The sequence below is a fragment of the Papaver somniferum genome, chromosome 7 (genome assembly GCF_003573695.1).
Source record: "Papaver somniferum cultivar HN1 chromosome 7, ASM357369v1, whole genome shotgun sequence".
Taxonomy (NCBI): Eukaryota; Viridiplantae; Streptophyta; class Magnoliopsida; order Ranunculales; family Papaveraceae; genus Papaver; species Papaver somniferum.
Genome location: NC_039364.1, coordinates 29,110,709 through 29,182,797, shown reverse-complemented (window position 1 = coordinate 29,182,797; position 72,089 = coordinate 29,110,709). Strand labels below are relative to the sequence as shown.

The following is a 72,089-nucleotide window of genomic DNA, read 5'->3' as shown; positions in this document are numbered from 1 at the left end:
TTTCCTCCTAGGGTTATCTTTGGCCAAGCAAGCAAGAGCAATGCATCTGGAGATAAGAGGAGATTCAAAGTTGCTGGTCAATCAAATGAATGGTGTGTACTCTCTCAAAGAAGTAACACTCACTTCATTCAGAGCCGAAGCACAAATACTATTAGCTCATTTCTCTGATGCAAAAATTGTGCATACTGGCCGCTCCAACAACATACACGCTGACTACTTAGCGACTCTTGTATCTAAGCTGCAGTTCGAAGGGTCAGAGAAATGCATCACTGTGCAAAGACGTTATGTATCTTCTACCTGGCTTGCTCAAGTTGAAGATGCTCAATCGAGTGACTGGAGGGCACCCATTATTCATGAATTGAGCAGTTCTCTTACAGAAGGGAAAATCAGCCTCAAGGAATTGAAGAACTTTTTTCTGCTGCATGGAGCATTGTAGTATCGCAATCACGATGGATCCTTGTCGCGGTGTCTTGGAGATGAGGAAGCGAGCGAGCAACTCAAACGCATACATGAGGAAATATGCGGACAAACCCGGGTAGTCACACTTTACAGAAGGCTTCAAAGACTCTGATACTATTGGCCCTCCATGGAGGCTCAGTCAAGAATGCTACAAGGGTCCTGTCCCAATTGTCAATTGTCAGACACCACCTCATCATTTGGAGGTTCTAACGATCCGTCACACTGGGTACTGGAGAGAACCTTACATAAAGTATCTTCGTGACAACGATATGCCATCAGAGAAGAAAGGAGCGATCAAACTTATTCAAAGGTCCAAACGTTTTGTCGACCTGGAAGGGATTTTGTACCGTAAAAGCTTTGGTGGGAACCTCCTGAGATGCTTGGCTGAACATGAAATTCCTACAATCTTGAAAGAGATGCATGAAGGTGAACACCAAGTAAAGAAGAAATTATTTCTCCAAATTCATGAGAAATATTATTGGCCAACCATGGAAGACGATGCAGCCGCCTATGTTCGGAGATGTCATCAATGCCAAGTTCATGGTAACCTCATTCACACTCCTTGTCTTCCATTACATTCTGTGAGCATTCCATGGCCCTTATATAGTTGGGGGATGGATATCATTGGAAAAATCAATCCGGCATATTCGAAGCAGCATGAATACATCATCACAACAACGGAGTACTTCACCAAATGGGTCGAAGCTATTCCTCTTCGAAGCACTACCGGAGTCACAATTGCAGCCTTCATCAAAGAGTACATCATATGCATATTCGGCGTTCCTAAACACATCATCACGGATAATGGAACTCTTTTTGCCAACAAACATGTTGCAGAATTACTCGAGGAATATGGAATCAAAAAGATTTTCTCCATACCGTACTATCCCCAAGGAAACGGACAAGCGGAGAGCACCAACAAAACCTTGATCCGGATTCTTAGTCGAAAAGTTCATGACAATCCACGAATGTGGCGTGAAGAATTTCCCATGGCTTTGTGGGCCTACCGCACTGCGCCAAGAAGCTCAATTGGGACTTCACCGTGTTCTCTCATCTATGGGGCTGATGCTATTCTCCCAGCTGAAATCAAGATTCTTTCTGCAAGAATCGCAGCGGCCAGTGGAGTGCAGTGGGATGAAGCTGAAGTGTCTAATTCAAGGATCGCTGAATTGGAAATGCTCGATTCAAGAAGGGCCAAGGTGGAAAAATACGTGGAAACCTACAAACAAAGGGTTTCCAAGGCATACAACAAAATGGCAATACCTCGAACATTTCAAGTAAGAGATTTGGTTTTGAAAACAGCAAAGCATATTCAACAAGACATGTACACTCCCAAGTTCTCTCCGAAATGGGAAGGGCCTTATGTAATCATCAAGGCAGTATCCAATGGATATTACAAAATCTTAGTTGTTAATGGAGGAGTGGAAGGGAACATCATCAACGGCAAGTGGCTCAAGGCATATTATGCTTAAGTGATCAGCGAACAATTATATGTTAATTTTCAAAATGTAATTTCTATTCCTTCAAAGAGTATGCAATACACTCATTCATTCAAAATTCAAGATTTTCATGAATCTCACAAAATCCTTCCAATCATCTACTTTATTCAAAACAAAGTCTCAACCTACATAAAAAAAAATCTCTCTCTCTAACGCTCACTCAGAGCAAACCATCCAATAACAAATAACCCTTACTGAAGGCTGTGTCAAGCATCTTTTGAAAGTTTTCATTCTTCACTCTCAAATCCTGGACGGACTTCTCAACCCTTGTCGATTCCAGAGAAAGTGCCTTCTCCTCTTCTATGATGGCGGATGTAGCAGAAATCATGTTTGCAGCAGCAACCGCCCTGTCAACCTTGATGATCTCGAGTCGACAACGGAGCCAACTTATGTTGAATCGCAAAGCCTCACAATTTGAGATCATATCACCCCATCTGTGCAACTCTTCATTCTTGACATCTTGCAGGTTTATCTTGTTCATTTCATCGATAACAGGCAATAATCCAGCAAGTGTGGTTAATAGAGTTGGTAGAAAACCCCTCCATACTTCGGTAGTAGCAATGTGCCCGTACCTCTTCCATATCTTGGTGTAAATAGATGCATAACATTTAGGGACGATGAAACCACCAACCAATTGATTTTATGGGAAAACATTGGCCATGAGAGTATCGAATGGAAGTCCGACTGCTGGATACTCACGAACAGAAACCCTGGAATCGGCGTTTACAGAGTCCTTTGAGTTCTCACGGTTTACACCATCACTATCAGCTGCAACCACCACAGACTTCCCATCCTTCCTCTTTCTATTTCGACAACAACATGAACGTCAACTTGGAACGATAATATATTCAACTTCATAAAATTTATATAAATACTCGATCAGAGGAAAGTTTCGGTCCAAGACTTACCGATGTCCCAGCTTTGGCACGAGCAGACCTATAACGAGCGGGAGCTCTAACAGTCCGCCTAGGTCTTAAACAGAGTTGATTTCCATGATTACCCTGCAACAAATTATTTTCCCTAGTTAAACTTTCTGATTACATGATAATAAGGAAAGCATGCTACCTACCAAGATGGACGTCCCAACTCCATGATTCGTCAGGGATTCGTTTCGAGAAGAAGCATTGCTACCAGACATGATGATAAGAGGTATGATGGTGATAAAAAATTTCTTCTGATAATGCCCAACCGAAGAAGATGTGTTGTATAAGTATGAAACCCTAAGTTTTGGGAGTCAAAACTAAAGACGGTGGATATTTATCTTTTACGAACGGTCAAATCACTTGTGGTTTCTACAGAGAGGATCTCAAATGGGATTATGTGATAAACTAGAAGAGCGACAATGCTAGGGACTGACAGTTCAAACAGTCGATACTTTGACTAAGAACTGAGTTTGAACAAATCGTGTTCCCTTAGTTTGCTCGTCCAGTCATACTTCTGAAGATCACGACTGATTCTTAGGATATGGGTTCATCCAATTAAAGGCATGCACAGAATGGGATAGAGGATACGATATGGGATTGTTCAAAAGATAAATAATAATCTCTGAATATCTCTACATCAAAACCGCTCAAATAATGGGATAATATTTATTTCAACAGAAAGTAAATTAAATGATCTCAGAAATATTCGCAAGCAGGACTAATCATCGGAATCGTCGGATTCACCGGCATCATCATCATCGTCTGAAGAATCCTCTTCAGACTCTTTCTCGGAATCACTGTCTGAGCTATGGAATTCTTCCTCCTCCAGATCGCCATAAATTGCATCCCAGTAGTATTCTTCATCATGTTCGGCTTGGAGATCATCCTTAACCAGTCGCTCAATCTCCATGTGCGGCGGATATGGCTTACTTCTACGTTCCATCGACTCCCACACGGGTTCCTCTTCTTCAGCATCCGAGTCTGAGGCTACACCATCATGACGATATCAGAGTTTCTCCTCAGCTTCTAGTATTTTTCGCTGGATTCTACGCCTCTTCTCCCGATACTCAGCTATTATTTCCTCCCTGGCTTTCCTCTTCAAGAGCTCATCACGAGCAGCTTTTAGAGCGTCGAGAGGCATGCCATTTACTATCTCCTTAGCATGATTCGTCTTGGCATGTGCTTTGGTCGCAGAGATCTTGGAATCCTCTTCAGAAGAGTTGGAGGAAGAATCATAATCATAGTCGCTGCTGGAAGTCGCCATTATCTGAAACCAGAAGCGCACAATTACAGATGCTAATATCGAATTCACGACAAAAATGGTAATCCTCAAATCATACATATTTATGGTTTCACAAACTTAGTGATAACAGCGTAAAACTCCTAAAATATTCTCGTTCTTTCAAACCTGCAAAGTCGAGCAAAACTCATCACTTCAAAGTCGACCTTTGACTTTTCACGAAACCATTCACATAAACTCTTCATGTGAACGTTCCATGATTTTATATCGCAAACACATACCATAAAATCATAAAATACAATTGTCAATCTCTAACAATTACCCAAAAAATTGCTATTTGATTTTTGTCAAAAAAAAACCTCTCACGTACGTGTTTTAGAGAAAAAAAATCTCCTTTTACATGAATTAATTAAAAAAAAACTTTATTTTTGCTCAAACGAGCATTTATTTATGAAACGAAGGTCTTTTCTATTTTGCAAAAGTCCACTTATTCCAAATAAATTTTGAAAGTTCACAAACAAAATTTTATCATGAAGTACATGCCTATTTCAAAAATATCTTAGGATTATTATTTATTACTTTAACTACGAATATACGTACGAACCTAAAGGTATTTGTGTGAAGAATTCATGTTTGAAAGTAAAATTTTGATTCTTATGAAACTTCATAAACAAATTTTATCTGCTGCAACTAAATCATGTATGTTCAAAGATTCATGTATCTTGTTCATATTAGGGATTATTGCTAGTCTCTTAAACTAACGAACGAACGGGCATACATTTTCTAAAAAAACTTTCATGAAACCTACATCTTCATGCATATTTATGGATTTTGTTTTGAAAAACTCATGAACACGCTAAACATATGGAAAACAAAAAAAAAATAAGAGAAAATTTTACTTGGTCGGTGCAATCGCCGGAATTCGGCCGACGGTGGTCAACAGTCGCCGGTGACGGAAGCTCTGGCGGCTTCTCTATTTCTCGCGGACGTGAGGAAGGTGAAGAGAGGTTGGTCGGTCAGCTTTTATTTCCAAAACCTAATAAAACATGGGTTTCCTTTTTGGGCTCGGGCCCATTAATACTAAACCGACCAAAATTGAACTTTTGACCGACCAAATCAGCGGTGCTTCATCTCTCCGTGCTCATGGGTGACAATCTATCATACTATCAGGGTCCTCACCCGAACGTTTGCTCGTACATGATATCATTGGAGCAAATCGAGGATTCTGAAAATACCTTTGTACAAATGAGTTCAACCATTGATCTCGTCGACTGAAAATCACCATTTAATGCTTACCGCGGAACATGACTGTCCCTCGCTAAGCAGGGGACTTAATGTAGATGGTGGATTTTCAACAAAGGTCAAAATCGTAAAATCATGATATTGCATGTTTCTGGCACGGCTTCCGACATGTGACGATTCATATTTTACGAGTTGTGATTAATATGTTTCTCGAAAGGCCTCTACTAGCTGAGAATTCGATGCCTCGCATTTCATTATGACCTCTATATAGAATAACGTAATTGGGCGGTTCTCCGTAAGATTGATAGCAACAACGCCTTCAGGACGTCGGTGACTCGTTGTTCCCTGAATACATAGAGAGACCTACCTCTACATAGAAAAACGATTGGGCGGTTCTCCGTAAGATTGAGAGCAACAACGCCTTCAGGACATCGGTGACACTCACTGTTCCCTGACTATGTAGAGAGACCGTGTATAGATCCAGGCGGTTCTCCATAAGATTGAGAGCAATAACGCCTTCAGGACTTCGGCAACACTCGATGTTTCCTGACTATGCACCTTTCAGAATGGGTATGACGCTTTAACTGGCTAATATCCCTTCTGTAATAGATTAATTCTACTGTGACATTTACCACTGAATTCCTAGAAGATAATCTATTTTATCTCATTACTCCGGTTTCATGATCGAATCCACGGCTGATCTCATGGAATGGTAATAGATAATTTCATTACTCCGATTTTGTGGTCGAATCCATGATCCCATGGAATGGTAATGCTCGTTTTATTATTCTGAATTCATGGTCGAATCTACGGCGGATCCTATGGATTGATAATAAATAACTACTCACTTTTATTACTCAGTTTCATGAATTAGTAATAAATGCTCAACAACCGGGCATCTGGACTATCACTAAGTAAGCCCCAAATTGTGCGAGTGTACTCAGCAATGATGCACGAACGAGCACCCAAATGCACGAACGAGGATTCAAAATATGGAAAAATGAGGAATCCTATACGGAATGGGAGAGAGAAAAATTATTAAAATAATAAAGTGGCGCATGTGGGACCGGGCCCACCGGCCGACTGGTCATACCGTCGTGGCCGGTCCCCCACGCCCTTTTTCCTTTATTTTAATTATTGTACTATTTTCATGAATTCATGAAAACTCCTTTATTCTAGCAATTTTCCTGGTTTGAGCAAAACTCATGGTTTCTCCATATTTTTACGGTTTCATGAAAAATAATAAAAATAGGGAAAGGTGTTGCGGGACCGGGCAATCTAGCCAGCCGGCCATGCCCTAGCCGTGGCCGGTGCTTCACCTTACAATCCCTAGTCTTTCATAATTATAATTTCCCTCATCTTATGAAACTCCTCCGTTTGAGCAAAATATCATGATTTCTTCATATTTTCTCAAATATTGCTCAAACCATGAAAAAGACAAAAACCCATATGGTCACATGACCGACTAGGCTACTCACGCCAAATATTAAAATATCACTATTTTAATATTTTCCAAATTTTTGATCAAACGAGCAAAGTTCTACTTGCTCATTCGAGCAAAATCGAGGAACTCAGTCAAAGACCGAACTCTTCTGAAAATTCAAGATATTGCTCAAACGCACATCAGAAAATACAGAAGCTCCCAGGACTGAGACATAGACATTATGGTGACACGGGCATGCTTCCTTGACCGACCAAGGCCGGCCCTAGAGCTTGCAAGGAGCCGGTCCCACACATTCTTATAATTTTGACCTAATTTGCTCGATTGCTCGTATTGGCTCCAAATTCTTTCCAACCAACTTAGAAATTTTCTCAATCGACAATCAGCTGGTCCCACGCCTCCAAGGGTCCGTTTCATTCCTTCTTGGCTGGTCCCTCACTTCTCCATATATTAGGTTTTATTATCTAATGCTCAGACGAGCACTATTTTAATAAATGATGAAACCGACATTTAATCATCATTCTTTCACCAATCAGTCAACTCAGGAACCTGGTGCACTCTCACTTGAGAAATTGGGCATCACATGGTCGTCCATTATCCCATGTGGTCGGTTCCTCCCTAACTCATGACCTATTTACAACAATTGATCAATTGACGAACAATTGATCAAAAAATTAGGGTTTCGAACAAACACTCCATTTTGAGCAAGTTCAAACACTAATAAATTTATGTTGATCCAGCAATCAACATCTGGATTAATAATACAATATTCAGTAGTATATTAATATTTTAATTAATATTTTATTGGGTCACGACACCAATAAATAATTCGTCGAATTGAGCAATACTTGCTCAGTTGCTCGAATATTGATCCAACTATCAATATTCAGTAATTCATCGAATCAATGCTCAGTCGCGGAATTTATCATCTTTGCTAATACGCGCAATGTCAACATCATTCAAAGAACTTTACGTCTCAATAGACATGTTCTATCCATGAATCCCTGAGCATTTGTCACTCATGCTCAATTCAACAAAACCTAGACTCACTGTCTAAATAGTTAACAACTGACTAATTAAACACTCTATCATGCAGACTCCACGATTCGTGAGACATCAATCACGTCACATGGGGGATAACAATTAGGATTTTGGTCTGGTGGCCTACGGCACGTGGATTCATCCACGATGAGAAATGTGAGTAAGTCGTACAGCTGAAGGAGTTAGCAAAGTAGTGGGTGGACGGTTAACCAAGTCTCCGCACGACCTGGAACTGGTTTCACCATGATCTTCCACTTTCCCACTCTTTCACTCATGAAACCGTCGCACTTACTGGGATCAGTGTGTTTGCTATTCTGACAATATAAATAGGTCTCTGGATCCACGATTTAAAAAAAAAAAAATCGAGCAATCACTCTCAGAAATTCTATCAATCGACCAGAACTTATTCGAACTCAGCAGTTCATCAATTTTGCAGAAACCCATAACACATCCACAATCCTTGATCATCATTGATCCCACACAATTCTCAGCTTCCCTCCTACAGATCATCCCATCTCCCTCTTTGTGACCGAATTGACTTTGGAACGGCCATTGACTTGGTTTAGGTCGGAGTCCTACAGATTGATCTCTCGAATCTAAGCACTCCCTTTGCAGTGCATCTGTGTGAGGTTAAGCAGTTTACTCGGTTCGAGGAGTCTCGTCCGAACCGTTGTCTCCTCAATTCCTTAAAAACCAGCAAATCGTTTTCCCCCATCTACACTAGATATTCCATAACGTATACCTTGCAAAAATTACCATATATTCCTGTACATCGTTAGCTTGATCGACATCTTGAAAGTCCGCCCACCAATAATCCTTGCAAGGGTAGAATCTACTGTATGCCACACATGCTTACTTTTGTGACAGTTTATTAGTAGATCATCAACAGTTTCAATATCAGTATTGCAAAGAGGGTAAATAGAGCTAATATTTGCTACATGCCTAGCAAGTCTTTCCCAAACAAGAAGACAATTATGGATTCATTTCTACACGAAGTGGAAGATTTTTGGTGGAAGAGAAACCTTCCAAAGTCTGGTCCAAAAAATTGCATTTGATCAGCCACATAGTTAGAATTATGTAAAGCATTATTCATCACTTTATAGGAAGTCTTATAGAGAAAAGACCATTATGAGAAGGGGTCAATATCTTTTTTTTCACTCCCTTAAAATGTATTCTTATCTTGCAAATGTCTCTGACAATTCTTTTCGCAAATAACACATTCAACGGATCAAATTTCAAGTACAAGTTTCATGCATTATAAGTTGGTAACAGTTTTAAGAGCCATAGGCCTAAAATCTTGGGGAAATCAATTCTGACTTACTAGGGATCCACCTATCATCCCATATAACGATTCTTCTACCTACTATTTGGGTAATATTTATGAAAAAGTGGGGGTACAACAACCACACCCAATATTTCTCTTAGCAATCTGTATGGACAAACTCCAATATACTTTCTAGACAATCAACTAGACAGTCAGACTCAATCTAAATAAAAAGTATATCAAAGAGTTTATATCTCAATCTCTCGATTTAAAATATACTCAAGCAAATAGAAATCTGCGAGTCTTTATCAAATACTATAGAGATAACTTGGATGGTACCAAAGACCAATATCCAAGTTTCAATCAATTTAAATCAACAACCAAAAGGTCGGATATTCTAATTGATCGAACAACGCACAACCTGTGATATTTCAATTATATAACAAAATATAATGCGGAAAAGAAATAACACAGACACCAGAATTTTGTTAATGAGGAAACCGCAAATGCAGAAAAACCCCGGGACCTAGTACAGATTGAACACACACTGTACTAAGCCGCTACAGACACTAGCCTACTCCAAATTAACTTCGGTCTGGATTTTAGTTGAACCCCAATCAATCTCACACTGATCCAAGGTACAATTATGCTCCTACGTCTCTTATCCCAGCAGGATGCTACGTACTTGATTCCCTTAGCTGATCTCACCCACAAATAAGAGTTGCTACGACCCAAAGTCGAAGACATTAATAAACAAATCTGTACCACACAGAAAAGTCTATGGTAATAGATAAATCCGTCTCCCACGAATATACCTACGAGTTTTGTTCCGTCTTTTGATAAATCAAGGTGAACAGGAACCAATTGATAAACCAGACTTATATTCCCGAAGAACAGCTTAGTATTATCAATCACCTCATAATAATCCTAATCGACGCAGCGAAAAATATATTGTGGAATCACAAATGATGAGACGAAGTGTTTGTGATTACTTTTCTATATTGCCTATCAGAGATATAAATCTCGATCCAATTATTATAATCGTACTCGTAACGATAGAAGATGCAAGATCAGATCACACAACTACAAGAAAACTAGTATCGGTCTGGCTTCACAATCCCAATGAAGTCTTTAAGTCGTTAACCTGGTTTTAGAAGAAGAAACCAAAGGTTAAAGGAGAATCGACTCTATCTATGCAACTAGTATTACACGTAAGGTGTGGGGATTAGGTTTCCCAGTTGCTAGAGTTCTCCCTTATATACACTTTCAAATCAGGGTTTGCAATCAATGTTATCTTAGTAACAAAGCACTCAATATTCACCGTTAGATGAAAACCTGATTAGATTCAAGCTAATATTTCTCAACCGTTAGATCGAAAACTTAGCTTGTCACACACAAATGAAATGTCCAATTTTGGGTTTATGAACCGTACCCAAACATTAACATTTGTTGGTTCAACAATTCAACCAAAAGGTTAGCCATATGATTACTCTCATATCAACCTTATTCTTCTTCACCATAACTAGTTCAAATGACTCAAATGAACTAGTTAGAGAGTTGTTTAATTGCAAGGAAATCTTATGTAACTACATAAGACACAATTGAAGCAAAATCGGTTTGATTCACTCGAATCGGTTCATGAACTTTACAGCCACGGTTTGCAAAAGCATTCCTTAGTTTATTTAAACATTAGTTCAAGAACAAATGACTTTAGATATAACCTGCTCAAGTTCGCGGACTGGGTTCGCGGACTTAAGCTCATGGAAGGAGTACACAAACTTCAGCAGAAAATCTCGGGCCGAGAAGTTCACAGACTGAGTTTGCGGACTTGGCTCACGCCACTTCCATTTCTCTTGATCAACAAAGTTCGCAAACTTTGGTTCAAGGAATAAGGACTTATACATATATGTGTTTCCACAACAATGCTTATATCCTACCAATGGTTATGTAATCTATGCTCTCATTTCAATCATTGAAACATTCTTAGAGAACGTTATATAGCCGTTATTCACAGAACATTTTTCGTCAGAGCAATTTTCAAAGTGATTGAAACATGACATTCGTCACTAGGTAAAGATGAATTTGGCTAAAGCGAAAGCTTACCAACACATATTTCGAGAAATAGATAGGCGAGTTAAACTCGACTCGAAATAGCAAATGTGTATAATGAAAGTTTATACATCAGCACGACTTTTGTCTCAAGAGTAGGAGATAGAATATATAGACTTTTGAGTGACAGATAAGTTCAAGTCTCCACATACCTTTTAGTCGATGAAGATCCACCAGTTCCTTGAGTAGTCCTTCGTCTTGTATGATGATTGAGCATGGAGTCTTGAGCTCAACTACACTTTCTATCCTAGTCCGAGACCTTTAGCTATATAGGCTAGAATTCAAGACTTATAGTTTTGATCACTAACATTGACAAACATGCTAGAGCATGCGAGTTCGACCGAGCAATGCTCTAACAATTTATGTTTCAAAATCGATGTTGTAGGCGTCAAAAATAATTACACTTTCTTACTACTCAAAATATAAATATATAGCAAGGGCAAGAAAGGATCGTTCCCACAGAGAGGTCTAGGTTGTCGTTTGTTTCAGTTTCCTATAATAATAATGGGTTTTTTTTTAATTGTTATAAACTAAAATAAAAGCAAACAAAGAAATAAACAAGCAAATCAATAATATAAAGATATTGGTTAAGTATTCATCTTCATTCACAAACATGCTTTTTAACAATAACTAGAATTGATATTTAATCTCTCTTTTATCAAAGGCCCTAGGATACCTTGATCGCAAGTCTATCCCGCAAATCTCCTCTTCTCATCAACAAACACATTAAAAGATGCGAATATGAATTCTATCTTAGAGAACAACCTAATGTGTAAAAGCACTAATCAAGTTTAATTCCCTAGATGCATTAAGTTCTATGAAATCAGGCCAATCAAAGCAATCGAACGTGTAAAAGCACTAATCCGGTTTAACAAAGGTTATGGTTCACATATGATTACAAGGATGCATCACTACAAGCTATAACCATATTTATGCTACTTGTAATCAGGAATCTATCACTTTTACGTATAACAAATCCTAATCTAGCAATAGAGATGAAAACAAACTCAACCGATTCGCGACTCGACCAAACAAGCATTCAAATCATGTAACAATATATATAGTGAATCATAATCGATAAATGGAGACAAAACTAATTTATTAAACAAAAAACATGCTTTGTGAAATCCAATTATTCCATAACCAATAATAAGATTAACTACTCATGTTAATGGAGTTTATAACAAGAATAAAGAGAAAACTCATGTTTCTAAACCCTAGAAAAAAAGAGTAGAAGTAAAGGTATCTTTTCCCTGGTGGAGATATGTCGGCTCTTATACTGTTGCCAAGTTCTAAATAGGTCACGGCCGAAATCCTTGGAAAACTCAGTCGAAGCCCAATAGCAGTTACATCCCAATCAATACAGGCCCAAGTATTTCTCTGATTCAAACCGGGTCAGGTGAGTCAACTCACCAGAAAGGAATTCTGGCTGTCTCCAGGCCATTTCTACAGCACCCCTGCAAAGCATTATTGCCTCAATCAACAGCAACATATCTTAACTTGATCTTCAGCATCAGTTCCTTTCAAACTGCAACTGCGAGCAACGCTTCCCTGACTTTTTAAACTCAGCTTCATTCCTTCTCTACATTGCCGCAACACCAACTCCCATTTTCTGCAACTCTTGGAAAGCTCAACAACCCATAAGCACATAAACTAAAAACCACTTTCGTGTGCAATTGCTCATCATCTTCTAACACAGTCTCTTCATCATGGAATCAATAACCACCAGCCATTACACTATTAACTACCCTTTACAGTTCCTTGAAGCAGCGTCATTCTGTAGCAGCAACACAAACCCATTTCAGTTCTTTCCCTCACTGATTCTTGTAACCACCAATTCCATCACGGTTGTAGATCCATTTCAGTTAATGCCACACTGCAAGCATCCCTGGCCATTGCGAACTCTGTATCCCATCAACACAACACCAATTTCGGTCCATCTTCATTCCCTGAATCAATAACAACGTCAACAGCTTAACCTGCAGATGCAAAACCCATTCAATCCCAGCTTCATTATCTCTGAATTCACCAGTTCCCTATATCACTATTAGGCCATCATCATACAAATTTGCATCACCAACTGCAATTCTCAATGGCAGCATCACCTGCAGTTGCATCTCTTCCATTGCAGCAACAAAACACACAGCTGCAATCACCAACACAAAAAGTTCCATTATCACTGCCAAATTCTCCAGATTCGAGTTCCTCCATTGCACTTGTATTTGCACCTGCAACTTCAACAACTTCAATTTCCAACTGCAGCTGCTCTTGCTGTAAAAACAACTCATTCAGGCAACTAAACAAGCACCCTGTGTTCAATGTGTATCCATATGAATCATCACCAGTTTCCATTTCTATGTTGGTCTCATTATCTTCAATACAACCATGAATTGATGGCCAGCAGAGTTTCTCCCTGTCCTAAACATTCATCTAAACCCAGAAATTCAATAAACTCATACCATTCCTGTAGTTCCTCCATCTCAAGAACCCTAACCTCCATATGTACTCATGCCTTACTCTCTGTAACTCTAGATAAACAGAAACCATTCTTCTTGGCAGCACAAACTCTATTTCAAACTCATCTCGTCACTGTCAGAGCCCTAGCAGAACCACAGACAAATTCACCTCCATATTGAAATCAGACTCAAACCCTTCTCTAATTCATCACGGATTCTTCACATTTTCTTTTTGAATTCGAGTCTCTCCCGAAACCAGAATCCAACATCTTCATTAACCTGTAGCAGTCAGTTCGAACCTAAAACACCCATCTCTGATTCTTGATAAACCCGTTTTAATCCTGTTTCTCTCCGCAGTCGTTCATCCTATTTCACTCTTCTCTGAACTCAAAAGAAAATGATTGAGAAACAATTTTCTGCTGAAGTCTATGGCCTGGTAATAGGGCTGCACAAAACCGACTCAACCCACCAACCCAACCCACACCCGCCTGAAATTACCCGCACCCGACCCAACCCACTTAGGAGCGGGTCGGCTATGGGTCACAACATCAAAACCCATCGTATGGTGGGTCGACTGTGGGTGACAACTTCCTCACCCTACCCAACCCACCCACCCACCTAAATATTTCTAAATTAACGCTAACCCTTAGATTACCCAATCCTACATGAACCACATCCATTGAAGTGATAATATGTAATGCCTAAACCTAATCATCGGTAGCTTCTCTTCACTGAAGAGTCTTCAATCAGTTCCCTTCAACGACAGTCTCAGAGGCTCAGTTTATTTTTTTCATTTTCTCTTCGCTTTGTAAATCAAATCACAGCATCACCAGCAGCAATCAATCAACATCGTCACCAGTAAACCAACAACCAAAGGTGAGACTAGGAATCATTGTAATTTGTAAATACTAATTAGGATTTTGTTTCCTAAGATTGATTTTCGGTTGGCTTATTTCAATTGGGTTCTTAATGTAATGTTCATTGTATTTTATAGTGGGTAACCCACCACCCACCCGATCCAACCCACCGTAATGTGGGTCGGGTGAAAACCGACCCATTGTAATGTTGGGTTGGTTGCGGGTGACAACTTCTGTTACCCACCATCAGTGGGTTGGGTGACGGGTGAGGCCAAATCCGACCCAACCCGACCCATGTGCAGCCCTACCTGGTAATGAGTGGGATTTATCTAGACACCATCACCCTGATAAGGGCTGCCAAAATGAACATCCTTTAAGCAAACTCAGCTGATCCTCCCCTTGTCCTTGGCTTTACTCCCAATAGTGCTTGCTTGTGTAACGATGATGATTCTGCCTTCCTTGCTCCAAATGAACGCTCTTTTCTTCTCTTGAATTCTTCCACCAGCAGCAGCCGTCCTTTACTTCTCAGATCCACTTCCTTCCTTCAATTTTATACATCACTAAAGTTGTCATGCTTTTCAGACAAAATTTGCATCACTAAAGCTGACATGCTTTTCAGCCAGAGATGAAGAAATAAAAGCATATAGTGAGAAATAATCCGCCAACAACATTTTCACCTTTTGCCCTGTTTCTTCTTCTTTTGTTCCAAATGACTCCAAAGTACCTAAACACTCAAAAGCAACCATAAGATACGAAAACTTAACAAAGAAAGCATAAACAATAGATAAATATTAAGGTGTTTTAGACACCTATCAAATTTCCCCAGACTTAGACTTTGCTAGTCCTCGAGCAAATTAAACAAATTAATTCTAAAACATACATATAACTCCGTCTCGTCGAGGTTACGGTTACTCTTAGCATAAATAACAAGCTTTTAAACCTCTAGGTGTCCCTAGTGGACAATTTATAGTCTCGTGAAGGTTTACAAGAGGTGTACCTACAAAACCTTTACTTCCAAAATCCAGCTACCTGTGAAAAGTCTAAAAATGACACTAAACATTTTGTAATTGGCATACTATCAATGATTACAGGAGGAAGTACCCACTTTCAATAAAAATCCAATTCATAAATTAGTAATATAGCTTTATCCGGAAAGTTGAACACAACCACAATACTCGGAATCTAATCAATCACAATCACATGAAAAGATTAAGAAGATGGATATAGAAAATAGATGGTGACGGACTGTTGACTAAAGTGAACGGTGTTTCTCATATCTGTTTGAAGGTCACTGCCAAGACAAACCTAAAAATCCTATTGGATTGAGGTACTGGTCTGAAAACTAATATCAACACGACTGGCATATACAAGGGAACCAGCGGTCGACAAACTTAATTTTAGATCAATTCATTGACATATACAAGGGAACCAGTGATCGATTTTATTCAATACAATAATAATATTTTTTTTTTCTTTTCTTCCAATTTTTTTTCTTTTTTTTTCAAATCGACAACATGATTGGATCTTTTGGATCCAAACGCATGATTCTTGTCAGCAGATTACATGGAAATTCCCATGGATCATGCATTGCACGCTTGCTTAGACGACGGAGACAGGGAGAAACACACATATTGCTATCCAAGTGTCAATTTTTTTTTATATGTACACCATTTGGTCAAATTGGTCTGGTCTCTTTTTTTTTTTTTTTGTAGTAACTCAATCACTCTATTTCATCCTAGCAGTGACAACAATTCGATGTTGGTGACCCACCAAATCACTTAGATAAACAATTGATAAATATGGAAAAATAAAAATAGAACGTGACATGGTGACGAATCCGAGATATGGTGACAACTAACATGTTATTTATTTTTATACTTTGTTCGTTTTCATTTGAATAGACTCTACTAATGGGTTCCTCAACTCCTATATTTTCATTAGTATAAAGCACAAGTTGCTAGATTTCGGAGTTTATAAGGCTATTTTTTGTTTTTCCTATTTTTTTTTCTTTTTCTAAAGGCATCAAATCAACTAACTATACAAACATATAAATGCTCCCCCACACTTAAACTTTACATTGTCCTCAATGTAAAATTTAGTCATTCAAAGTAAAGTTCAAGGTGAAAAATTCCGCAAATGATATGCAAAAACAAAGATAAAATGCTTAAAAATAAAAAGAGAAAGATAAAGATACAAAACCGATGGGTTGCCTCCCACTTAGCGCTTGGTTTAAAGTCATTAGCACGACTTGCAAGACGAATTCTCCATACACCAATAATCGAAAAATTTGGGGATCCACCCATAGCACCTGCTTTGCAAACACTAGCTTCGCACACATATTAGTAATGTAAAACAGAAATGAAGCTATTAGCCGATAAAAGTTTCCCCCACACTTATTCTTGTCCATACTTGGAAGTGGGTAAAGAATATAAAATTCAGGAACTTCCACGGTTTCTTGTTCCAAAACCTGCATAGTATGAGAATCAAGTATCTCTAATGGCGGAAATCGAGAAAAAAAGTCATTCAACAATATTCTCGAAGCACATACATTCAAACCAATAAGAGGTAAAGGAGAAGAAACAATGTGCGAAGGATTAGACAAACCTATCACAATCTCTTGTATCACGTAATCCTCTTCATCCTTGAAAAATTCAAGTGAACTATTCACCTCTTGTATATCATGGTCCTCCATCAACCCTTCCAACCATTCTTCATCCGTTTCTACCTTAACTAAGGTCTCAGTGTTAACATCATCATTACAATCCTTTGCAAGCTCAATTGGGTCTTCCACAATATTGGTCATAACGGTCTCATTCTCAACACACTCGTCATCATTAGACTCAAACCATGTTGCAGGGAAGTTCTGTAAAACACTAGTTTCATCATACTCATGTACCTTTTGAATAGGTGTTTGATCATTATAAAGATCAAGATTTGAGTCAACTACACTAATGTCATCAAATATCTCCAAAGGTTGGTCCTTTTCAACACAATCATCTTCATTTTCAGATTCACCATAGTAAGAATCTTCATCGGTTTCCCATCCTTTATCACGACGTCATTTAAATTCCATATGAATGGTCATACTAATTTCTGCGACAAGCTCTTCCGAAGTTCCCTCATCTTCCAACTTATATAGTTTATGTGCAAGTTTTCTGACGTTCACACGCTTACCACCATTGACTACAATAGGTTCTCTTTCCCATGACTCTTCCCTTTGAATGGGTGAATGATCATAACTACGATCCGGAGTCGGGTAAGAAAAAGTGTTGCAGAAATCGGTTTGTGCGATGGTCAGTCCATTTATAGCATTCATACATCTCGGATAAAGAAACTTGGAAGTATAATTGTCCCACCTAGGTGCTTGACTTACATACCCACTGCAAGGTTGTTGTTGGTATGTATGAAAATCACCATAAGCTCTTGGATATTGATCATAGCCAATAAATTGGTTCCGATCGTATTCCATAGATGGTGGGCAATCGTCAGAGTGTTGAGGAGGTTGAAAATCGTATCCATTGCTACAATATGCTCCTTCCATGTGACAATAAGTACCTGAAACAAGAGTTCTCAAAACTACGTCAAAAACAGAAAATAATAAAAACTAAAAACAAAACTAAAAATAAGAAACCAAAAACAAGTGACAACCGCCGCCTCCCCGGCACCGGCGCCAAAATTTGATCGCTATCGTAAGCGTCAAAAATAATTACACTTTCTTACTACTCAAAATATAAATATAGCAAGGGAAAGAAAGGATCGTTCCCACAGAGAGGTCTAGGTTGTCGTTTGTTTCAGTTTCCTATAATAACAATGGGGGGTTTTATAATTTTTATAAACTAAAATAAAAGCAAACAAAGAAAGAAATAAACAAGCAAATCAATAATATAAAGATATTGGTTAAGGATTCATCCTCATTCACAAACATGCTTTTTAACAATAACTAGAATTGATATTTAATCTCTCTTTTATCAAAGGCCCTAGGATACCTTGATCGCAAGTATATCCCGCAAATCTCCTCTTATCATCAACAAACACATTAAAAGACGCGAATATGAATTCTATCTTAGAGAACAACCTAACGTGTAAAAGCACTAATCAAGTTTAATTCCCTAGATACATTAAGTTCAATGAAATCAAGCCAATCAAAGCAATCGAACGTGTAAAAGCACTAATCCGATTTAACAAATCCTACAAGCTATAACCATATTTATGCTACTTGTAATCAGGAATTTATCACTTTTGCGTATAACAAATCCTAATCTAGCAATAGAGATGAAAACAAACTCAAGCGATTCGCGACTCGATCAAACAAGCATTCAAATCATGTAACAATATAAACAGTGAATCATAATCGATAAATGGAGAAAAAACTAATTCATTGAACAAGAAACATGCTTTGTGAAATCCAATTATTCCATAACCAATAATAAGATTAACTACTCATGTTAATGGAGTTCATAACAAGAATAAAGAGAAAACTCATGTTTCTAAACCCTAGAACAAAAGAGTAGAAGTAAAGATATCTTTTCCCTGGTGGAGATACGTCGGCTCTTATACTGTTGCCAAGTTCTAAATAGGTCACGGCCAAAATCCTTGGAAAACTCAGTCGAAGTCCAATAGCAGTTAAAACCCAATCAATACAGGCCCAAGTATTTCTCTGAGTCAAACCGGGTCAGGTGAGTCAACTCACTAGAAAAGAATTATGGCCGTCTCCAGGCCATTTCTACAGCTCCCCTGCAAAGCATTATTGCCTCAATCAACAGCAACATCTCTTAACTTGATCTTCAGCATCGGTTCCATTCAAACTGCAACTGCTAGCAACGCTTCCCTGACTTTTTAAACTCAGCTTCATTCCTTCTCTACATTGCCGCAACACCAACTCCCATTTTCTGCACCCATTTCTGCAACTCCTGGCAAGCTCAACAACCCATAAGCACATAAACTACAAACCACTTTCGTCTGCAATTGCTCATCATCTTCTAACACAGTCTCTTCATCATGGAATCAATAATCACCAGCCATTACACTATTACCTACCCTTTACAGTTCCTTGAAGCAGCGTCATTCTGTAGCAGTAACACAAACCCATTTCAGTTCTTTTCCTCACTGATTCTTGTAACCACCAATTACATCACAGTTGTAGCTCCATTTCAGTTAATGCCACACTGCAAGCATCCCTAGCCATTGCGAACTCTGTATCCCATCAACACAACACCAATTTCGGTCCATCTTCATTCCCTGAATCAATAACAACGTCAACAGCTTAACCTGCAGATGCAAAACCCATTCAATCCCAGCTTCATTATCTCTGAATTCACCAGTTCCCTATATCACTATTAGGCCATCATCATACAAATTTGCATCACCAACTGCAATTCTCAATGGCAGCATCACCTGCAGTTGCATCTCTTCCATTGCAGCAACAAAACACACAGCTGCAATCACCAACACAAAAAGTTCCATTATCACTGCCAAATTCTCCAGATTCGAGTTCCTCCATTGCACTTGTATTTGCACCTGCAACTTCAACAGCTTCAATTTCCAACTGCAGCTGCTCTTGCTGTAAAAACAACTCATTCAGGCAACTAAACAAGCACCCTGTGTTCAATGTGTATCCATATGAATCATCACCAGTTTCCATTTCTATGTTGGTCTTATTATCTTCAATACAACCATGAATTGATGGCCAGCAGAGTTTCTCCCTGTCCTAAACATTCGTCTAAACCCAGAAATTCAATAAACTCATACCATTCCTGTAGTTCCTCCATCTCAAGAACCCTAACCTCCATCTGTACTCATTCCTTACTCTCTGTAACTCTAGATTAACAGAAACCATTCTTCTTGGCAGCACAAACTCTATTTCAAACTCATATCGTCATTGTCAGAGCCCTAGCAGAACTACAGACAAATTCACCTCCATATTGAAATCAGACTCAAACCCATCTCTAATTCATCACGGATTCTTCACATTTTCTTTTTGAATTCGAGTCTCTCCTGAAACCAAAATCCACCATCTTCATTAACCTGAAGTAGTCAGTTCGAACCTAAAACACTCATCTCTGATTCTTGATAAACCCGTTTTAATCCCGTTTCTCTCCGCAGTCTTTCATCCTATTTCACTCTTCTCTGAACTCAAAAGAAAATGATTGAGAATTAAATTTTCTGCTGAAGTCTAGGGCCTGGTAATGAGTGGGATTTATCAAGACACCATCACCCTGATAAGGGCTGCCAAAATGAACAACCTTTAAGCAAACTCAGCTGATCCTCCCCTTGTCCTTGGCTTTACTCCCAATAGTGCTTGCTTGAGTAACGATGATTCTGCCTTCCTTGCTCCAAATGAACGCTCTTTTCTTCTCTTGAATTCTTCCACCAGCAGCAGCCGTCCTTTACTTCTCAGATCCACTTCTTTCCTTCAATTCTATACATCACTAAAGTTGTCATGCTTTTCAGACAAAATTTGCATCACTAAAGCTGACATGCTTTTCAGCCAGAGATGAAGAAATAAAATCATATCACCTTTTGCCCTGTTTCTTCTTCTTTTGTTCCAAATGACTCCAAAGTACCTAAACACTCAAAAGCAACCATAAGATACATATTTTACAAGAAAACTTAACAAAGAAAGCATAAACAATAGATAAATATTAAGGTATTTTAGACACCTATCACCATACAGGTCTCGAACCTGCGACCTTCGCGTTATTAGCACGACGCTCTAACCAACTGAGCTAATGGGCCATTATTGATATCAAGGTGTCTTATAATGAACATTTTATTTTCTTTTCTATTGATGTTTTTCATGGGAACAAGTTTTGCAAAAACTCATGGGAACGTGTTTGTTAAAAAATGTCGGACTAGGTGATGAGAGGCTACTTATCCAATCATAGCTTGAGTCATAACAATTCTAGCAGGTTGATTTAGCTTCTTACTCTTCCAGGCCGCTAATCGCCCAAAAGTTTCCATCTCTATTCCACTTAATGAAAGAGGAATCCTAGATATTTATTCATTTTGGGACTAAATTGAGCGTCCAGAGAATGTCATCAAGCCTTAGTTTTTTCAGCAAAGGAAGTCGGGAGCAATGTAGTCAATATCATATTTCGATGAATATCGGACAAGGACCGAGACACTATATTTCCGTGAATATTGATGAAATATCAGCAAATATCGGATAAACACAGAAACTGATATTATCGGCTATATCTCGGTCGAGATTAATTACATTGGTCAGGAATAGAAGAGAAGTAGATTACATGGCAAACCTTCAAATTATATTTATGATTGAGCAACATGTTTGGTTTATTTAAAAAAAAAAATATGGCGCATGCATGTCTCGAACCTGCGATCTCTTCAGATTATGTTTATGATTGAGCAACATGTTTGGTTTATGATTGAGCAACATGTTTGGTTTCTTTTAAAAAAAGTTATGTTTATGATTGAGCAAAAAAATAAATATGGCCAATGCAGGTCTCGTACCTGCGACCTTCGCGTTATTAGCACGACGCTCTAACCAACTGAGCTAATGGGCCGCAACTGATATCAAGGTGTCCTATAATCAAGATATAATCAAATCTTCATTCTCTTTTCTTGTTTTGGAAAAAATATTGGCTCTTCAGGGATAAGGATTTATAGGCTTAAAGCTGTAGTCTAGACAAGAGTTGGCATTTTTTTTTATTTTCTACATGGATACATGCCAATAATCAGGACAACACACATAACCTCTCAAGGGGAAATAAAGAGGACACTAAAACCAATAAGTAAAAACAAGACAAATAATATCTACTTATTACTGTCCATCCATTCACATAATTTCAATGATATCAACAAATTTTACATTCTGCGCCCGAATTATAAAGAGGGAACAACACAAGGAAAATGTAAATATGTATAGATACTTTTTTTGGATAAAACATAAAATTTAGAAATCTTCACTTGTACTTCTCCATTATCCTCCGTGCTTCTTCCAAAGAGTGCTCATCCGTAGTGGTAGTCGTCGTTCCTCCACCACCTCCTCTTGGACCTTCATCCTTGTTTAAGTCTATGTATACAAAATATATGAGCCCCACCATGGCCTATTAACAAAACATAATGTTTTTGTTACTATTACAATGAGTAACTTCAGCTTCCAAAGTTCTACAAATTAAAAATATCTTTCAGTTCTTTTGTCAAAAACTTAACAAAATTATCAAAAACTTATTTCCCAAGGTATCTACTACCTTTAGGGAGCTTTCCTAACATGTTACAATTCTTAAAATAAACTTTTAGATTATTCTACAATCACCCTAATTAATAAATCCGAAAATAAATTATTATTCTACGAAAATTATCATTAATAAAATACAAATAACAATATGAAAACCATAAATTTAGTTTCTATAAATCTCCCTTCATCGCACACTAAGATAAAATTATAGATTTTTTCATAATCTTTTACCAAAACTTTTCAAATGCTAGAAAAACTGATAATAAAACAAAGTTTTATTCTTGAATATATTTACAAGATAATGCATGATGAAAATAACAAAGTTTTATTATGTGGGTTGTTTTTGTGTCGGAAAAATGCTTTTAGAATCTATAATCTTCTAACATGCAAAATTTAAGAGGAGGGGAGGAGTTAGAAAGTTAAATTGGCAACTAGTTTTGCTGGGATAAGCTCTCATTAGAAGATTGTTAAATTCTTGCCACTTTGGTTATACTCTCACAACAACTCGCTATTGGTTATACTATCAGACAAAATTAACACATTTTACTATGTATATATACTAGAGTAAAGTTAACACATTTTACTATGTATGTATACTAGATTATAACTCGTTACTGAGTTATTGTTACCCTCTAATGTGACTTTGCTAACTCTTTCAATGACTATCATTCTTTTGAATTTGCAGGCCAGATATATACCATTAGTTAACAGACCTTGCAGTACATAATCCTTGTATTACATTTGAGTAAGACTATTTTGATGTCTGACATGAATATTGAATTTTAATTTTGAGATGTTACATAAGTAACTACACTCTATTTATAATTTTTATCATTATGATTTGTAGTTTCTTGTTTTAACATTTTGGATCCTCAATCTTTTTCTATGTTACAATAAATAATCAACTATTGTTTTCCGATACTTTGTTGGACATTTTTTTTGGTGAGTCCATTTGGTTTTGTTATTTGAAACATTTTCTCAGTTAAACTCCGATACAGTTAAAAACATTTTTTCATAAATTCGGCCTTACCTTTAATTTAAAATTGGAAAAATGAATATCTCCCACCCATGTAGTATTGTTGATTTTAAGTTTGATAAAAAAATAAAAATGTGAGTGGATCCCTCCTCTAAATTAATATGCGATGTAAAGATATGTTATTGGGATGAGGACCCTTTGTTTGCGTATAGTCGCGTATTTAGTTCCCCGATAATTTGCTCCTGACTAAAATAAGAAAGTAGTGCATTACACTCCTTTCTGAACACAACATAACAACAACAACAACAACAACAACAAAAAAAAAAATTTGAAGCCCACAACATATCAATTGTTTGGCCATCTAGGATTTAATTTGAACTTTTTGGGTAAAAATATAAAGAGATTTGTAATCCTTACACAATATTTATACACACCACCAATTCATACATGATTTTGACTTTTTTGAATTACTTTAGAACCTGATACATAACCTCTGGAAAAAAGTACGAAATCTCAAAATTTATTAGGTAATTTTTGAAAATTTAAGTTGTCATTCCCTGTTTTTTTTTGTTGGTTCAACAACACGTTTCTTATCAATGTCCTTCCATGTACCGTGTAGTTATCCAAACTTAAAAATTATTTGGATCTTACGAATTTAGGTGTCTAAAATATTACAATTTGTTCACTGAGACAATACTTGCCTAAATGCTTGTTATAATGCATTTCAGGACATCACACGTTAATTATCAACAATATACAACTTATTTTACGTGAGTCACAATCTATCATTCATTCAAACAAGTATGGCACACTTGACAAAGGTCGGTAACTGTCATCAACATGAAAACTTCTCTATCCTTCAAGGGTAGTCAACCGACCCACACCACCCACAAAAGCAAATTGCTTGTTGTTTAGATGATTTACAGACTTGTGTTGTCTACAATATCATATATATCGAAGCATGTATGATATTTTAGACAATCGAACAAATACTTTACATTTTTAAGAATCAGAAGTTGGTTGTATACACATTTGGTAGTAAGAAAACTTCAACAAACAAATAGTCGTGGAAGTTACGTTTACAAAGCCTACAAAAAAATTAAAAACACTAAATCAGTTTCAGATGACATTTCACCAATCCATAAGGAACAATATCCAGAAATTTAAACTTTACTTAAACAAAGAAATTGTCATATATTCCAAAATGAATGAAATGCAAAATCTGGACTTCAGTGAATATAGTGGTTTAAGAATTTCGGTCAAATTTTTCAGAAGTTGCAAAACTCAAGTTAGATTTTGTGAACAACATTGTAAATTCATAAAGTTGCTACTTAATTTTAACTTATCATAAGTGGTTACAGCTCCTTGACATCTAGCGGACAAAGCCCCAAGCTTTCTCTTATTTCAAACATAAAAATCATATTGACTAATATGTGCAAATGCCTTTTCAGGAACATATGGTTACAATTTATTAGCATTAAGTATCATCTTCCCTGGAAAATGATGGTGACGAACAATAATTAGATCTTACTTTCCTTATCTTACAAAATCTAAGTGGAAATGTATATTTCATTACCTTTCTGCTTGAATAGAAGTATAAACCCCGCTTTGGTAAAAGTAAAGGTGATGAAATATGCAGCTCCACTTAAAGTTTATAAGATAAGGAAAGAAAGATCTTGTTATTCTTCATTACCATCATATTCCAGGGAAAATGATACTCAGTGCTAATGAAGTGTGATCGTTTGTTCCTGAAAAGACATTTGCATATATCAGTCAATATGATTTTTATGTTTGAAATAAGAGAAACCTTAAAGCTTTGTCAGCGAGATGTTAAGGAGCTGTAAACACTTATGATAAATTAAAATTAAGTAGTAACTTAATGAATTTACAATGTTGTTCACAAAATCTAACTTGCAACTTCTGAAAAATTTGACCGAAAATTTTAAACCGTTGTATTCACTGAAATCCAGATTTTGTATTTCATTTATTTTGGAATACATAAAAATTTCTTTGTTTAATTAGCTTTTAAATTTGTGGATATTGTTCCTTACGGATTTATGCCATCCGAAACTGATTTAGTATCTCTAATTTTTGTTGTAGGCTTTGAAAAGGTAACTTCCGCGGCTATTTGTTTGTTGAAGGTTTCTTACAACCAAATGTGTATACAACCAACCTCTGATTCTTAAATTTGATCTAGCATTTCGCTAGAGTATCGGCTCCTAAATTAAATGTTTTCTTTTTATGAATTACACTTCCACTGTCTAATATTCCTAAGCCATTAAGTAGACTTAGGAATATCTTTACATCGCATATTAATTTAGAGGAAGGATCCACTCTCATTTGTATTTTTTGTCAAACTTAAAATCAACGATACTACATGGGTGGGGATGTTCACTCTGCCAATTTCAAATTAAAGGTAAGGCCGAATTTATGAAAAAATGTTTTTAACTGTCGGAGTTTAATTGAGAAAATGTTTCAAATAACAAAACCAAATGGACTCACCAAAAAAAAATGTCCAACAAAGTATCAGACAACTATAGTTGATTACTTATGTAACATAGAAAAAGTTTGAGCATCCAAAATGTTAAAATAAGCTACAAATCATAATGATAAAAATTATAAATCGAGTGTAGTTACTTATGTAACATCTCAGAATTAAAATTCACTATTCACGTCAGACATCAAAATAGTCTTACTCAAATGTAATACAATGATTATGTACTGCAAGGTCTATTAACCAATGGTATATATCTGGTCTGCAAATTCAAAAGAACGATAGTCATTGAAGGAGTGAGTAAAGTCACCTTAGAGGGTAACAATAACCCAATAACGAGTTATATTCTAGTATACATACATAGTAAAATGTGTTAACTTTACTCTTGTATATATACATAGTAGAGTATATATATACATAATAGAGAGCTTATCCCAGCAAAACTAGTTGCCAATTTAACTTACTAACTCCTCCCCTCCTCTTAACCTCTGCATGTTAGAAGATCATAGATTCTAAAATCATTTTGCCGACTCAAAAACAACCCACATAATAAAACTTTGTTATTTTCATCATGCATTATCTTGTAAATATATTCAAGAATAAAACTTTGTTTTATTATCAGTTTTTTTAGCATTTGAGAAGTTTTGGTAAAAGATTATGAAAAAATCTATAATTTTATCTTAGTTTGTGATGAAGGGAGATTTATAGAAACTAAATTTATGGTTTTCATATTGTTATTTGTAATTTATTAATGATAATTTTCGTAGAAAAATAATTTATTTTCGGATTTATTAATTAGGGTGATTGTAGAATAATCTAAAAGTTTATTTTAAGAATTTTAACATGTTAGGAAAGCTCCCTAAAGGTAGTAGATACCTTGGGAAATAAGTTTTTGATAACAAGGTAGTAGATACCTTGGGAAATATGGTTTGGAATTTAAGTGGAAATAGAAATTAGGTACTTATTGATAATATCTTGATAATATTTTCGGTTTTGGAATTTAATGATAATATCTAAAGACATCATGTGATAATCCATTGTTAACAGACTCCGTTATGTGCGTGATTTATCACAAGAGGTTTCAAGTGGTGTTATGCAGGTTATTGAAGACAAGCGAAGATTTGAAGACGACGAAGTTTTTGTTATTAGTTTTCGTATCTTGTGAATTGTGTGCATAAACCTTGACCGGGTGGGATCCAACTAGAATCGGTTTATCTTTGATTGATTTGATTGATTAGTTGTGTGAGATCGACATCACCTTATAGTATCTCTTTGAGATCTATATTGATTGATTGCAAATCTATAATTTTATTATTTCGGTAATCAAAGGATAGATTGATCTAATCAGACAAAGGAGTTTATTAGATTAAACAGAAGAGCCTTTGTCAACGACTGATAATATCGTTGAATAGAGTGTTTACCAAATAGATTTATCACTTACTCTTTGGAATACGATCTAAAGGATTGGTGATTCACGTGCGTGACTCTAGAAGTCGAAGGTGTATGGATACTGAGGAAACTAAGTAGCTAGGGGTAGTCTGCTTGGTCTTAACTTTACGAAGTTGTTATTAGACTTTGTATAGTGGCTTAATCTGATAGTATTCAAAACTGGACAAGGTCTCGGGGTTTTTCTGTATTTGCGAATTCCTCGTTAACAAAATCTTGTTGTGCCATTTACTTTATTTTTTCGCATTATATAATTGTTTATTATAATTAAAGTAAATTTCACTTGTACGTTAATCCGTAACACTTGATATTGATCATATATAGTTTTGTTAATTATTGAACCTATTATCAAGTGATCACTTCGTTGTCGTATCGTATCGATCTCGAATCCATAGTCAATCACACAAGTGATTTTTGTTGTTGTATTGTCTCGATCTCGTATCCATAGACGATCACATAAAGTGTGTACCGAAGTTGTTGTATTGTATCGACTTAGTACATAGACGATCACACTTTGTAAAGGACTTATATGTTGATAAATAAAAGATTATGGTATATTTGGGCACCCTCGTCTTTTCATACTCTTATCTTGCAAATATGAGTGACAGTTTCTTTATCAAATAACACATTCAACATATCCAAATTCCAACTACAAGTTTCATGCATAATAAGTTGGTCAACAGTTTTAAGAGCCATAAAATATTGGGGAAACCAATTCTGACCTACTAGGGATCCACCTATCATCCATATAGAGATTCTCCTACCATCTCCAAACTCCCAGCGATACTGCTCCTTAATAATGTCTAAACATGCATATATCCCTTTCCAAACCCATGAGTCATTCTTACTAGAGCATGAAGAGAATTATTATTTGGGAAGAAAAAAATTCTGATGAATACTACCGGACCTATCTATGAGCTTTTTCGACATATATAGGAAAAACAACCGGGTGATGATAGGTCACTGATCCAAGTATGGCTTGAGTCATAACAATTGTAACAGGCTAATTTAGCTTCTTACACTTCCAGGACGCTAGAGATGTCAACGACACTTAACGAAATGGATAGTGGCTCATCCGCTATCATTACGTTTAAAATTAACGGGTATCCGATATCCCTTAAGTTCCAACGGAAATCTGAACTTCAATTACGATTCTGTTACGTTGGACTTATCGGGTATCAGATATTTTTTCGATAAAATTCGATATGTCACAGAACACAGAACAAGTTATAAATCCTTCCACACAAACAAGTTCTAAATCCAAGAACATCAGTTCTAAATCCATACCAGTGATACCACACAAAATAAATACATACAGATGTTCCATATGGACCAAATTATATGTTCAGATGTTCTTGCATAAGAAAAAACAATCAAAGAAACTCCATGTTCTTGCAAAAGAAAATACAAAGAAACTCCATCTCCATGTGTTGCAGCTTGTAGTGCAACTGCCAACTGCAAATGCATTCCTTAGTCCTTCCTGAATCCTTACTTCTTACTCATTAGTCCTTAACTTCTGCATTTTCAAACAAAAATCAAAAATGTTAGTTAAGCTGGCAACGGAAGTGCAATAAATATAAAAGGAAATAAAATATTAAGATGAAAGGAAAGTTACCAGTAGTACAACTATCACTGTCACTGAGACTGAGATCTGGCAGCCAATCACCCAAGCAAAGCAATGCTTGAACAAGTTCTGGAGCTAATGAACTCCTATGAGATGTGAGAACCTACCACCAACACTAAACATTGATTCTGATTCTACACTTGTCACTGGAACACCCAATACATATCTTGCAATGTTTGAGAGAGTTGGGTACTTAGGAGCATGATTCTTCCACCAACTTAAGATATCTAAAAAAGCGGGGGTCTAACAACACCACCCAATATTTCGTTTGGCAATCTGAATAGACAAACTCCAATATACTTTCAAGAGAATCAACTAGAAAGTTAGACTCAATCTATAAAAAGTATATCAAAGAGTTTTGTATCTCTATCTCTTGATTCAATCCGCAATCAGCAAATAGGGATTTGCGAGCCCGACTGAATATAAGAGGATTAACTTGAACGGTACCAAAGACCAATGTTCAAGTGTCAATCAATTCACTCAACAACCCTAAAGCCGGATACAAGAACTGATTGATCTTAACGCACAACCTGTGATATTTCTATTATATAAATAAAATATAATGCGGAAAAGAAATAACACAGACACCAGATTTTGTTAACGAGGAAACTGCAAATGCAGAAAAACCTCGGGACCTAGTCCAGAATAAACACACACTGAATATAAGCTGTTACACCAATTTCCTACTACCTATTCGGACTAGATGTAATACCTTCTTCAGCACTTGTAGAACTCCTAGCAGAATACTGATTCTCTTTAGAAATTCTTCACACAAATCTTCTAGCAGAACCCTAGGCTCTCTTTAGAAGATACCACAACACGATTGATACAATTCGATATTTTGCTTTCACAAAACACCGGTTTGATTTCTCTTTAGATGTAAATCAAGGTTTTGCAAATTTTGTGTTTATTTTGATAAAAACAATTACTAGGTAAAAGTAATATCAAAACAAACGTGTAGATTAGGTATTATTATACTCTTCAAATAAAGGAAGAGAAACCTAATTATTCTACCACAAGAACAACTAGAATAAATCTAGAGATATCTTGTTTAAAACTTCTCAAGGATTTTTACGAGATACCTCAAAAGAAGTTTTTCTTTCTAGTCTCCGATTTCGACTAACAAGTGTTGGTATACGATCGGAAAATGAAATCTATCAAAACCTAGGGTTTATGATCAACAACTCTTGAATGGTTTTATATCAGAAGAGAAAACCTTAGAATAGACAAGAGGTGAAAACCCTATATTACAAGTTGTATGATCAATCACGAAGATTAAACCCAACTTGGCTTTATGATCCCTAATACAAAGACTTTTATCTCACTCTCGTTCACGAAGAACGGAAGACGCGGAAAACAACCTGCAAGCTTACGCCAATTTTCCAAAGGGATGAAAAACTTGTAAACTCACGAACTCCTTATTTATAATGAACAATAGCTTGGAAGCTAAGCAAGGCTCTTTTCCTTTTTCAATACTCTCCTAAAAAAGGGAGTCTTTCCTGAGTTACAACTCTTGCCAAAATAATTAAATAAATAATTAATTTAGCAAATTGTATTTTTGTGAATAAATCACAAATTAAATTAGGAAGGAATCACAAACAGTTTAATATGGCAATCAAAAATGTTTGGACCAATATCTATCTTGCCTAGATAAGGAAACATCACCAATTTGACCAAAAATGCATTTTAGTCACGTAATTGGGCCCAAGTCCGTGAACTGTTGCAAACAGCCCAAGAATTGTTTCCTACTAACGAACTGTAACAATCACAACAACACTTATAATTGTTACTTTAATAAATCACTCATAACTTCATCGTTATAACTCGGAATTGAGTGATTCTTGGCTCGTTGGATTCATAAGATCATTCACTATAACATGAGATTTTTTATAAGGATAAAGGTTATTGTCTCCAAGGTCATGAATCAAATAACCTCAAGTATATATACATAAATGTACATTTACTGTCATTGGAATTGTTCCATGGAGTGAGCATTAATCTTGATTGATTAGAAAGGTAGAATTGAACAAGAATCCAAATGAAATCAATCACATACCTTTGTTGATGAAGTACTTGTTGATGTCTTCTTGTAGTCTTCAATCTTCAATCTTCACCCTTTAAGGATAGCTTCGATTCAACTTCTTAGACCTAATCTATTCCGAAACTAACTTTAGTATGCTAAATAAAGAATGCATTTTGGCAACTAAAATTGACAACTAACTTGACATACCAATGCTAGTGGGTTCAACCGAGAAGTGCTCTAACAATATCAAACCTCAGTTCTTCAGTGGATGTGCCTTTAGGAAGAACTGGTTCTGCTAAGTATGTCTCCAACTCTGACTTCTGAACCTCAAACACATTTTTCCATCATAAAATCATCATAACCAAATTCATTTGATGTTGTTGTAGCTGCAGAGATCTCAATTCCATCTAAATTCATTCCACTATCAAAATAATCTGAAGATGTAGTGTTGGTTTCATAAGCACAGTAAAGAGCATTGAGTGAAAGCTGAAATTTTTTATAGTGACTTTGATAGTTTTGCACACCATGTACTCTCTTCAAAACAAATTCCACTCATCTAGACTTATACCTAGGATCTAAAATAACTCTAATGCCCGTTAAAGTGTTACTTTCTTTCCAATAGCTATCAAATTTTGACCTCATATTCTTGCCCATGTCTCTGATATACTCATGCTCACTTAATTCCCATGCCTTAATGCATTTATTAACTTCTTTCATCCTATTATAATACAAATTTGTTGTGGGATACTTAATCCCAGCAAATTTGGTTGAAATCACATCAAATAATTCCAAACATTCACATATATGTATTCCTTGTTGCCACTGCTGAGAAGTTGGTAGTATGTTGAAGTCATTTCCAAATCAGCTAGCCTAACAAAAGCTTGTCTCAAAAAAATTGCATCTTTAAGCATCTTAAAGGTGGAGTTCTACCTGGTATCCGCATCTAAACCAACAGACCTTGAAGCAGGAAGCTTAACTTGCGGAATAACACATTCAAATCTGTCTTTTCTAGCATGACTTGACTTGACATAATTCACGTACTCTCTAATTGCATTTATAAATGGAGCAGCTACTTTCATTCCACACAACACAATCAAGAGCAATACATGATTACTACACCTCATTTGGAACAAATCCCCATTAAGAACTAGAAAATCTTTGCTATCAAGCCATGACTTCATATTTGCCATCATAACATCATTGGATCTAGCATTCTCAGCAGCTACATCAAAAAGTTTATTATCTATGTTCCAATCTAGAGCTACTGATTTCACTACAGATGCTAGAACTTCTCCAGTATGTGATGATGACACTAAAATGTATGCTAGTGTTTTCTTAATCAGTTTCCACTCATCATCTATGTAATGCATTGTCACACAACAATAACCATCTTTTGTATGCTTACATGTTCACATATCTGTTGTTGAACTACATTTAGATGTAATTGTGTCAAATTGTTCTTGTAATTGCAGTTTGAACTCAGCTGTTAGTTTCATGATATCATCCCTAACTGTATTCCTAGTGTAAAGCTTAGCAGCAGGATTTAGAGACTTAACAAACTCTCTAAAATATGGATGCTCAACTATAGTGATTGGATAACCATGCTTAGCAATCATCTTGGCAACAAGTATCCTATTAGCATCAGCATCATACTTCCAATTAGCTAACTTAGTTTGTGCATTACCTGTTTTGATTGAAGTAATCTTTCTTTGTCCACGCTTATTCTCAGGATTTTCTCTGCAGGTAGCTGCATGGAATTTATCATCTTATTCCTCTGAATGAAAGAGGGATCCTAGATATTTACCGAAGTCAATCCCAAACTTGTCAAAATTAATCGACTATCCAGAGAGTGTCATAGGCCAAACTTCATATTATGTTTATGACTGAGCAGCATGTTTTGGTTTCTCAAGAAAAGAAAAAAAATCAATTATTTAAAACCTGGCCCATGCAGGTCTCGAACCTGCGACCTTCGCGTTATTAGCACAACGCTCTAACCAACTGAGCTAATGGGCCGCGACCGGCATGAAGGTCATGTCTTATAACAATCTCTTTATTTCCTTTTCTTTTGATGTATCCTCATGGGAAAATGTTTTCAAAAAGATATTGGCTCTTCAGGGATAAAGATTTATAGGCTTAAAGTTGTAGTCTAGACAAGAGTTGGCTTTTTTTTAATTTTCTGCATGGATATAGACATACGGTGGTCATGGGACTGTTACATGTCCATGATCAGGACAACACATAGGGAAAAAAAAAGACACTAGAACCAAGAAGTAAGAAAAAGATAAATAATTTCATTAATAATATCCGTCCATTCACATAATTTCAATGATATCAACAAGCTTTACATTGCACGGAATTATAAAGAGGGAACAAGAGAATGAAAATGTAAAATATGTATAGATGCCTTTTGAAAAAGAACATAAAAGTAAAAAAAATTCACTTGTACTTCTCCATTATCCTCCGTGCTTCTTCCAAAGAGTCCTCATCCGTAGTGGTAGTCGTCGTTCCTCCTCCACCTCCTCTTGGACCTTCGTCCTTGTTCAAGGCTATGTATACAAAATATATGATCCCCATCATGGCCTGTTAAAAAAAAGTAATGCTTTTGTTACTATTACAATGAGTAACTTCAGCCTCCAAAGTTATACAACTCTAAAAGATCTTTCAGTTCTTACATCATTATCATTTACCAACATCTAGAGGTAGTCTGAAGAATTTCATCTTTGGATGTGACAAATAATACCAGGTCGTATTGTCCTATAATCTCAAGAATTTCATCTTGATCGAATTTTTATGTGCACTACATGTTGCTCTTCTAAGCTCTGACTAATTCCCACAAGATATTGATGTGTATGGAACTAACATTACTCGATCCGATAGAATCATGATATTAATGCAAATCAATAAACACCTCATTAAACCATAATCAAATAAGACCACATGAATAATGATCATGCTTCCAACCTAATTAAAAAGAGGGAAGGCCGAGACAAAAGATAGAGAGATGCTCAATTGATGAAACGTTCAGTATATCAAGATTAGCCTGTCTGAGATGTTCAGTAATTCTAGTTTTTCTTATTTCTCAGTCATTTAGCATAATTATTTTTGCGAAGAATGGGTATTCTATTCTTCTAGACATGTTATTTTCACCAATGGTCCACCACTGGCTTATGTGCACATGATTTATGATAGTGGCATCACAACGCTAAATATGCTGACATGTACTAAATCTCATTCCACCAATCTTCTACGCAAAGACACCAATACTTCCCAACCAAAAAAATTGAGAACATTTCAATATATCCCAATATAGCAAATAGAAACTACCAATGACTCTATGAGCCCAGTGAAAGTAAGATGGTTTTGTAACTTCTGTTACTTCTGTACACGTAACAACCAAACAGAATCCAAGCATTTGCAGTATATAAGTGGCATAAACTAAAGGGAAAAAAAGAAAAAGAACCAAACAGCAGTAATCATGCAATTATCTGCCCAGCAACAAGATGTTATAATATACTAGTTGAGCAAAAAATCAAAACACTCAAAATCTCTATTGCAAAAGAAAATTAATATCATTCCTACTATGAGATCTTATTTATTAACTGTCAATGACCAACAATACTAGCATAGTTGAGACTGCAGAAAAAGATAAAATCATATGAACATACCAGCACAAAAGTGACCGTAGACAGCAAGGATTTGAGTACAAAGAGGGAAAGCGCTGCTGCTCCAACCGTAACGGAAATCTTAGCCACTGGCCTCGGAACAGAACTCTAAAGACAAAGACGTACATGATTATGAATAACACACACTCCATAAGATTAAACAGGGAAAAATTATAAATCAGTTGAAGTTATGCAAGTAGAAATTTGGAATATGGCAAAGTGATAATTGACATACAGGAACAAGATTGGTCCCAGCTTCAATGCCATCCTTGCCAACGCTCCATACTGTTTGAATAACTATCTCAAAGAATTTAAAGGTAGCAATAAGTGGATGTCAAACTAATAAACTGAAATATTTTTCTTGTTTTGATAAGACATACAAGAGTCCCACAAAAATGTTTCGCTAAGTTCTTGAAACTTTTACAGTATATCAATTATGAGCCATATGCCCATCCATCCTAGTTTTGTTTATCAACCCTTTCTTAACCCAATCACATAATAATCTACAGTAACTCTGTCAAGTAGAAAACAATAATAACATCAACTGTTAACTAGACTCCAACTTCCAAGGTTATATCCATATTCTGTAACGGAGTTTCCAAGAGGGAAACACACACAGTTGATAAATGGTCACAGCTCACAAATAACAACTATTTGCATACATGAAGCACAATCCAGACTTGGTCACTTGCCCTTAGTTGTTTTTTTCTTTAAGTGCGTTTGTAACTTGGTAGGGAAGAGTAGAAGCAGGAGTACTATCATTCAAAACAATTATAAAACTCAAGAGACAAAAACAGGTATCAGACTGGTCAACTGAAAATGTATTACCAATTATGAAATTCAATTGATGTATGCTGAAATCCTTAATTTCATGTTTTGGTTACACGCTATGTATACATTCTCAGTTTTTACAGAAAGTACGTCGCTAAATGACTGCCACAAGATAAAAAAATACAAGAAAAACAAGTTAAAGGGACACAGTCACAGCTACAGAATACTTTTATTTTTGGAGGTTTAGAATGGGGGTCTGCTTGTTTTTAAATTAGAGCAAAAATAAAAACAACAACATACAATGTTTGATGAGCATGGCACAATGGTTCTTTTAGAAAGGAGTACGTCAAGGAGACAAAAGATCAATTAAAAAGAATGAGGACTCCAAAGAAGAAAAATAAAGGTGGAGACACTTGAGTTTGAGGTTTTGAAGAAATTTAGGCATTTTGTCTTTTTTTTCTTTGTTCTTCTTTTAGTTATGAGTCTCTTGAGCTTTTTTGGCTTCTGGAGAAGTTATTTTTAGTTTCAATTAGTTTACAAGTTTTTGGGGTTTTCTGACCTCTTTTCTTGTAAACTTCTTCTGTAAATTTTGATATTTTTGACTTATCAAAAAAAAAATGGCACATTGGTAGCGCGTGTGCATTACATTATGCAATACGCAGCCCTAGCTAGTGTACTCGCCCACTTTCTTCTTCCCCTCTCCAAGACTTGGCCTAGGTTGATAAAAGGGTACATGCATGAAAACAACCACTGAATCCTACTTGACTACATATGAAAAGGGGATGGGAGATAACCATCCAGATAGGATTGATCTGGGCTTGCATAAGCACCAAGTATCCCGTATAACCCTTGAATTGTGTCCTCCCAATTTGGGTGGGATATCTCAGTTCCACCACTTCTCTTAATCAAATTTTAAACAATTTTAAAAGAAATTCATGTGATAATGGTCTCAGTTTCCGAACACTAATCACAACACAACACCATAATCAATTAGTTTTCAACAATCTAATTTAGCAGCTTAACATCTATTAATATTGTCTACACCATTTTACAGCATCTACCTCCTCCAAAACCCTAAATACACATTTGGCTTGATAAAGTACTAATGAAACATTGAGAGAGGAAGAGAAAGAAACTAGTGTACCTTTGTAAAATAGGTTGGATTGAGCTGCCACAATACTGAAATCGTTGGACTTCTTCTTACTTTGGCATCTAAGACGGATTGCTGAGGTTTTTATTGACGGACAAAACTGAGAATATAACTTAGGTGTTGCTGAATTGAATCCTCCTTGCCGAGGAAACCAGGTCTTGGGTTGGGGAGAACAGAGAAGAAGGGATTGATGATGAAGCGACATTTTTTCTTCTTCTTTTCCTTGGACAGGATAATAAGTCTAAAAGTCGTACATAACGGGGGGGAGACGGGGTTTGCGGAATGGGTGACCCAAGAGTGCAAAATGAGTGAAAATGGCTGAATTTGGGTAAAATTAGTCAAAATTGGGCTTCATAACCAACTCGGCTGGGTGTCAAATTGCACACCCATGCTTCAAGCTGGCTCCACCCCAGAATGGAGAGATAATAATAATCTGGAGGACAGACTCAATTAAAAACAAGATAATTTATAGAGTTGTAGATGGTGGATTTTCGACAAGGGCTAAAATCGTGAACTCATAATTATACGAAGCTCTGATCCAGCAATCAGACGTGAGTATCGAGACACAGGTCTCTCATCGAATTCTCAACGGAGAGTACTTTCTCTCAGAGTACATGTAGATATGTAGTCTCACGACTGGACAACGACATATCTCATGAATACTGAATACTTTCAGTGATTATTTCTATATAGTATCACGAGATGGACGGCTCCTAGACAGCTTGCTCTGCTAGTATAGAGCGATAACGTCTTCAGGAACAAACAACGAGTTTACCCTGACTATATAAAAGATATGACTTACCGACAAGCTCATATTGGGATAATTAATGCTCCTAGACAGCTTGCTCTACTAGTATAGAGCCACAAAGTTAATTATTCCTAATTACAATTGCTCCTATTCCATGGTCGAATCCACGACTGGTCCCATCGAATGGTAATAACAATTGCTCCTATTCCATGGTCGAATCCACGACTGGTCCCATGAAATGGCAATAACAATTGTTCTGATTCTATGATCGAATCTACAACTTGATCTCATAGAATAGAAATAACTATATTATCTCATTACTCCGATTTCATGATTGAATCCACAACTGGTCTCATAAATGGTAATAGATAAATCTTAATTACTCTGATTCTGTGGTCGAATCTACGATCCCATGGAATAGTAATGCTCACTTTATTATTTTGAATTCGTAGTCGAATCCTCAGCTGGTCCTATGAATTAATAATAAACATCTTATTACTCAGTTTTGTGAATTATTCTCCACTGAATTCCACAATTAGTAATAAATAATCAACAACCGGGCGTCTGAGCTACCTCTAAGTAAGTCCCGATTCAAATGGTGAAAGTGTATTCAACGACGATACACTAACAGTCACCGCACGAACGAGTATTTCGAAATACAACGAAACGATGAACCTATGCAAAATAGGGAAGAAAATAATAAATAATTAAAAATATTGACCAAGGTGCTGGGAACACGGACACACGACCTACCGACCGTGCCGTGGTCAGTTCCACGCCAGTTTTATATTTTTAATACATTTTTATTATTTTCCATGATTTGATGAAAATTCTCTCATCTGATCAAATCTCCTTCGTCTCGAGGAAGCTCTTCGGTTTCATGGTACTTCCATAAATCCATAATAAATAATATAAAATTAAGGAAAGGAATGTGGGGCGTGACCATTGGCCAACCGGCCATGCCTTGGTCCCAGCCGGCCCCACACCCCACGGTTTCTTATTATTTTATTATTATTATTATTATTTCTCTAATTTCATGAAAAAAACTCTTTGATTTCATGGTATTTTTTGCACAAATCATCATATAATAATAAAATAAAATAAAATTATGAAAACTTGTGGGACCGGGCCACTAGCCGGTCCCACACGCCCTTTGCTTTATTATTTTATTATTATTTATCCTATTTTCCTTGAATTCATCGAATTCCTTGATTTTATGGTATTTCTCTCAAATTAGGAAAAATTCCCTCAAATCATCAAAAATACCTAAAAATATTAAAAATTATGAAAAACTCGTGGGACGGTCCATAGCTGGCCGACCATGCCTCCATGGTCCTACACGCCCGTGTTTTTATTATTTTAATATTTTGCTTCCATGAACTCATGAAAACTCCTTCAATTCATGGAAACTCCCTAAATTCATCAAATTTCTCAAAATTCATGAATTTTTCATAAAATCATCAAAATATTATAAAATTAAGAAAAAGGCACAATGGGACCGTGGTCACGACCGGCCGACCATGCCTTGACCACGGCGGTCCCACGCCTCCTCATTTTCCTTATTTTATAATTATTTTTCATCATCTCATGGTGTTTTCCTCAGTTTCGTCGAAACCCTAATTTTGGCATATTTTCTCGAATGGATGCTCAATTGCACGCCAGAAAATATCAAAATTCTCAGGACTGAGACGCAGACGCCTTGGGGACACGAGCACGCTATCTTGACCGACCAAGATTGGCTCTTTGGCTCATGGAAGCCGGTCCCATCAATTTTCACAGTTTTGACCTAATTTGCACAATTGCTCGTATTAGGTCCAAAACTCTTCCAAACACTTTGGATTTTCATGAAGTGATCGTCAGGCGGTCACGTGACAACCCAGGGCCGGTTTCATGACTCCATGGTCGGTCCCTCGCCTCGTCATAATTAATTAGGTTTTCTCACCTAAGGCTCAGACGAGCATTTTTGAATAAATGATTAAGGCAGCATTTAATCATTCTTCCACCAACAAATCGTCAACTCTTCAGGAGTTCTTCGTATTTTCTCACGTGAGCATATGGACACTACATGGTTGATCCATGGTCCCACGTAGTCGCTCCCTCCTTCGTCCCATGGTTAAAATTCTGACGAACCATGAATTGATCATCAATTGATCAAATTAGGGTTTCTGAATCCAAGGATCATCATTCCATATTCCAACCTTAATAATTTTACGACGACCTCATGGACATTAATCTTATTAATTATTCTCGGTTCAACAACCAGTACTTTAATTAATATTTTGGTCACGCTGTCAATAATCCATCACATGATCAACACTTGATCATATGATAAATATTTGCTCAAACCAAGGAATATTGGTTCAACAATCAATATTCAACAGTCCATCGAATGAGCAATACTTGCTCACTTCATCGTAAGAACTATACCTCTGTCTCAGACATGCTCAATTCATTAGTTTCAGAACATCATGTTTAACTCAGCAACTACATGGACTCATCGTCCCATCAAACCACGAAGTCATCAATTGACTAACATACCACGAGATGTCAATCGTGTCACTTTGGGGGATATCACTTAGGGTTTTGGTCTGGCGGTCTACGGCACGTGTGTTCAAACACACGATGGAATGTGAGCAAGTCGTGCAATCAGTTGAAGGAATTCACGAGGTAGTGGGTGGAAAATCGACCAAGTCTCCACACGTTGAGCAACTGGTTTCAAACACGATCTCCACTTCCCCACTCCTTGATTCCATCAACTGTCACACTTCATGGAATCATGGTGTCTAAAATTCCAGCAATATAAATAAGTCTCTGAATCATGATTGAATCATCATCAGTATCATCATTCTCACGTCAAACTGACAACACGAGATCATCAACTCATCGATTGAGCAACTACTCTCAATTGAGAAGTTTCAATCATTCAGAGCTTATCATATTCAGAATTCACACACCCACAATCTTTGATTACCATTGATTCCACACATTTCTCAGCTTCCCTCCTACAGATCAACCCATCCTCTCTTGTGACCGAATTTACTCTGGAACGGTCATTGTCTTGATTTAGGCCGGAGTACTACAGATTGATCTCTCGAATCTAAAGCACCCCCTTTGCAGCGGTGCATCTGTGTGAGGTTTAACATTTCGCTCGGTTCGAGGAGTCTCCTCCGTACGGTCGTCTCCTCAATTCCTTAAAAACCAGCAAATCGTTTTCCCATCCACAGATTGGCGACCACAGTTGAATATCATTCTCTCGGTTACAATCTCACAATTCCACAAGATGGTTGATCTCAGGTCAGGTTTCGTTACGAATCCTAACACAAATCGTGCTAGCACTAGCAACAACAACAATCAGAATATCCCGGAGACAATTCCGACCTCCAAAACTGATGGTGGTGACATTACTCCTCTTCACGTCGAAGGTCATCCACTATCCGGACGACACCCTGAAGAAGTCAGAGGAGATCCACCACCTACCATTGCTGATCTTATCAAAGCGCAGGAGACTCTTGCAAAGAATCATACTGACATGGCTGCTAAACAGAAGGAGATGTGTAGTTATCTCAAAACTCTTACTGACAAGATGTCAGAGAAGACTCAAGAGAAGGGAAAGGAGAAGGAGAAATCTTCAGACGACGATCCTGAAGTAATTCCAATCCATACAGTAGAAGACGACGAAGTCCACAAAACTGCTATAGACAACTTATCAGCGAAGGGATCATCGAATTTCATCACTCGCGAGGATCTGGAGCACCTTTTGGAGAACCGTGGAAAAGACAAAACATCGCATGTCCATCGTCATCAACCTCCTTATCCTGCCGCTACGCAGAGGATTCCACTCCCCAAAGGTTATGTTTCTCCAACCTTCACCTTATATGATGGAACTGGCAATGTTCGGGAACATGTCTCTCGTTTTCTCGAAGCCCTGGGAGAACATGAACATAATCATGTCGTTCGTCTCAAGGAATTCTCAAAATCTCTGAAAGGCAGAGCATACACCTGGTATAACAACATCGCACCAGGGACTATCAACAATTGGGGAGAAATGGTTAACGCATTCTACAGGAAATACTTCTTCGTGTCAGAACAAGTCACCCTCTCCGACCTTGGAAGGATGTTTCAGAGGGTCAGTGAAAATCCCAATGATTATGTGAAAAGGTTCAGAGTCCAAGCCCTGGATTGTCATGACCCAAACGTCACGGAGCAACAACTGGTGGACTTGTGCATCAATGGCATGCTCCCGGTCTACAGGGCCTTGCTGGAAAACCTTCGATTCCAGACTTTCTCAGAGCTTCACGAAGCTGCGAAGAGGTCGGCAACCACTGCACCCGCTCTTTTGGAAAGAGCAAAGTCTACAAAGACTGAGGATTCAAAAGACACTCGAGGAAGCAGGCGTTTGATCAACAAGCAGTACAACCTGCAACCTTCAACAAATGTTGTCGCGGAAGGGAGTAAGCGAAAAGCAGAACCACAACACAAGCAGACTTCCTCCACCCCTTCAAAGGCACACAAGAAGGAGAATTCGAAAATCCCTCCTCAGCATACGGAAGATCCAGAAGCACCTGATTTTCCCTGTTCAATGGAAGAAGTTAATGAACTACTCGATGCCTGGATTCAAGATGGTGCAATCAAATTTCCTTATGTCAAGAAGGAACCAACTGAAGAGGCCATGGAAAATCCTCGGTATTGTCTTCCATAGATAGTCAGCCATCCCACAAGTGATTGCAAAATTTTGAAGCGCATATTCAAAGAAAAGGTCGAATCAGGAGAGCTCAACCTGGGGACTGAGGGTGTGCACAAAAAACCCCTCCCAGTCAGAACTTTTACCATCTCTGAACCTCCTGTCAAGGAAGCGGTCCAATCTCTGATCGAACATGTCCGCGAGTTTTTGTATCTTTCGAAAGCTCAAAGGAAAGACATGTTTGCTGCACTGAACCACATCGTGTCCGGAAAACGTCTGCTGATCCAAGAAACCATCACCGAACCTTCAGCCACCGACAAAGAAATGTATGACTGGGGACTGCTCACCACAGTGCACATTAAGGAAATGGTTCAAAGGGGATGTTCAACGTAGGGCGTTCATCGATGTTGGTACCGCTGTCAACATCATCCCTTTGAAAACTCTCAGAGCTGCTGGTATTACTCGACGGGAAGCCACCCACGCTCCCATAGCAATCAGGGACCACGAAGGAATCTCCAGACGCATACGGCTTCATCACTCTCAAAGTTACGGAAAGATTGATCTGCACTGAGGCCAAGTTTTTCATAATCCGGGAAGACCCTGGATACGACATGGTCCTTGGAGAACTTGGATTCATGCGGAAGGATAACGATGCCTTCAACACATCCTGTCATCGACAAGGATTCCGAGTCGGAAGACGAAGCAGAGGACGCACCACCGTTTGAGCATCTGGAAGAAGTAAAAACTCTGATGGGACTTACGCAGGAACTTGGAGAAATCCGCACACCTTTGTCAGAAGGTTTCGAGCTCAGGCAAGTCTTATTCCTCCTGCTCCAATATTACCAATGTTCAAATACGCTACTATGGTCCAGGGACTTCTCCCCATGAACAATTTAGCAGTCATCAAAAGCTACGAGTGGGTAACTTCACCTCAGCAATATTACACTCAATGGTTGGGTTCAGAACTTCTTCAAATCGGTCACTCCATCGAGAGGTTTATTGCTGAAGACTTGGCTAAGCATGATCAACACTATGCTGGATACTCTCTTCCGCGCGAGTGTCCATATGGCCACAATCGTGGAATTCCATCAAACAGGGAATTCCGAATCAGCGGAAGATATTCAAGGCACGATCGACCAAGCCTAACAAGTTTCATGAAGGGGACCTGGTTCTCAAAGCAGTTCAGCGCGGTCTTCATTCTACAAGGAACTCCAATTGGGAAGGACCATTCATGGTCGCTAAGTCCGTGGCCGGAGGATACTACAAATTGACCAACACAGATGGCAGAACCCTACCAGTAATTCACGAAAATTGGCTCAAGGCGTTTATCTGAAATTATTGGACATTTAAGGTATTGGGCGTTTGAAGCACTCATGCGTTTGGGATTTAACATTTAGGATTTTCTTTCATTTGTATTTCAATTCCTCCAAAACATTTGCAATACTTGCAATCAGTATTTGAATTCAGCAATTTATCAAAATTCAGTTCATATTTCGTAAAAGAAAATCTCTATCAAATCTACAAGAAAATCCTTAACCATCAGTCAATCCAAAACCATCTAAATATCAAAACCCAAGTATAAACCTCACATCTCTCAGAAGTTCAGAAGTTCAAGAGATCAGCAAGAAAAGGCTTTCGCTCATCAGCATCCTTCAAGATTTGCAAAGCCGCCCTCTCTTGTTCAACTCCTCGGTCAGCTTGGAATCTTGTCCTCCTTCTCCTTCACGCATCATTGGGAAAGGGTATGTTCTTCTCACATGAATCCTTGATAACGTTTATTTGCTTACGAAGCCATTTCACGTTGAGGCCAAGTCTTTCTGAATTCTCCAAGTTAAACTCCCAATCAAAGAGTATATCTGGAGTCACGTATTCCTGGGTCTCGTATGCATATCACTCACGACACGCAAGATAACGCCTACTTGCATGGTTAAAGCATAAGCACGCCCAGGGTTCCTGTCAACGATCATGTGGCCAAACTTCTTCCATATCGTCGTACAAGCGTGCATATCCAATGGGAACCTGAATCCACCGACCAGTTCATGATACGGGAGTGAAGTGTTAAAGGGAGGATCGAAAGAACCCCTGCAGTTGGATATTCATACACTATTATACGGTTCAGTCACTGGAGCAGCTTCCACGACCAAAGCAACAGTTCCTTCGGTATTCTCCGCTGCTATCTCGGTTTCTTCTATCACTGAGGCAACAACCATCTGGTTTCCATAACATCAGCAGCGACCTTCTCATGGCCTCTTGAGGGATGGGATGGTTGTCTCTTCATCAATAACTTCGGAAGGGTTAGAGTTATTCATTGGCTCCAGTATCCTCAACTTCGGTATTTAGCACCTAATACGAAGATTACATGAGGTTAGAGTCACGAAGCCAAAGAAGATTATGAAACACAGTATACCACCAAGGAAATATCATCAAAGTTCATCATACTACATTCAAGGCACGAGCAAATAACAAAAGTCATGAAAACACATTTTACGATGAGTCCGTCTGAAGAAACTGAACTCTTCCTGTACTAAGAGAGAACTGGGAGCAATATACAAGGAATATGAGGATGGTCATTCCATTCTCTTCGTATGGATGTCCTCTATGACATGTAAAATTTCATGACAATCCGATGAACGAGCGAGTAGATGTGGCCAAAATATCAAGTGATGCGCAATCTGAAAAAGTTCTGGAAGTCTCCTGGAAGTTTACTATTTCGCCTTTTTCAGGCTCTGAACGTGCTCAAAACTTAAAAAGCTTCTTGATAAAGCTTGGAAATTTTCCGGGCTTGAATTTGCACATGCAGATCATCAAAATCCGACTCCGGACGAAGATTCTACAGCGTTTCTACTAAAAGCTGGGTTCTGAATTTTCTGACGACGAAATTCGACTAAGTTTTCATATATTCACATGGGTTCTCATTCATTCATTCACAAGTCAGCACTTTTATACTTCTATGAAGAATATACAGGATATATACTTACTTGAGGAGTCTCCAAAGTATCCAAGGGGTTGGAATTGTCCACATCAACGACAAGAGGAACATCACTTCCATCCGGCTCCGAATCTTGGGAATTACCTCCATTCCCATTCCCAGAGGATGATTGAGTTCCAGAATTCTCCATCTCCATGACGACATCCTCCTGTACACGTCCTTCACAATCAATATTTTCATCTATGAAGCACCACATTTGAACATGTGAAGAAATACTTTCAGTTTCTTCGTCACTCAAATCAGCGATTGCTTGTTCAGTAGCAGAAAATTGAAGACCTTCAAGACTTGATGGAGTAAAATTCTGCAACAAAATTCACGGTATTAGGTAACAACTTATAACTTTTGTTCCTTCCTTCTCTGCCGTGAACAACTTCTCCAATATCTGAAAAATCTGCATGGATTCGAGGTCTTACTCTACGACCGTCCTGTAAAGAATTCAATAACATGATCAGAATACAGTTACCATGGTTTCATAAAAGACATGTGGAGAATCTTACTTGAGAACATCCTGGAGATAATTTTCGTTTATCACCAGAAAGGTACTTCAGTCTTGGTCGACCAGAGATTATCTCAGCAGACGGAGGAATCTTCACTAGAGGCTGACTAACTGTCACGAATTCATGCAACCTCTCAAACTGTTGATGCCAGAATTCTATATAACCTGGGGTTACATATGCAAATCTATCAGAACCAGGAAACCAATAATTACTCCCTTCCACGTGAGTGTGATCTAAACGAGACGCAAGCTGATCAACTGATGGTTTCCTTCTCCGGGTAGTTGGAACACATTGATCCATACCCATTTGTCGAGCCGCCCAATCAATGTTGTATTCTTCTACGGCCCACTCTCCATGCATTACAGATAACAAGGGACCAGGAGTACAACTCAACATGAAGGATCTCTCACCATCATTCGGGTTAGCACCAGATTTCAGAGTCGTGCTTTCTCCAGTATTGAAAGTCGTTGGTTGAGAAACATAATCAGGAACCGACACCCACAGACAAAAGTCGAACTCCGATTCTTCATCCAACACATAAATGAGGCATGCTTTAGACCGAGGCTGCTTTGTAGACCAACGCATGATTCGGGCATTATCTTTCTAGGCGAAGATGTGACGGACATCAGTATTTGGTCCTTGCAGGATATTACGTGGGATAGGCGCATAATTCTTGAAGTGTTCCCACATCAAAGCTTGAAGAAACATCGTGTTAACATAACACTCAATCTTCATGAAGCCATTCGACACGCTGGAATCTAACACCAAGGAGTCTAAGTTATAATACAAGGAACCCAGGAATAATCTACCTATTGGGAGTTTCTCACCTTGAGCCATCTTAATAGCAAAAGGGATTACGAAAGGCTTCAACAAATGTCCACTGTCTTCGAATATGTCTATGGATAACCATAAGCATAAGAAAGCGGCAATAGGTAACATACCGGTGATGGGACTATCAGAAACTTCATATCTTGGCCACCAACGTGTTAACCAATGGGCATAACAACCTTTACTACCAGACGCCTTGTTCACTTCTTCCATCACAGCTGTCAGAGTGTCAAAAACCACTTTTTCCTCATTCGAAAGACCTCCAGAGAAATCACCTGTAATCGGGAGACGCATCAAAGCAGCCACATCTTCTAAGGTAACAGTGAATTCTCCCCATCTACATATGAAGGTATGAGCGGGAACACACCAACAAGCCAGCAAGGCCACGATACTTTTCATATCATGATTAATAGACAAGTCTCCAGAAGCTTGAATAGCTCTCGTCACTTGCGCCTGGTTGAGCATAGCCCTGACATGAAGGAAACCCAACATATGCCTCGCCCATCCAGAAATTTTTTCCAAAGGGCGTCGAGAAAGCTTAAACTCTATGGTCGATGCAAGAAAAATCCATCGTTCAAGACAAATCCGTATTACCATCTTCGGGGTCACCAATTTCTTCTGAGTCACAGTCCTAGGGTTGATCAGAAGACGATATACTGGGGACTTGAGATATGCTTCAGCTCCTTTTGGATCCTCCTCAAAGAATGCGTCGTCTATATTCGGAATGTTCTTCACGCCAGTGGCATCCTCCTCTTCTTCACCAATGGAGGTCTCGTCCATGCGTGCATCATCCCTGGAGATGTCATCATCAGAATGCGATTCGTCCCTTGAAGTATCGTCGGCTGAGGAATTGGTCATTTTGCTAAAACAACTGCAAAGTCCACATTACATTCTACTTCAGGATGTTGTCCAGACATAAATCAAGGAAATACGGAAAAAAAATGGTAACTCTTAACTCTTACCTTTTGTACTCCCACTAACAATAGTGATAGTAACGGTAGAGTTAACACCTCAAAATCGCTCGTCTCCTCGAAAAACTGCAAAAACGAACGAAACTCTATTAATTTCGAAACTGATTTTTTCATAAAATCACGGACACAATTTTTATAATATGAACATTCACACATCTGACCTATGAAGTTCATAAAAATACAATATTCTATCGTAAATATATTGTCTATCTTTGAAGGTTCCTCAAAACACATGCTTTGATTTTTCGAAAAAAAAAGCAGCAACTAATGCAACTTGCATACATAAACTCTCAAGGATTTTATTTAATGAAAACAAACTCATGGAAATAAAATATATCATCATATTTTGCAAAATATATGTCACGGCTGCATATATTTAATAAAAAACAACTATTTTTCCTTCGTATCGTCGTTATTTGTCTTTAAAACGAAGGTTTATTTCAAAAATATTGTGAAATCTCACATCTCATACATATGATAAATTTTTGTATCTACATGAAAGCTCATAAGCGAAATTTTATCACTGGACACAAGTTCATCATGCATATTTTCCTTCGCGTCATCGTTATCTGTCTTTAAAACGAAGGATTATTTCGATTTCATGAAAATTTACTTCTTTTATGATAAAACCTTGGTACACATGAAATCTCATAAACTAAGTTTTATCACTGGACCTAGGTTCATATATAAAAAAAAAAATCTCCTAAATCAGGGATTATAGTTAGTTTTCAAAACTAACGATCGAACGAACATACATTTTCGAAACGAGGGTTTTTCATAAAAAAACTCACACCAAAACGTACACAAATATATGATTTCAACATGATCACTCCATGAAATTCATGTAAACAACAGCAAATATCAAAAAAAAAAAATCCGCTCACCTGGTCGGCGCCGGACGGACGGTGGCGGCGACGGTCGGCGGCGATCGGAGCTCCGACAAAAAACTCCTGATGCTCGGACGTGATGAAGATGAAGGCGTGATGGAGCTCTGGGCGTGAAATAAAAAAAAGGGGGGATTAATTCCTTTTATACAATTTTTTATTTCCAAAACCTAATTTTCCAAGGATTTCCTTATTGGGCCCGGCCCGCAAATCCTAAACGACCATGGTCCCATCGTCCAAACCAGCGGTTCAACACCAATTTATGTTCATCAAACGAAGCTCTATCATGCCATTGAGACTTTCATTCAAGTCCTGGTTTACTTGTACAATCGAAATCTGGTAACGTCTTAACTTACGACTAAGTTCGATTACTTATATGGTTTATGACCGAAAAATCACCATTCAATGCTGAGTGAGGAACACGGCTTTCCTCACTAAGCAGGGGACTTAATGTAGATGGTGGATTTTCGACAAGGGCTAAAATCATGAACTCATAATTATACGAAGCCCTGATCCAGCAATCAGACGTGAGTATCGAGACACAGGTCTCTCATCGAATTCTCAACGGAGAGTACTTTATCTCAGAGTACATGTAGATATGTAGTCTCACGACTGGACAACGGCATATCTCATGAATACTTTCAGTGATTATTTCTATATAGTATCACGAGATGGACGGCTCCTAGACAGCTTGCTCTGCTAGTATAGAGCGATAACGTCTTCAGGAACAAACAACAAGTTTACCCTGACTATATAAAGGATATGACTTACCGACAAGCTCATATCGGGATAATTAATGCTTCTAGACAGCTTTCTCTGCTATTATAGAGCCACAAAGTTAATTATTCCTAATTACAATTGCTCATATTCCATGGTCGAATCCACGACTGGTCCCATGGAATGGAAATAACAATTGCTCCTATTCCATGGTCGAATCCACGACTGGTCCCATGGAATGGCAATAACAATTGTTCTGATTCTATGATCGAATCTACAACTTGATCTCATATAATAGCAATAACTATATTATCTCATTACTCCGATTTCATGATTGAATCCACAACTGGTCTCATAAATGGTAATAGATAAATCTTAATTACTCCGATTCTATGGTCGAATCTACGATCCCATGGAATGGTAATGCTCACTTTATTATTCTGAATTCGTAGTCGAATCCTCAACTGGTCCTATGAATTAATAATAAACATCTTATTACTCAGTTTTGTGAATTATTCTCCACTGAATTCCACAATTAGTAATAAATAATCAACAAACGGGAGTCTGAGCTACCTCTAAGTAAGCCCCGATTCAAATGGTGAAAGTGTATTCAACGAGGATACACTAACAGTCACCGCACGAACGAGTATTTCGAAATACAACGAAACGATGAATCTATGCAAAATAGGGAAGAAAATAATAAATAATTAAAAATATTGACCAAGGTGATGGGAACACGGACACACGACCTACCGTCCGTGTCGTGTCAGTTCCATGCCAGTTTTATATTTTTAATACATTTTTATTATTTTCCATGATTTGATGAAAATTCTCTCATCTGATCAAATCTCCTTCGTCTCGAGGAAGCTCTTCGGTTTCATGGTACTTCCATAAATCCATAACAAATAATATAAAATTAAGGAAAGGAGTGTGGGGCGTGACCATTGGCCAACCGGCCATGCCTTGGTCCCATCCGGCCCCACACCCCATGGTTCCATATTATTTTATTATTATTATTATTATTATTATTATTTCTCTAATTTCATGAAAAAACTCCTTGATTTCATGGTATTTTTTGCACAAATCATCATATAATAATAAAATAAAATAAAAATATGAAAAGTTGTGGGACAGGGCCACTATTCAGACGGCCATAGCCGGTCCCACATGCCCTTTGTTTTATTATATTATTATTATTTATCCTATTTTCCTTGAATTCATCGAATTCCTTGATTTTATTGTATTTCTCTCAAATTAGGAAAAATTCCCTCAAATCATCAAAAATACCTAAAAATATTAAAAATTATGAAAAACTCGTGGGACGGTCCATAGCCGGCTGATCATGCCTCCATGGTCCCACACGCCCGTGTTTTTATTATTTTAATATTTTTCTTCCATGAACTCATGAAAACTCCTTCAATTCATGGAAACTCCCTAAATTCATCAAATTTCTCAAAATTCATGAATTTTTCATAAAATCATCAAAATATTATAAAATTAAGGAAAAGGCACAATGGGACCGTGGTCACGACCGGCCGACCATTCTTTGACCACGGCGGTCCCACGCCTCCTCATTCCTTATTTTATAATTATTTTTCATCATCTCATGGTGTTTTCCTCAGTTTCGTCGAAACCCTAATTTTGGCATATTTTCTCGAATGGATGCTAAATTGCACGCCAGATAATATCAAAATTCTCAGGACTGAGACACGGACGCCTTGGGGACACGAGCACGCTATCTTGACCGACCAAGATTGGCTCTTTGACTCACGGAAGCCGGTCCCATCAATTTTCACAGTTTTGACCTAATTTGCACAATTGCTCGTATTAGGTCCAAAACTCTTCCAAATACTTTGGATTTTCATGAAGTGATCGTCAGGCGGTCACGTGACAACCCAGGGATGGTTTCATGACTCCATGGTCGGTCCCTCGCCTCGTCATAATTAATTAGGTTTTCTCACCTAAGGCTCAGACGAGCATTTTTGAATAAATGATTAAGCCAATATTTAATCATTCTTCCACCAACAAATCGTCAACTCTTCAGGAGTTCTTCGTATTTGATCACCTGAGCATATGGACACTACATGGTTGATCCATGGTCCTACGTAGTCGCTCCCTCCTTCGTCCCATGGTTAAAATTCTGACGAACCATGAATTGATCATCAATTGATCAAATTAGGGTTTCTGAATCTAAGGATCATCATTCCAGATTCCAACCTTAATAATTTTACGACGACCTCATGGTCATTAATCTTGTTAATTATGCTCGGTTCAACAACCAGTACTTTAATTAATATTTTGGTCACGCTGCCAATAATCCATCAGATGAGCAACACTTGCTCAGACGGTCAAATATTCAACAATTCATCACATGAGAAACACTTGCTCAGATGATAAATATTTGCTCAAACCAAGGAATATTGGTTCAACAATCAATATTCAACGATCCATCGAATGAGCAATAATTGCTCACTTCATCGTAAGAACTATACCTCTGTCTCATGACATGTACAATTCATGAGTTTCAGAACATCATGTTTAACTCAGCAACTACATGGAATCATCATCCCATCAAACCATGAAGTCATCAATTGACTAACATACCACGAGACGTCAATCGTGTCACTTTGGGGGATATCACTTAGGGTTTTGGTCTGGCGGTCTACGGCATGTGTGTTCAAACACACGATGGAATGTGAGCAAGTCGTGCAATCAGTTGAAGGAATTCACGAGGTAGTGGGTGGAAAATCGATCAAGTCTCCACACGTTGAGCAACTGGTTTCAAACACGATCTCCACTTCCCCACTCCTTGATTCCATCAACTGTCACACTTCATGGAATCATGGTGTCTAAAATTCCAGCAATATAAATAAGTCTCTGAATCATGATTGAATCATCATCAGTATCATCAATCTCACGTCAAACTGACAACACGAGATCATCAACTCATCGATTGAGCAACTACTCTTAATTGAGCAGTTTCAATCATTCAGAGCTTATCATATTCAGAATTCACACACCCACAATCTTTGATTACCATTGATTCCACACATTTCTCAGCTTCCCTCCTACAGATCAACCCATCCTCTCTTATGACCGAGTTTACTCTGGAACGGCCATTGTCTTGATTTAGGCCGGAGTACTACAGATTGATCTCTCGAATATAAAGCACCCCCTTTGCAGCGGTGCATCTGTGTGAGGTTTAACATTTCGCTCGGTTCGAGGAGTCTCCTCCGTACGGTCGTCTCCTCAATTCCTTAAAAACCAGCAAATCGTTTTTTCCATCCGCAAGAGTTTAAATTTGATCTAACATATTTTGTTAGAGTATCGGCTCGTAAATTAACTGTTTTTTTCTTTAATGAAGTAGACTTCTAACATTCATAAGTCTACCTGATGGATTGATAAATTGTTCACTAGAAAATGGATACTTCATAAGAAAGTACTAAATCGGGGTTTATAACTTCTATTCGAGCAGAAAGGTGATGAAATATGCATCACCATTTATATTTTGTAATATAAGGAAAGTAAGATCTTATTATTGTTCGTCACCATCATATTCCAGGGAAAATAATCCTTTATGCTAATGAAGTGTAACCGTTTGTTCCTAAAAAGACATTTGCATATATCAGTCAATATGATTTTTATGTTTGAAATAAGAGAAACCTTGGGGCTTTGTCAGCTAGATGTCAAGGAGCCGTAAACACTTATGAAAGTTAAAATTAAGTAGTAACTCTATGAATTTACAATGTTGTTCATGAAATTTAACTTGAGTTTTGCAACTACTGAAAAATTTGGTCGAAATTCTTAAACCATTTTATTCACTGAAATCCAGATTTTACATTTCATTTATTTTGGAATACATGAAAATTTCTTTGTTTAATTAGGTTTTGAACTTGTGGATATTGTTCCCCATGGATTGGTGAAATGTCATCTGAAACTGATTTAGTGTTTCTAATTTTTTTGTAGGCTTTGAAAAGGTAACTTCCACGGCTATTTGTTTGTTGAAATTTTCTTACTACCAAATGTGTATACAACCAACTTCGGATTCTTAAAAATGCAAAATACTTTTGAAAATGCGGGGGTCTAACAACCACACCCAACAATTCGTTTGGCAATCTGAGAGGACTTACTCCAATATACTTTCTAGAGAATCAACTAGACAGTCAGACTCAATCTAGAGAAAAGTGTATCAAATAGTTTAATATCTCTAACTCTTAATTAAATCCGCAATCAGCAAATAGAAATATGCGAGCCCGATTGAATACGAGGAGTAACTTGAACGGTACCAAAGACCAATGTTCAAGTGTCAATCAATGTAAATCAACAACCAAAGGTTGGATATTCTAATTGATTGATCTTAACGCACAACCTGTGATATTTCAATTATATGACAAAATATAACGCGAAAAAGAAATAACACATACACCAGAATTTTGTTAACGAGGAAACCGCAAATGCAGAAAAATCCCGGGACCTAGTCTAGATTGAACACCATACTGTATTAAGCCACTACATACTCTAGCCTACTACCAATTAACTTCGGACTGGACTGTAGTTGAAGCCTAATCAATCTCACACTGATTCAAGGTACGGTTGTGTTACTTACGTCTCTGGTCCCAGCAGGATACTACGCACTTGATTCCCTTAGTTGATCTCACCCACAACTAAGAGTTGCTACGACCCAAAGTCGAAGACTTGATAAAAAAATATGTCTCACACAGAAAAGTCTATAGATTGAATAAATCTGTCTCCCACAGAAATACCCCAAGAGTTTTTGTTCCATCTTTTGATAAATCAAGGTGAACATGAACCAATTGATAAATCGGACTTATATTGCCGAAGAACAACCTAGTATTATCAATCACCTCACAATAATCTTAATCGACTAGCGAAACAAGATATTGTGGAATCACAAACGATGAGACGAAGATGTTTGCGATTATTTTTATCTTACCTATCGGAGAAATTAATCTTGAGTCAATTATTTCAATTGTACTCAATACGATAGAATGGGGCAAGATAAGAACACGCAACTACAAATAAAATAGTTGGGTCTGGCTTCACAATCCCAATGAAGTCTTTCAAGTCGTTAACCTACAGGGTCTCGATAGAAACCTAAGGTTAAAGGTGAATCGACTCTAGTTTATGCAACTAGTAACACACAGGAGGTGTGGGGATTAGTTTCCCCATTTGCTAGAGTTCTCCTTTATATAGTTTTCAAATCAGGGTTTGCAATCCAAGTTACCTTGGAAACAAAGCATTCAATATTCACTGTTAGATGAAAAACCTGATTCAACCAAGCTAATATCTTTTAACCGTTAGATCGAACTTAGCTTGTTACACACAAATGACATGTACCCTCATTTAGGTTTATGTAACCGTACCCAAACGATTCACAAAATAGTTAACCGAGGTTAGCCATATGATTACTCTCATATCAACCTTATTCATCTTAACCATAACTAGTTCGAATGACTCAAATGAAACTAGTTAAAGAGTTGTTCAATTGCTATATTCTCATAGATTTATACAAGAACACAATTGAAGCAAAATCGGTTTGATTCACTCGAATCAATCATGAACATTATAGCCACGGTTTGCAAAGATTGCATTCCTTATTATATAAATATTTATGTTCATGTTCATAACCGATTTTAGAACTTTAACCTTGAAGTATGCAAACGGGTACGCATACTTGAAATACCCGGACTAAGATTGGGTTTCGCCAGTACGCAAACGGGTACGCGAACTTTCAATCCCAACAGAAATTCTCGGACATGTACTTGTACGCCAGTACGCAAACGAGTACGCATACTTAGGTTCCCGGATTTCTCAAACCAACAGGTACGCAAACGGGTGCGCCTACTATGGTTCCCGAACATGGATTACATATGTGCAAGAGTGCACAACATGACATATCCAATAATGGTTAAGTGTTTTAAACTCTTATTGCAATCACATAGCCACGAGAGAAGATTGTATGTTATGAAAACTTTTCTTGACACAATCTTCTCTTGGAGAAAATTTCATTCTGTACGGTAACTCATGAGAATTAGTTTGTGCAGAAGAATTTTTCTTTAAAACAGAGTTTTCCTTTTCCAAGGATTTGCACTTTCCATGGGCTAAGATAAGCGATGCTTCAAGTTTCTCCCTCTCAACACGAAGTCTGTCTAGATCAGATGAATGCGTCTTGATCAAACAATTTTCTCTAATTGAACCTTCTTTGACCAGCTTTTCAAGATCACAAATCGTTTCACGTTGTATGTTGTTTTCTTGAAGAAGTTTCTCAATTTCCTTAGAGAAAGACCCTATAATGTTATAGAGTACATGTTCACGATCAATAGACTTTTCAAATTCATCAATGAGTTTACCATGATCCTGTAGATCAACACACTCAGTAGAATTTTTTGAAATTCTGGTTAGCTCCAATTCAGCTTTAGCCATTATATCCAATGTCTCATTGGAGGAAGAATGATTGACACAAGATGAAACATTCTTCTTACCTTGGGATTCGGAAGAATCATCTAAGGAGTGACACTTTGAGGTATTTCCGAGACACTTGACAAAGTTGACAGCTTTAGGAGGCATTTTGGTATGCGTATGAGATTCTGTCCACAGAGTCAGATCACTACAAACACAGACTGATGAGGTCTTAAACGTGTTTTCCTGCTCCGATACCAATTGAAAAAGCAGGGGTCTAACAACACCACCCAATATTTCGATTAGCAATCTGTATGGACTAACTCCGAAATACTTTGCTAGAGATTCAACTAGACAGTCATACTCAATCCAAATAAAAGTATCTCAAGGAGTTAATATCTCTCTCTTAATTTGATTTTTACTCAAGTTAAAAACAATAGCGAGTCTTTATCAAATACAAGGAATACTTGGACGGTACCAAAACCAATGTCCAAGGATCAATCAATATCAATCAACAACCAAAGGTTGGATTTCCAATTGATGATCACGAACACACAACCTGTATTATTTCAATTATATAAAATATAATGCGGAAAAGATATAACAGAGACACCAGAAATTTTGTTAACGAGGAAACCGCAAATGCAGAAAAACCCCGGGACCTAGTCCAGATTGAATACACACTGTATTAAGCCGCTACAGACACTAGCCTACTGCAAACTAACTTCAGACTGGACTATAGTTGAACCTCAATCAGTCTCCCACCGATCCAAGGTACAGTTGTACTCCTACGCCTCTGATCCCAGCAGGATACTGCGCACTTGATTCCCTTAGCTGATCTCACCCACAACCAAGAGTTGCTGTAACCCAAAATCACAGACTTGATAATAAACAAATATGTCTCACACAGAAAAGTCTATAAGAGGATAAATCTGTCTCCCAAAGATAAACCCTAGGTTTTGTTCCGTATTTAGATATAAAATCAAGGTAACATGAACCAATTTATAATCCGGTCTTATATTCTCGAAGAACATCCCAGAGTAATCAATCACCTCTTTACAATCCTTCCTGACTACACAAGCGGATTGTCGAGGAATCACAAACAGTGAGACGAAGATGTTTGTGACTTCTTTATCTTGCCTATCGGAGAATTCTCACGATCTCAAGTAAATCAATCGATTGTACTCGTATGATAGAAGATGTAAGATCAGATCACACAACTACGATAAAGTAGTATCGGTCTGGCTTCACAATCCAAATGAAGTCTTTAAGTCGTTAACCTGATTTTAGAGAAGAAAATCAAAGGTTAATGGAGATCGACTCTAGCGGGCGCACTAGTAGCACACAGACGTGTGGGGATTAGTTTTGCACAATGCTAGATGTCTCCTTTATATAGCCTTCAAATCAGGGTTTTGCCTTAGTTACAAAGCAATCCTTATTCATCGTTAGATGAAAACCTGATTTAGATTCAAGCCAATATTTCTCAACAGTTAGATCGAAAACTTAGCTTGTCACACATACTTGGGTAGACGTTTACTGGGTTCGTGAAAACCATGCCCAAACGTGTACGTGTATGTTGGTTCAAAATAGTAACCCAAAAGGCTAACCATATGAGCATTTCATATTAACCTTGTTCTTCTTCACCATAACTAGTTCAAGTGACTCAAATGAACTAGTTACAGAGTTGTTCAATTGCTATGAGATATTATGTAACTGCACATGACACAATTGAAACAAAGATGATTCGATTCGATTGAATCGGCTCATGAACATTATAGCCACGGTTTGTATAAAGCATTCCTTAGTAATTTAATGTTTCATTTTCAGAGCACATCTTTAGATCATAACCGCCAGCTCGCAGACTGAGTTCACGGACTTAGCACACAAACGAGTTTTGGAAAATCCCAGCAGAAATTCTCGGTCGAGAACTTCCGACAGTTCGCGGACTTGGCAAGCCAATTCCACAATCCTACCGATTTCTCTTGATCAACAAAGTTCGAAAACTTCGGTTCAAGGAATACATGTTTATGTAATCTAAACTCTCATTTCAATCATTGAGACATTCTCAGAGGACGCTATGTAGCCGTTATTCACAGACTGATTCACGTCAGAGAAATTCTCAAAGTGATTGAATCTTTTCATGACTTTCGTCACTAGGTGAAGATAAACTTGATCAAAGCGAAACGCTTTACCAACACACGATTTCGAGATAAAAGATAAGCAGTGAATGCTCAGCTCGGAATGTCAAATGTGTATGATCTAGTCTATATAGCATACGACTTTTGTCTCATAAGAAGTAGGAGATAGAAGAGATAGACTTTTGAGTGATAGATAAGTTCAAGTCTCCACATACCTTTTTGTTGATGAAGTTCCACGGTTCGTTGTATAGATCTTCGTCATTGTATGATGAATCGCCATGAAGTCCTTGAGCTCAACTAAACTTTTATATCCTAGTCCGAGACTTAGCTATGTAGGCTAGAAATCAAGACTTATAGTTTTGATCACTAACATTGACAAACATGCTTGAGATAGCAACGCATGCGAGGTTGACCGAGCTATGCCCTAACAAAATTGTACTGGGAATATTGTTCAAACTCCTAATTCCATCTCCTCCAACTTTGATTTTGTTTCTCCTTGTTTATTAATGGATGAATTACTTATCCGGGGTTAGGGTTGTTTGTTATCATTTCTAAAATTTATATAGAAATACCATCATCTCTACAATTTGGGTTAGGGGAAGATTCGGTGAACTAGGATCGTTAAGAAAGTTAGAACATAATTCATTTGTGCATTGTTAGAACATACAAGCACAACAAATTTTTATATATGTGTTGTTTTGAACAATTTTTAATTGTTTGACATTTTGTGTATGTGATGTTCTAATTAGGATGTCTGTGCATTATGTTCTCACCAATAGCAAATTCTAGTAATAATGATATTATGGCTTTGAGACTTTGAGAGATGAGCTAAAGCTTGTTATGGCTTTAGAAATCTTATTTCGAAATTTACTGAATACAGAGTTAGAGATTGGGAGTCTAAATTTTGAACATAGATGTACCTTTAAAGAACCCAAGTGTAGGAAAAGATTTAAGAAGGACAAAAGTGACTTGTAGCAAATGGGACCTGCTGATATGTTTCAGATAATTAGGGTATAATTCCTGCTTCTCTTGATTGACCATTTTTTTTTGAGTATCCCTCAATTTGCATCAGGAATCCCCGATCGAGATTTTTTTTCTTGAAATATTTATTTTATTATTTTTATGTAATTTACGAAATTTATTTATATATTTAATACTGTATAGCTGGGAAATTAATAATGTATTAAAATTATATCCCATAAATTCTACTTTATTTATAAAATTATAAAATTAAGAAGAAATAATTTATAAATTAATAAAATTTTATAAAATATTCCACGACAAGTTTAATGATAAAATTCGATACAAACTTATAAAAAAAGCTATAAATAAATGATAGAAGAAAGTGTAAATCAACACGTCACTGATCCGTGTGATGTCCTATCTATATGTCTACTGATTTCTCGTAAATTGAAAAGACGAGGGTACCCAAATACACCACAATCTTTTTGTTTCAACCTATAAGTCCTATAACGAATGTGATCGTCTATGGACAGAGTCGAGAATATACGTCAATTCGGTTCACACTTAGTGTGCTCGTCTATGGATACGAGATCGAGAAAATACGACAACAAGATAACTTGTATGATCGACTATGGATACAAGATCGAGACAATACAACAATGAAGTATGTTACTTGATAATAGGTTCGGGATCAACCAAACTCTATAAGTTCATTATCAAGTAATGCGGAGTTAACGTATATCTGTATTTTACTTTATTATAATAAACAATTATAGTGCGAAAATCTGTAAAAGATACAATAAGTAAGATTTTGTTAACGAGGAAACCGCAAATGCAGAAAAACCTCGGGACCTAGTCCAGTTTTGAATACTCTAAGAATTTAGCCGCTATACAAAATCTAAACCAACTTCGTATAGTTGAGACCAAGCAGGCTACCTCTAGCTACTTAGTTCCCTCAGTATCCCTGCACCTTCGACTTCTAGAGTCACGCACATGAATAGCAAGTCCTTTGGATCGTATTCCAAATAGCAAAGGAAGAATCTGTTTGGTAACCACTCTAATCAATCTTTGTTATAAGATATAGATGAGTCATTGACAAAGATTCTTCCGTTTAATCTAATAAACTCCTTTGTCTGGTTAGATCAATCTAACTTTAACTATCGAAATAGTCAAGTATAGATTCGCACTCAATCAAAAAAAAATTCAAAGAGAAACATTGAGAACCGATCTCACACAACTAATCAATCGAATAAATACGATTCTAGTTGGATCCCAGACGATCAAGGTTTGTGCACACAGTTCACAAGATACGAAAGCCAATAAGAAATCTTCTTCGTCTTCAAATCTTCTTTAATCTTCAATAACCTGCACAACGCCACTTGAATCTTTTCGTGATCAATCACGCACAAAATACATAGACGTGATGCAGATAAAAGGTATTGACATCTATAACTCTTGTGTTCTCTGTGGTGACGATATTGAATATCCGGACCACATTTTCCTTCATTGTATAATAGCACACAGAGTTTGGTGTTCAGTTTTACCAAGTGATTGTTTGTCTTGGGTAATACCAAGGAATATGAAGATGCTTGCACTTGGATGGCACCAAGTTCACTTCTCAAACGAATGAAACTTTTACTGAGGTCTTATTCTGGCTGCAGTTGTCTATACAATTTGGACAGAACAAAACAATCGCATCTTTATGCAAGATTATACTTTCAAAACATAATCTGACCTGGGAATAGAAGTGAAGTCTTTGATCCTAGTTTGGGCAAGTGCAGCAGGCAAAAGAGTGCACTTGATTTTTTTTCTAGTTCAGTACTTAATAATTGGGTTGCACTCTTTGTGTAACTTTTGTTTTTGTGTATTTTCTTTTAATCTACCACCGGTAGACTCTTAAATTCTTCCTTTCTTCAATATATCTTCTCTTCTTTTTAAAGAAAACGGCAAAGATTAAAAAAAGGAAAAATACACGAAAGAAAAAGCACAAATTAGTGCAACCAGAACCAAGGCAAAAGCCATGTTCAAACAACAAAGAGAGAAAATCTAAAAAGCGATACACACTAGGCAAACAACCAAACAAGCTACAAATTTGGACCAGCACAACGAGGCAATATCAAAATTTCTTCTTAAGCTGAATTTCTTTCCCCCTGCCAAGGTGTTCTATACTGGCCTTATCCTACACCCCTAATCTTCAGAGCTGAGCTCCCTTTCCTTCTTTGATAGCAAAAAATGAACCTATTTTCCTCATAATTCTATGTCTGATAACTGATCAACATCCACCTTTTGGTATCCTCTCCAACTCTTTTTTGGTGTCTCCATCTCAATTTTATGAATCAAAAACAACCCCGTCTTTCAATTTTATGATATTATCACCACCAACAACAACCCACCACCAGCACCACCACCACCGCTCCACCACCACCGACCCACCGCAGCCAACAACAACCACCGCCGCCACCGACCACCATCAGCACCGCCACCGACCACCACCAGCACCTCCACCAAAACCGACCACACCACCAACCCCACCGCCACGCCCACCACCCCCCCCCCCAACATTCCCACCGCCGCGCCCACCCCCCGCCGGACCCCGCCAACCGACCCCACCGCCCGCACACCTCCACCGCACCGACCACCGCCGCCAACCGACACCACCGCCACCGCCGCCACCACGGCCACCCCCCACACCTTCGCCGCCGCCCCACCGCTACCGCGGCCACCGTGCCACCATCACCGTACCGCCAACCACCACCGACGCCGACCGCGACCAACTATCACCACCGCGCCGCCACCACCACCACAGTCCGCCGCAACCACGACATTGCACCACCACTACCGGCCACCGCCACCATCCAGCACCACCACCTTCCACCGCCATCACCGACCACCAGCACCACTGCCGACCACCACCACCAGCACCGTGCCATTGCACCACCACTACCAGCCACCGCCAACACATGTCGCACCGCCACCTGCACCACGACCGCCCACCGCCATCACCGACCACCAGCACCGCTGCCGCCCACCACCACTACCATCATCTCCATAGGTAAAATAGGATGAAACCAGTTTTGGTTTCATCATAAATAGGATGAAACCATAATTGGTTTCGTGAGAATTCAAATGCAAAAAAAATTATAAGAGGTATTATACATGTCCATTGATAGAAAAGACATCATTGAAATGTCATGATTAACATGGCATGTCTAAATGCTATTTCGGAAAGCTTCGAAAACACTAACGGATGAAATGTAACTAAACAAAGTGAACCTTAGTCGAAGATCGATCATGTTTCCAGAAATGCATATATAACCAACTATTGTAACCACAAAAAATCTAAACAATCCATTCAAAATAAACACAAAATTACAAATATACAGATGTGTTGTTTTGCAGATATATCAGTCATAGTCTAAGAATGAGATAAGATGGATGGAACTGTGCAGATCTTAATTAAAAACTCACAGGGATGAATTTGCCATTGTTTTTGGCCATTAGCGCGATAATAGTTATTGGATAGAGAACCTTGCACTACTCCTGATGGACCCAGCTTATCTTTATACACTAGGGGAGAGGAGGAAGACTTGTTAGCTGTAGGTATATTTTTTTTCACCTGAACTAGGGGGTATGAGCAGCAGCAACATTGGCGGTTGAAGCAGCAACAAGTGCAACAGGTACATATAGTTTTGATTCCTCAGGACTAGCAAAGAGAGATCCTAAAGACATCTGATCTCCTCCATAATTGACTCCACGACCCATTTACCTGAAACACCAACAAGATTGGTTTCGTCAACATAAAATCTGGAATAAAAAAATCACATATTAGATGAAACAAAAAATGCATCCAAACCTCAGCAACATTATTAGTTGCAGCTAGAATTCAAACCATACAACTACCTAAACATTATCACATGTAATTCAGTTTCATAACATTTTGTAAAACCCCCACCAACAATATTATCATATGATCAACAAGATTGATTTCATTGACAAAAAATTCCAAAAATTAGATGAAACCAAAATAGGTTTCAACAAAAATTAGATGATACCAAAATTGGTTTCAACAAAAATTAGATGAGACCAAAATTGGCTTCAACAAAAATTAGATGAAACCAAAATTGGGTTTAGCAAAATCAAAAAAAAAAAAAACAGATGAAACCAAAATTGGTTTCGTGCAAGTTCATTCTCAGTATCTACACTGAACATATGTGGACTTGTTGTGTACCTACAAAAGAAATTAAAGAGGTATTATACAAGTCAAAATGACAATTAAAATAATTCAATGTAATCGAAATTCATGAACTATATATTGGCCGGTATTTCTATTCCTATTAAATTCATGAACTATATGTACCTAAAAAAGAAATTACAAGAGGTATTATACAAGTCAAGACCCTGGATTCCTATTCCTATTGGTTTGTGCCTCATATTTTATCTTTTTGCACTATCCACTAGGTAGCAGCTTATGTCAACAACTTTGTTGAAATTTGTGGCAACAACTGTTGTAACCTGGTCCACAAAAATAGGGTAAAATAGATTAGTGAGTAAGTTTCTAAACAGCGAATAAAGCTATAGTAATAAGTTATAACTCAAACAAAAATAGCAAAGGTTGACAAAGCTGCATGTTTACCTCAATCTCGTACTTGGTATACATCTTCTTAACTCATCACCCCGATAATCAGCCAAGCCTGGAGCCTCATTTGGGCATAACAAAAATCATTTCCCATTAGTCTGGCCCGTTTCATGAAAATACCAGGAACCCAAAGGCCATCATCATCAACATAATCATTTCAAAGACAATAACAAACACGACAGTCATCTCCCTTATCCCGACAAACCACCAACAATCTCAGTTACAAAATCCATTTCTTAAAACCACTACTAACCTTCAAAAGTAAATACAATGACGTGAGTTAATTCACAAGAATATATGGACTTGTTCCACAGTTAGCATGAGCTTAGGGGATACATTGATACTGAAATGAAGAAACTCATTTTCCTGGATTATGTTACAATCTCTAAAAGGCTATGATGATCCAAGATGCATCCACCACTGAGTACGTAATCCAGCACTAACTGACTTATGTGTATAACACGTTAAACTGAATGTCATTTCAGGCTACTCAAATTACTTTCTAGAAACAAACAAATCATTTCACAAGTATCTATTAATGAATCACTGAACTTGGTAAGAACATAACTAACAAGTAACCACACGTTGGGGACTGCAACTAAAGGTAACCAGTCTTTTTGTTGTATTATCCGTAGCTAAGTTAAATAGACACAATAAGGTAATCATCAATGGAGAGATCCAGTCTTTTTGTTGCATTTTTGTTGCCGTAGCCTTAAACTTGACTAAATCTTTAATACTACTACATCTAAAATGGAGTATAGCAAAGGGGAACATACACAATAAAAATTCAGAAAGCATAAAAATAGAGAAAAAATTTCAATTAGGGTGTGGAATTGACCCATTGTGAAGTAGTTCTTACCAGTGTCTATGAAGATTCATCTTGTTCCTTTAAAATCTGAAAGTGTACATATGTTGTATGAATATGAAATTAATATGAATTTAAATCAAACCGAAGTTGATGTGATGACCAATTTTGACAAATCCAGTTTCAGTTCATACCAATTTTCAGTTGTCTATAACAGTGTTGCTTGTGTTTTAGTGGTGGTGAAGAAGGAGGGTGATGGTGAAAATGGAAGAAGGCAAAAGCAAGTAAATTTAGGCATGAAATTGAAGAAAATTGTTGGATCCAATTCCTCAGACCCTTGTTAGGAACATCGCCACTTCATCATCCTTTCCTTACAAAATTGATCTCAATCATCAACTCGTCACCAAGCCATCTCTGTTCTTCTTGTTCTTCAATTGCAATTACAGTCACAACCCTAATTTCAACAATTTCTTCATCCGATCTTACAGAATCATCAAAACATCACCAGATCCACCTGTGTTTCCTTCTGATTTTTAAAATGAAACTATGGTTAGGGTTTTGATTATGGTTGCAGTGACGTGGAGAGGAGTTGGGGGTGGTGATGTTTACGGTGGTGGAAATGGTGTTGGCGGTGAAGGAATTGAAGGAGGCGGAGGAGGGTGGTGATAGTGGTGAGATACGGAGGTGCAGTAGTGTGTCGGGGGAGAATAAAGTTGTTGGTGTTCGTAGATCTATTGTTTCTGCTGGTGGTGATTGTGGTGGGGAGACGAAACAAAGAAGAAAAAAAGGAATGAGAGAAGAAGAAAAGATATAAAGGGTATGTTTGGCTTTTTTTTAAAATAACAAAAATTTGGGTTTTTGTGTCACTTTTTAATCAAATTGTTTTAGTTTATTAAAAATAATATGTCTGGATTTTTTGTACCACAAAGTTGGTCACCTAGGTATTTTGTCACTAATTTTGCATTTTTAATGATAACACATCGTTATCATACAACACCCGATGACACGCACAAACCAAAAATATTTGTGCGGTTTATCAGATGGCCAGCCGTAGTGTACCAAAATTGGAGAGGATTTTCCATGAGCAGTCACATTTCCTTCCATTCTTTCCTTGTACTCCATTCGAATCGTAGAGCTTGTCAGCAGCTTCCCAAACCCATGCAGGTAATACGCCCGTTTTAGTGGCATCCTCATGATTTGGATTCTCAGCACACCTATTGTATGGTGCAGTATAATCAAATATCTCTCTTTCTCGCAATCTCCAATGCTTTTCCGTGATTCTGTTATATGCTTATATGCTAAGACTTGAAGTTTTGTTTCAAATCACTGCGATTTGAAGTTGGGGATTCGTCGGAAGTATTATTTATATTTCGTTAAAATTGTTCCATGTGATAGAGGTGGATGCAGAATTAAGTTTCTTGTGTGTTTTGTTCTTAATCTGCTGTTTTTAATACTTTGATTTGTTTCAATCAAAGCTCTGGTTTGTGTTTGGTTCTTGTTTTCTGGCGTTGAGATTTGTTTTACGATAGCTTTACCATCGTCGTCGCCTGTGAAGAAAATAGCCGACTTCCTCGTCTATTTTCTGGTTTCACATTTGTTTTTTGTTTGTCGGTCGGGTTGTGGATCTGTATGTCCCACGCGGGTCGGTGCTTTTCATTCGTAAAAGTCAAAGTTTTTACTCGTTTTGATATGTCCCATTTCTAAGTGGGTCTTTTGGTACGTCGCAATTTCTTCATGTTTATGATTTCGGTACATCATGAACCTTTAAGAAGAAATCTTTCTAAAACAATCATCCTAGTCTTTGGGTTTTCTCCTAACTTGCCCGTTAGTTTTCTCATCTGTTCGTCCTACCCATCACCTGCATCGCATTTTATTGCTCTCATTGGTTCCTCTTGGATTAGTCTATCCCTGACACACGGTTGGCAACTCTTTTTTCTTCTACGGTTAATCACTTAGCTCCTCAGCTTCAATTTTAGTACAGCTAAATCTACTAGTAATGCTTCTTCAGTTTACTTTAGTTTAATTATTAGACTGTACTAGTAATGCTTCTTCAGTTTACTTTAGTTTAATTATTAGCTACGGTCGCAAGTGTAATTTAGTGAAATTGCAATAGTTAGTTTATTTAGTCTTTATATCTTCATGGAAGTGCTATCCTAGCACATTTTGCTTGTATTAGTTGGAAGTGCTCCCTTATAAAGCACATTATTTAGGTTAGTTTTTCGTTTCAATTTAGTATTCTGTCTAGGTTAGCACTGTAGCTCAGTGGTATTAGCATCCAGTGTTCAACCTTCCTTACATAGGCGCGAAAAAGGATCCAATAATTTTGTACATCATCAGCACACGCTGGCGACAAGTTATGGATCAAGTGGATTCAGAAGAAGGTAATCAAGTATCGTTTGGGAAATACACCACAACATCTGGATATATTCACATGACTACAACATCGGATCAACTGCACTGAAACCTTCTACCACCATCAAAATTTCTCTGGACGTGTCCGTTAAAAATATAGCTTTGCATACCGCTTTTCTTGTGGAAAGCATTACCGCAACCGTAGCCGCTTGCTCGACTACAACAACACCTCTCGATGCTACTTTGATTTGAAGAATGGTGTTTACATTTTACTCCAGTGTGTTGTCGATATTGACCCATGGTCTATCAGTCCAAATGTAATTGATGAATCTTTAGGCAACAAATTCCCTCATGTAATAGTTTAATACAATTCATGCTTTAAAAAAAGAAAAAAAAAACAAAGAGATAAAAGCGCTACAAAGTAAGCAAACAACAAAAAAAAACACAAACTAATGCAACCTGAGAGCAACCACAGTCACGACCAAATTTGGGTACTAAACCCAAATTTGGTCCCAGAAAGTATCGCAGTGGTGAGGAGTAAACCCAAATTTGGTCGCCAAATTTAGGGTTTGAGACCAAATGTGGTCGTCGGCCCAGACTAAAAAAGATATAGTGGGACGGAAGTATTAGGAGCGTATGATATCAGGCGTAAGTTTAATCACCGTATACAATCAGGCGAGCATATAATCACCGTATGAGTCAGGCGCATGTATTAACTCCGCCCCCTTCAAACGCGTCAGACGATGTTAATACTTACGCCTGAAATGGGACGGATGTATAAAGGGCGTATGAATGAGGCGCAGTTATAAAAAACGTCTGGGTTGGGCGCATGTATTGTGAGCGTCTGTGTCTAGGCGTATCTTTAATGTACGTCTCTTGTCCATCTACCCTCCGCGTTTCTTCATTAGCTTCTATCAAACACAAATGAAGTTGCATTTCTCACTGAAGCTGGTTGTTCTTATCGAAAGGAAAAAAATCTGAGAAGGGTTCACAATGGTTGGAATAAAAGCCAGCAGTGGTGATGGTTTTGAAAGCTAGATGGATTTTTGGAGTTCAGGCATGAGTAATGATTTAATAAACTTGGGATAATGATGACCTAACAGCATCAACAGTGGATACAGGAGATGCTGATGTTGCTTCCATTGTTCCAATCGGTTGATGGCTGCATACAAAGGAAGAATGGATCCTCAAATTTGCTCGAGTATGGTACTGGCCGTTGATTCGTACAACTGAATGAGAGATAAAGTTCACGGCAACAGAACGAGATGCAGAGTGTTAACTGGTTGCTCGAGCTGTGCTATTGCCGGAAGATGGAGAAATGGAACAGTGGCGTCAGGGGTTGTTGGCCGATGGTGCTGTGACTGATATGGCATTGCTCGTGTTATGCTCGAGTTTGAGAACTTTTGGAAAGAATGATGGGTTGGCTGATATTAAGCTACTGCAATCGTCGGTGTTGGAAAAAGAAGAGACGAAGAAAGATGTTAGACGAATTGGTTTCACGACACAGACGCAGTTTCTATCTGCGTTTGAATGAGACGCCATTTGTAACTCCGTCCCAGCAAACGCAATTACCATCTACGTCCCGTGCACGGCGTGAATAATACCTACGTCCCATTCAAGCGCGCATTATACCTCCGTTTCATTCAGACGCATATTATGAACACGCTCCATCAAAAAACGTGGATATAAGTTGCGTCCCGCATCAAGCGTGGATATAAGTTCCGCTTCACCAAAATTTGGTATTCTCCCACTGGGCTTGAACACACGGAAAACCAAATTTTTTTGGTTTTTAATCTGGCTTTTGGTATTTGGTCCATCTCATGACTGTGGTTGCTCTGAAGGTCCAGAACCAATGCAAAAGCCATGTTCAAGCTCAAAAAAAAAAACAACAAAGAGAAGCTAAAAGGCGCTACACACTAAGCAAACAACCAAACAAGGCAAACATCAAGATTCCTTCTTAGCTGAATTTCTTCGCCCCCTGCCAAGATGTTCTGACACTGGCCTTGTCCTTCACCCCTAATCTTCCGAGCTGAGCTCCCTTTCCTTCTTTGATAGCTAAAGAGGAACCTATTTTCCTCCTAATTCTAAGTCTGATAACTGATCAACGGCCACCTTTTGGTATCCTCCTTTCCAACTCTTTTTTGGTGTCTCCATCTCCTCCGGCCCCTTATTTTCTTCTACCACTACTTTCACTATTACCAAGATTAGTACCCCAATCAAGAAAATAACAAGACTAACTGCTAATATTGTTGACTTGTTCCATTGATAAGATGCCCACAGTAATTCCAAACTAGAGGAAGATTCTTCATTCCCATCAATTCTTTCCTTGTACAAAATAAAATCTCCTCTCGAATCCAATGTTGCTCTATATACATAATCCTCGTTAACATTTTTACTAGTTCCGTCTTCGGGTTTTCGCTGTACATTTTTGTCTTCATAGAGTATTTCAAATATTGCACCATTAGAATCTACAATATATAGCATACCAGCAGTGTTTAAACTGAGGCTTGCCGGTGGAGTTGCTGGTCGCCCAAACCAAGGCTCACCAGATATCCGTGCTTGAAACTCATCATAAGCATTGGATATGATAACTGCACCTTCAGCCTTATATATTGATATTTTGTACTCCCCTGAATTGGAGATTAGATGATCAGCTCCTCCGAGCTTTAACTTTTGACCGCCGAGAAGTGTATCAGTAGGATAATCAAAACTTTCCCAAACAATTTGAGAATCTGAACCATATAAAACAAAGTTGCCATTATCATGCAGCTTCGCATATGACACTGTTTCTGGTGCATCAGGCAGCAAAGGTTTCTCTCTATTGTCAGGTAGCATCCTCAATACCAACTTTCCTTCCCTGGTAAAGAAAATCGACGAGGGTTTGTGCACAACCGGAATAAGATCTTTATGATTAGCAGTCCAAACTAGTGTTTTGTGAGACGATTTAACAAACCATATGCCAACAGTATATTGATTAGGAGACCATGGTAACTGGTAGAAGCCAAAAGCAATGTTACCCGAAGGAGAAAGCCAGTAAGGACTCGCATCATTCATAGAAAGAGATGAACCTCTTGTTATGTTGGTGACGGAAGTATCATTCAAAGATGAGGATTCAACAACTAGTAGTAATAATAAGAACAAGGAGAGAATTACCTGGAGAAACTTCATGTTTATTAGATTGACGAAAGAAAATTGCAAGCAGATTGTTTGTGGTTACAGGGCAGCAGTGATCACTTCTTTATATATAGGCTCAAAAATAATACAACTTCCGGAACTAACAAGGAACTGCTAAGTTATAAATCTAATCGGATTCTGAAAACGGAATCAGATCAGAATACGGAAACCCATGCCCTTTCGGACAAATCTGGCGCCCTAGACCAACTCGGCCATATCAACTGTTGTTTTCTGCCGTAACACTTTAAACTTTCGTTTCTTTTATTACAAATTTTCAGTGAAAGTTAAGGTTACACAGTGAAGGCTTATGCATTACATTTCTAAAATCCAGTGGTTTAGACTAGCAAAATAACACAATACATTACCAAACTTTCTATTTACTACTCCCATTTTTACAAAGCAATGAAAATCTACAACAGTTAAAGAATTTTGATTCGCGATGGTGATGTTAAGGGTGAAGCATTATGGCATGTTGCTATCGGCATATTTCTTCATCAAAATATTCCAAGAAGTGTGGCTCCGGCAAAAACGAGAAACAACGATCCCCCAAAATAACCAACCTGTTAAGACATTATTTGTTTCAATAAAGGCCGATCAGAAGAAAAGAATTGTACCGATAAAATAAATTCAAACTGCAGGCAGCATTGTCTATAAGTTGCAACTCTAAATGCCCCTACAGAGAAAAGGATTCTTATTTAACATATACAGAGAATTATTTTGACCCACCAGTTTCTCAGATATATAGTTCGCAAGTAATGCTCCACCAATAATCGCAACTAATGTTGCTAGCAAGTGTCCAGCAATAGCTCCGCCAGCCACACCCCACGGTGACTGTTATATACAGATAAAAAGGGATTAACTATACATGGATAAAAGAGAAAGGAAAAAGGAGAACATCGATATTATGAATTTCCAGTATAGGAGTTCAAGATTAACACACAGCTTACAGTTCATTCACAAGTCACAAGTTAAACATGTATGCATATACCTGTGCAGCACCTAAAGCTATTGTTGCTAGCATTGAGCGATCCCCCCATTCCTGCAAGCATTCACAGAGCTTGTGAGTATTCATATTTCATCCTCGTTATCATCATCGCCAAGTTATGTGAACCATTAAAATGATGAATTTTGATAATAACAAATATAAAGAAAAGCCTAAAAGCCTTGACATTGTTGACAATACATGAGTAGAATCTGGGTGCCCCTTAGGCAACGTGGGATTTTATAGAAATCCATTTATAAAATGCAGTATAAGACTCTATTATACAACTGTTAGCTGCAGGCAAAGTTCTCCGTCAATTAGATCGACAAAAAGGTGACCAAGTTATTTTTGTCCCTTTAATAACTAGATACAGACCTGAAACCCTAACTACCAGCATACAAAATGAAACCAGTATCTATTTGGAGTACTGCACTCTGAGAAATGAATCTCTAATCGCCATTTAATTACTGTCTTTGACACTCACATACATATGGCGCGTCTTCATGAGATACTACCAAGAGAAATATATATATATATATATGAATTCATTTAACAAATTTGGAGCACTCCTACGTGCAAATAGATTTTTATTTTTTCTAAGTATCAAACGAGATTTTAATCAAAGGAAGGTCACTTGCAGCAAAGAATACGAGGCTAAAAGACTTCCAGATTATTTCAAGAGGATTAGTCAGCCGCTTTGCCACCTGCAGTCATTGTGCACAGAATTTCAGAATGGGAAAAACGAAGAAAAAGACCACAAGGGTAGCGTACAATTAATGTGTGTGACCTTTTCTTTTACAAGCTCCTCAGCTTCCATATATTCCCCGAGTTCGGGGCTATTTTCACTACTCTCTGCCACCTTGGACGGAAGGTCCCATGCATCCTTCAAAGATTTGAGACCAAAAAACATAAGAAGGGTTACTGCAGCATATTCTCCAACTGGCAAGGCTGTTCAAATTATCAGAAAACAATTGGTTGAATTAGGAATGAGTTGATTTAGAAAACAAAATGCAAGAATGGTGACAGAACTTTGTTTCAGCCTATGTACTTGAAGCAACAAATGTTTTTCTAAGCATATTCCTCTCATCCAAAGTATAAGTATTAGACCCTGATTTGTAAAGGAACTAGTCAAGCTTTATCTCATTTTTTGAAAAATAGTTACTGCTAATATATTCTAACTTCCATAATTTTAGTTTTCCCCATGAAGTATTGGGTACTCTGAAAACAAAATATTGGGTACTTTGAGAATTTCACCATGTTTTCAGGACAAGTTATTATCTATATGCATGTAAACATCCAGTAGATGTGTTTTAGCTCAATTTGAAGAAAGCGGTCTTTCATGATTCATGCATGAAGAAGTCTATGTAAATCCATAACCAGCAAGATACTTATCTTGTTCTTGGGTCTCATATTCCATAACAGAAACAAAG

The 72,089-nt window shown here is 37.7% G+C and overlaps 3 protein-coding genes, 1 long non-coding RNA gene and 3 other non-coding genes across 9 annotated transcripts in view; all 7 read right to left on the bottom strand.

The window, feature by feature from the left end:
- Window positions 1–21,191: 21,191 nt before the first annotated feature.
- On the bottom strand, window positions 21,192–21,266 carry TRNAI-AAU. The gene has a single exon. It is a non-coding gene; the product is annotated as a tRNA-Ile (tRNA).
- A 714-nt stretch (window positions 21,267–21,980) lies between these two features.
- Window positions 21,981–22,054, bottom strand: TRNAI-AAU. Its single transcript has one exon. It is a non-coding gene; the product is annotated as a tRNA-Ile (tRNA).
- Window positions 22,055–32,217: 10,163 nt separating this feature from the next.
- LOC113294448 (zinc finger BED domain-containing protein RICESLEEPER 2-like) lies at window positions 32,218–33,056 on the bottom strand. The gene is made up of 2 exons (XM_026542839.1): window positions 32,976–33,056; window positions 32,218–32,625 (listed from the first exon to the last, which is right to left on the bottom strand). The coding sequence occupies exons 1-2, from the start codon at window positions 33,054–33,056 to the stop codon at window positions 32,218–32,220; spliced, it is 489 nt and encodes a 162-aa protein (XP_026398624.1).
- Window positions 33,057–33,230: 174 nt separating this feature from the next.
- On the bottom strand, window positions 33,231–33,304 carry TRNAI-AAU. Its single transcript has one exon. It is a non-coding gene; the product is annotated as a tRNA-Ile (tRNA).
- Window positions 33,305–33,562: 258 nt separating this feature from the next.
- On the bottom strand, window positions 33,563–37,172 carry LOC113296826. 2 transcript variants are annotated; one of them, XM_026545179.1, is made up of 4 exons: window positions 36,869–37,172; window positions 35,189–35,238; window positions 34,957–35,061; window positions 33,563–33,871 (listed from the first exon to the last, which is right to left on the bottom strand). In XM_026545179.1, the coding sequence occupies exons 1-4, from the start codon at window positions 37,077–37,079 to the stop codon at window positions 33,728–33,730; spliced, it is 510 nt and encodes a 169-aa protein (XP_026400964.1). In that variant the 5' UTR covers window positions 37,080–37,172; the 3' UTR covers window positions 33,563–33,727. The 2 variants fall into 2 exon arrangements, with proteins under 2 accessions (XP_026400964.1, XP_026400963.1); XM_026545178.1 differs by having other exon boundaries at window positions 35,189–35,250; window positions 36,869–37,166.
- Window positions 37,173–62,032: 24,860 nt separating this feature from the next.
- Window positions 62,033–64,929, bottom strand: LOC113296825. Its single transcript, XR_003333159.1, has 4 exons — window positions 64,346–64,929; window positions 64,206–64,241; window positions 63,344–63,401; window positions 62,033–62,476 (listed from the first exon to the last, which is right to left on the bottom strand). It is a non-coding gene; the product is annotated as an uncharacterized LOC113296825 (long non-coding RNA).
- A 4,989-nt stretch (window positions 64,930–69,918) lies between these two features.
- LOC113296824 (protein PAM71-homolog, chloroplastic-like) overlaps window positions 69,919–72,089 on the bottom strand; it is a 6,461-nt gene continuing 4,290 nt past the window's right edge. The window contains exons 6-10 of one of the 2 annotated variants that reach the window (XM_026545176.1): window positions 71,447–71,607; window positions 71,298–71,363; window positions 70,666–70,716; window positions 70,404–70,508; window positions 69,919–70,237 (exon numbers count right to left, since the gene is read on the bottom strand). In XM_026545176.1, the coding sequence (XP_026400961.1) occupies window positions 70,172–70,237; window positions 70,404–70,508; window positions 70,666–70,716; window positions 71,298–71,363; window positions 71,447–71,607 (449 nt within the window). In that variant the 3' untranslated portion in view covers window positions 69,919–70,171. The remainder of the gene's footprint in view (window positions 70,238–70,403; window positions 70,509–70,665; window positions 70,717–71,297; window positions 71,364–71,446; window positions 71,608–72,089) is intronic. The other variant, XM_026545177.1, reaches the window with a different exon arrangement.

Bases quoted from the DNA above. Each gene is read 5' to 3' on its own strand.
- LOC113294448 (XM_026542839.1), bottom strand. From the start codon at position 33,056: ATGATAAATTCCATGCAGCTACCTGCAGAGAAAATCCTGAGAATAAGC. The intron at 32,626-32,975 runs GTAATGCACAAA...AAACTGATTAAG, and splicing joins GATTACTTCAATCAAAACAG to AAAACACTAGCATACATTTT.
- LOC113296826 (XM_026545178.1), bottom strand. From the start codon at position 37,079: ATGTCGCTTCATCATCAATCCCTTCTTCTCTGTTCTCCCCAACCCAAG. The intron at 35,251-36,868 runs GTACACTAGTTT...TCTTTGAGATAG, and splicing joins ATCCAACCTATTTTACAAAG to TTATTCAAACAGTATGGAGC. The intron at 33,872-34,956 runs GTATGTTCATAT...TTTTTTTAACAG, and splicing joins CTACGGTCACTTTTGTGCTG to GCCATGATGGGGATCATATA.